Here is a 72,089-nt window from a genome sequence, read left to right as displayed (position 1 = left end):
TCTCTTGTAATAGTCTTTATTTTAAAGTCTATTTTGTCTGATATGAAAATTGCTACTCCAGCTTTCTTTTGATTTCCGTTTGCATGGAATATCTTTTTCCATCCCCTCACTTTCAGTGTATGTGTCTCTAGGTCTGAAGTGGGTCTCTTGTAGACAGCATATATATGGGTCTTGTTTTTGTATCCATTCAGCCAGTCTGTGTCTTTTGGTGGGAGCATTTAATCCATTTACATTTAAGGTAATTATCGATATGTATGTTCCTATTCCCATTTTCTTAAATGTTTTGGGTTTGTTATTGTAGGTGTTTTCCTTCTCTTGTGTTTCTTGCCTAGAGAAGTTCCTTTAGCATTTGTTGTAAAGCTGGTTTGGTGGTGCTGAACTCTCTCAGCTTTTGCTTGTCTGTAAAGGTTTTAATTTCTCCATCAAATCTGAATGAGATCCTTGCTGGGTAGAGTAATCTTGGTTGTAGGTTTTTCTCCTTCATCACTTTAAGTATATCCTGCCACTCCCTTCTGGCTTGCAGAGTTTCTGCTGAAAGATCAGCTGTTAACCTTATGGGGATGCCCTTGTGTGTTATTTGTTGTTTTTCCCTTGCTGCTTTTAATATGTTTTCTTTATATTTAATTTTTGATAGTTTGATTAATATGTGTCTTGGTGTGTTTCTCCTTGGATTTATCCTGTATGGGACTCTCTGTGCTTCCAGGACTTGATTACCTATTTCCTTTCCCATATTAGGGAAGTTTTCAACTATAATCTCTTCAAATATTTTCTCAGTCCCTTTCTTTTTCTCTTCTTCTTCTGGGACCCCTATGATTCAAATGTTGGTGCGTTTAATGTTGTCCCAGAGGTCTCTGAGACTGTCCTCAGTTCTTTTCATTCTTTTTTCTTTATTCTGCTCTGCAGTAGTTATTTCCACTATTTTATCTTCCAGGTCACTTATCCGTTCTTCTGCCTCAGTTATTCTGCTATTGATCCCGTCTAGAGTATTTTTAATTTCATTTATTGTGCTGTTCATCATTGCTTGGTTCCACTTTAGTTCTTCTACGTCCTTGTTAAATGTTTCTTGCATTTTGTCTATTCTATTTCCAAGATTTTGGATCATCTTTACTATCATTATTCTGAATTCTTTTTCAGGTAGACTGCCTATTTCCTCTTCATTTGTTAGGTCTGGTGTGTTTTGACCCTGCTCCTTCACCTGCTGTGTGTTTTTTTGTCTTCTCATTTTGCTTATCTTACTGTGTTTGGGGTCTCCTTTTCACAGGCTGCTGGTTCGTAGTTCCCGTTGTTTTTGGTATCTGTCCCCAGTGGCTAAGGTTGGTTCCGTGGGTTGTGTAGGCTTCCTGGTGGAGGGGACTAGTGACTGTGTTCTGGTGGATGAGGTTGGATCTTGTCTTTCTGGTGGGCATGTCCACGTCTGGTGGTGTGTTTTGGGGTGTCTGTGGCCTTATTATGATTTTAGGCAGCCTCTCTGTTAATGGATGGGGCTGTGTTCCTGTCTTGCTAGTTGTTTGGCATAGGGTGTCCAGCACTGTAGCTTGCTGGTCGTTGAGTGAAGCTGGGTCTTGATGTTGAGATGGAGATTTTTGCCGTTTGGTATTACGTGGAGCTGGGAGGTCTCTTGTGGACCAGTGTCCTGAAGTTGGCTCTCCCACCTCAGAGGCACAGCCCTGATGCCTGGCTGGAGCACCAAGAGCCTTTCATCCACACGGCTCAGAATAAAAGGGAGAAAAAATGGAAAGAAAGAAAGAAAAAGGATAAAATAAAATAAAATAAAGCTATTATAATAAAAAATAAGAAAAAAATTATTAAGAATAAATTTATTAAGAAATTTTTTTTAATTTTTAAAAAATATTTATTAATTTTTTATAATAAAAAATAAGAAAAACGTTATTAAGAAAAAAATTTATTAAGAAAAGAAAATTTTTAATTTTTTAAAATAAAAAATTTGAAAAAACTTATTAAAAAAATTTTTTAAAATTTTTTAAAAATAGAAAATAAGGAAAAAATTATTAAGAAAACATTTATTAGGGAAAAAAAAATTTTTTTTAAGTATAAAAAAAAAAAAACCAAAAACGGAAGGACCTATCCCTAGGACTAATGGTGAAAGCAAAGCTATACAGACAAAATGTCACCCAGAAGCATACACATATACACTCACAAAAAAAGGAAAAGGGGAAAAGTTAATATATCCTGCTCCCAAAGTCCACCTCCTAAATTTGGGATGATTCGTTGTCTATTCAGGTATTCCACAGATGCAGGCACATCAAGTTGTTTGTGGAGCTTTAATCCGCTGCTTCTGAGGCTGCTGGGAGAGATTTCCCTTTCTCTTCTTTGTTCGTACAGCTCCCGGGGTTCAGCTTTGGATTTGGACCCGCCTCTGCGTGTAGGTCGCCAGAGGGCGTCTGTTCCCGCCCAGACAGGGCGGGGTTAAAGGAGCAGCTGCTTCGGGGGCTCTGGCTCAGTCAGGCCAGGGGGAGGGAGCGGTACGGAGGAGGCGGGGCGAGCCTGCGGCGGCAGAAGCCGGCGTGACGTTGCAGCAGCCAGCGTGACGTTGCAGCAGCCTGAGGCGTGCCGTGCACTCTCCCGGGGAAGTTGTCCCCGGATCACGGGAGCCTGGCTGTGGCGGGGTGCACTGGCTCCCGGGAGGGGCGGTGTGGAGAGTGACCTGTGCTCGCCCACAGGCTTTTTGGTGGCGGCAGCAGCAGCCTTAGCGTCTCATGCCCGTCTCTGGGGTCCGCGCTGATAACCATGGTTCGCGCCCGTCTCTGGGGTCCGCGGTGATAGCCGCGGCTCGCCCCTGCCTCTGGGGTCTGCGCTGATAGCCGCGGCTCGCGCCCGTCTCCGGAGTTCGCTTAAGCGGCGCTCTGAATCCCCTCTCCTTGCACGCCGCGAAACAAAGAGGCAAGAAAAAGTCTCTTGCCTCTTCGGCAGCTGCAGACCTTTTCTCGGGCTCCCTCCCGGCTAGCTGTGGTGCGCCAGCCCCCTCAGGCTGTGTTCACGCCGCCAACCCCAGTCCCCTCCCTGTGATCCGACCGAAGCCCGAGCCTCAGCTCCCAGCCCCCGCCCGCCCCGGCGGGTGAGCAGACAAGCCTCTTGGGCTGGTGAGTGCTGGTCGGCACCGCTCCTCTGTGCGGGAATCTCTCCGCTTTGCTCTCTGCACCCCTGTGGCTGCGCTCTCCTCCATGGCTCTGAAGCTTCCCCCCTCTGCCACCCGCAGTCTCTGCCCACGAAGGGGCTTCCTAGTGTGTGGAAACCTTTCCTCCTTCACAGCTCCCTCCCACTGGTGCAGGTCCCATCCCTATTCTTTTGTCTCTGTTATTTCTTTTTTCTTTTGCCCTACCCAAGTACGTGGGGATTTTCTTGCCTTTTGGGAGGTCTGACATCTTCTGCCAGCGTTCAGTGGGTGTTCTGTAGGAGCAGTTCCACGTGTAGATGTATTTCTCATGTATCTGTGGGAAGGAAGGTGATCTCCGCATCTTACTCTTCCGCCATCTTGCCCCTATATATATATTTTAATGTTTAGTTCCTTTTAAGCAAGCAGGAAGCTGGAGTAAAGACCACATATTCTTGTATCAAATCTAAAAATTCTCTATATCTCCATAGCCTCATTCTCCCTAATCCTATCCCCAACACACATGCATATACACACACTTCTCCTGAACAAGAAGATAGGAACTGCAGGTGTTTGTAAGTCTTTCTCATTAGTGGGCATATTTCTAGCAGGAGGACATCAGGTTAAGAGATCTCAGTCTTCCATACCTCTTTTTGCAGACATAATCATCTCTCACTGCATTACTCTTCCCGGCAAAATCCAGCATGATAACCATGTGAAGTGGTGATATGAATATATGTTTACACTCCAAATAAACAGCAAAACAGGACCAGCCCAGGCATTTTCTTATCAGCAGATCTTGAATAATCTATCAAAAGCATGAGACTGATTATAAGATTGTGACTAGGTCTTTAACTTAGCATAATGTTTCCAAGATTCAACCATGTGTTAGCATGTATCAGTACTTCATTTTATGGCAAAATAGGATTCCATTATATGGATATACCACATTTTGTTCATTCACTCATCAGTTGATGGATATTTGGGTTATTTCTGCCTTTTGGCTATAATGCATAATGCTGTTATGAACATATGTATACAAGTCTTTTTGTGGACATATATTTCATTTCATTTGGGTATATACCTTGAAGTAGAATTTCTGGGCCAAAAGGTAACTGTAACTTTTTGAGGAACTGCAAGACTACTTTCAAAACTGCTGCACTATTTTATCTTCCCACCAATAGTGTATGAAGGTTCAGATTTCTTCACATTTTCATCACTTGTTATTAACCATCTTTTTTGAATATAGCCATCCTGGAAAGTGTAAGGTTGCATTTCATTGTGCTTTTCATTACCTGTGTTTTAAAATTATATCCATCTAATGATATTAAGTGGTATTTTATTATAATTTCAATTTGCTTTTCCCTAATTCCTGATGATTTGAGTATTTTTTGTGAACTTATTAGCCATTTGTTTATCTTCTTTAGAGAAATATCTATTCAAATTCTTGCCTAATTTTAAATTGATATATTTGTCTTTTTTTATTGAGCTGTAAATATTCTATGTATATTCTGGATACAGCTCACTTATGAGACATGATTGCAAATATTTTCTCTCATCCTATGAATATTCTTTTCCTCTTCTTGATAGTATCATTTGAATTACAAAACAAATATCCCTGTGTCAAAAACCACACTCTTTGGTTACTACAGCTTTGTAGTAAGATTTGAAATCAGGAATTGTAAGTCCTCCAAATATGTTCTTTTTAAAGATTGTTTTGGCTATTCAGTATGCCTTGAGATTCCATATGAATTTTAAGATGGATTTTTCTATTTGTGCAAAAAACATAATTGGAGTTTTGGCAGGAATTGCATTGAATCTGTAGATCATTTTGTGTAGTATTGCCATGTTAACAACATTAAATCTTCTGATCCATGAGTTTGAGGTGCACTTACATTTTTTCCAGCTTTATTGAGATACAATTGACATATTGTATAAGTTTAAGGTGTACAAAGTGATGATTTGACACACATATACATTATGTAACGTTTACCAAAATAAGGTTAGTTAACATATCCTTCACTTCATATAATTACCATTTAGTTGTTGTTGTTATGGTGAGAACCTTTAAGATTTAATCTCTTAGCACCTTCATGTATACAATGCAGTATTGTTAAGTATACTCAGCATGCTGTACATTAGTTTCTCAGAATTTATTCTTCTTAAAACTGGAAGTGTGTGCCCTTTGTGTTTGCATTTATTTGTGTATTCTATCATTTAGTTCAGCAACATTTTGTAGTTTTCAATGTTGAAGTCTTCTGCCTCCTTGGTTAAGTTTATTTCTAAATATTTTATCCTTTTTTGATGCTGTTATGGGTGGAACTGTTTTCTTAATTTTCTTTTCATATTGTTCATTGTTAGTGTATAGCAACACAACCAGTTTTTGTGGGTTGATTTTGCATCTTGCAACTTTAGCTGAATTTGTTTGTTAGTTCTGTGTGTGTGTGTTTGTGTGTGTGTGATATTTATTGTTTTCTGCATTTAAGATAATGTCACTTATGAACAAAGATAATTTAACTTCTTTCTTTCCAACTGGATGCTTTTATTTCTTGTTCTTGCTTAATTGTTCTGACTAGAACTTAAATCATGTTGAATAAAGGTGGCAAAAGTGAATGTAGTCTTCCTATTCCTGATCTTAGAAGAGAAGCTTTCAGTCATTCACCATTTAGTATAATGTTAGCTGTGAGTTTTACATAAATATTATTATGTTAAGTTTCCTTTTATTTTGGATTTGAGTGCTTTTGTCATAAAATGGCATTGAATTTTGTCTAATGCTTTTTCTACAGCAATTGAAATAATCATGTTTTTCCCCCTTCATTCTGTTAATGTGGAGTATAATAATGACATGTTCATATGCTAAAACATGCTTGTATTAATTAATCCCACTTGGTCGTGGTGTATAATAATGTTAATATGCTGCTGAATTAAGTTTGCTAGTATTTTGTTGAGTATTTTTGTATCAATCTTTACAGGGAATACTGATCTGTAATTTTTTAACTTGTACTAGCTCAGCGTAATGTGGGCCTCATGGAATGAGTTAGGAAGTGTTCTTCCCCTTTAGTTTTTTGAAGAGTTTGAGAAAGATTGGTTTAATTCTTTACATGTTTGGTAGAATTCACGAGTGAACCCATCTGATGCAGAGCTTTTTTGTTGGAAGGTTTTGGTTACTGATTTAATATTCTTATTAGTTATAAGTGTATTCAGATTTTATATTTCTTTATGTTTCAGTCTTGGAAGGTTATATGTTCCTACAAACTTGTCCATTTCACTTAAGTTATCTGATTTGTTGGAGTACAATTGTTCATAGTCCTCTTTTACAATTCTTTTTATTTCTGCAAAATCACTAGAAATGTCCTCACTTAATTTTTCTCACTTTGTTGATATTCTCATTTTGTTCATATATTGTTTTCCTGATTTCCTTCAGTTCTTTTGTCTATGTTTTTCTTTAGTTTTTTGGTCATGTTTAGGAAAGTTATTTTAAAGTACTTGTCTAGTAAGTCTGATGTCTCCTCAGTGATATTTTCTGCCACTTAAATATTCTTGCTTTGCGTGGGCCATGTTTTTCTGCTTCTTTGTATGTATTGTAAAAATTTTGTTGAAATTCGGGTATTTGAAAATACCCGAATACTCGAATTTCCAGCCTTGTAGACTGATCTGTGCCTCAGATGCCCTTCATTAATTAAGAACATGTGTTCTGAGTCCTGGGATCAGCATGAGCAGAAAGCTTGAGGTCTTCTCAGGTCTTTTCTGAGCATGCATTTGCTCTACTCTCCCCAGTTCAAGAGAGGGAATTGGCAACTGTGCTGCCACCTGCTCCAGAGCAAGACCATACCATGCTGGGGATGGAGTGGGGCAAGGGCAAGAAGAAACACCACGAAATTTCCTTACATTTTCAAATGTGTCTTTTTCTTCCCTGGCTATTTTCTTGGCAGCTGCAGATTTTTTACTTTTTCAGAGTTCCCACAAGATCACTTTAGCCAGCTTTTGGTTCCTTTTCTATATCTCCATGGGGAATGGTCTCGGAGTTTTCTTGTCCACCATTTTGCTGATATTACATCTCAACAATTTAAAAATTTCTCTTGAAACTTTATATTTGAACCATGTATTATTTAGAAATGTATAGTCTCATTTCCAAGTGTTGGAGGTTTCCCTGTTATCCTGCTGTTATTGCTTTGTAGCTTGACTCAATTGTGTTTGTACAACACTCTCTATATGATTTCAAATAGTTTAAATATATTGAGGTTGTTTTGACCAAAAATATGGTCTACCTTGGTGTATGTTCCTTGAGCATTTGAAAAACTGTGCATTTTCTTGTTGGTGGGATGTGGTGTAAATTTTAATTTGACCAGGTTGAATGATGTTTACTTTCTCTATATCATTGCTGATTTTTTGTCGTTTCTCAGTTGTTGAGAGAGGGCTGTTGAAATCTCTAACTACAATTGTGCATTTGCATTTTCTACCTACAGTTCAATCAGTTTTTGTTTCAAATATTTTGCAATTTTATTATTTGGTGCATACTTATTTAGAATAAGTATTTATTCTGGGAACCTAAGAAAAGGTTCCACATGAATGGAACACAGAGAGTATGGGGATGGAAGTTGGGACATGATGTAGAAAAGGAACAGAAAACCAATACTGAAGAATTTTTCATACTGCAATTAACATCTTGGAATTACTCATATTTGTGATATGAAATAGTGAAATGCTAAAATCACCTCTATGGTGAAACTTTCTAATGTTGTTTTGGTGGTTGATATGTAGCTTAATTTCACAACATACTTAGTATGTTTTCATTTTTTAGAAATGTGTTGAGATGGATGGTATAGTCTGGCATATGGTAAATTTGGGTAAAGTTTTCAAGTGCACATTTGGCATATGGTAATTTGGGGTATATGTTCCATGTGCACATATAAAGAATGTTACACCTACTAACTTCAGTTTCTACATGCTTGGAGATTGATGGATGCATTTGCATTTTGATTTCAATTGTGTTGAATTAGTAGATCAAAATGGACAAAATTAACGTCTGTTCAATATTGAGCCTGTTCAGCTATGAACATGGTTGGTTTATCCCTCCAATATTTCAGTGTTCTTTTATTTTTCTAAATGCTGTTCTATAAATTTATGGACAGAAGTATTTCAAAACTTTCATTAGATTTATTTCTAGGTATTTCGTACCTAGAAATTTCATTTTTAAAGTTTAAATATTGAATGTCCTATGACTGGTAGATAGAAATAAAAATCTGTCTATTAAACTTGAAAAAAATGATCTCTTCCAATTCTTTGGTTTTATTATAAATTCTAACTACTGCTATTAGAGGATATGTTTTTATTCTGGAAACAGTTTTATAAAGTTTATTGAAGTACTTATGATAGAACATCTGTAATCTCTTTGGGATTATTTATTATTCCCAGTGTTATGCATGATTCTTTCATTATGAATGCTTGTCTAGGTATCCATGCCATTAGAGAAGTTTAAAGACTTCTCTGTTCACTGGTGCAGTTACAAAGAATGGCCAAATATGTATGTGTGTATTTGTAGATTATTTTGCTTCCCTGAGAAGCAAAGCATTCTGCCAGCATAGCACCCACTCATTCATTCTGAAATTCTTAGGAGAATACTGTATATGCTAGACACAGTGTCAGAATTTGTGAGAAACATCTGAGTCACTTCAACATTGGACCCAGAGGAGGTCACAGACGGATAAGAAAGCCTTGATATGAATCAAGCACTCTAAATGGGTACTGTGAGGGTCTGTCATATGTAAAGTTAGGCTCAGAGTCAGCAGGAGGCTAAGGTCAGATCCCAGCACCTTGAAATTGGTTCTGAGGATCTATTTATGATATAATCAGTCTATTGCTCCCAAAGAGCTCACAACCTGCTTCACCAGGCCCAGATCCTGCTTCTTAGATGAGTTTCTTAGTGGTACAAGAGCGCTTTCTGGCCAGAGGACTAGTGCGAACTTAATATCTGACTAGAGAAGAACTCAATGAAAATCAGAGTTTCTCACTGACTTCAGGGGTCTTATCTGAGTTTCTAAATGCTTTTTATTCATTCCTACTTTTCCCCTCATAGTTCTCTAGTGATGGATTGAGCTTTCAACTTTACTCCCTTTAAAACTGTTAGTCCTTTGTAAACAAAAATGAAATTTGGAAGAAGCAGCAGTGCCTTACTCTCTCAACACATCGTACAACTTCCTACTGGTTTCAGTCTTGTTGGTGGTCCTCCCCAGCCATTATGTAGTTTCTAAGGCAGAATGACCTCTTCCAAAAATATTAATTATCTGTTCTACAGAAAAAAAAATAGGTGGAGCCCATGTGGATTTGCACACCCTTTCTGTTAGATTAGTAGTCAGTCAGCTATAGCCCATGGGCCAATCCAGCCCATGAGCTAGGACTGGTTTTTACAAGTGAATATTTTGATAATGAGAAGCACTAATATTGAACCTAAATTAAGTAAAATGTTATCCCCACCTAAAGAAAGAATTCCATTCTTCAAACAAATTTTTGAGATATAATTGACATACAACACTGTATAAGTTTAAGATGTACAGCATAATAATTTGACTTACATATATTGTGAAATGATTGCCACAATAAATTTAGTTAAAACTCCTAGAAGACAACATAGGAGAAAACCTAGATGATCATGGGTCAATGACATTTTAGCCAGAACATCAAAGGCACGATCCATGAAAGAAAAAAATTGATAAACTGGATTTCATTATAATTAAAAACTTCGGCTCTATGAATGACAATGTCCAGAGAGTTAGAAGGCAAGCCACAGACTGAGAGAAAATATTTGCCAAAGACACATCTGATAAAAGATTGTTATTCAAAATATACAAAGAATTCTTGAAACCCAACAATAAGAAAACAAAAAAACCCTTGATTTAAGAATGGCTTAAGACCTGAACAGACACCTCACCAAAGAAGATGTACAAATGGTAGACAATCATATGAAAATATGCTCCAATCATATGGATCCCCTGCATATCAGGGAAATGCAAATTAAAACAACAAGATACCACTGCACACCTATGAGAATAACCAAAATTCAAAACATTGATGACACCAAATGCTGACAAAAATGTGGAGCAACAGGAACTCTCATTCATTGCTGGTGGGAATACAAAATGGTGCAGCCACATTGAAAGACAGTTTGGGAGTTTTTTATAAAAGTAAACATACTCTTGCCATAAGGTCTAGCAAATTTATGTCCACACAAAAACCTTCACATGCATGTTTAATGTGAACTTTATTCATAATTACCAAAACTTGGAAGCAATTAAGATGTCCTTCAGCAGGTGAAATGTATATAACTGTGTTACAACCAGACAGTGGAAAATCCAGACAGTGCTCAAATAAAATGAGCTATCAAACCATGAAAAGACATGGAGGAGCCTTAAATGCGTATTACTAAGTGAAAGAAGGAAATATAAAAAGGCTACACACTGTGTGATTCCAACATTATGACATTCAGGAAAAGGCAAAACTATGGGGACAATAAAAATATCATGGAAGTCCAGTCTTCAGAACTGTGAGAAATAAATTTCTGTTATTTATAAGCCACCCAGTCTGTGGTATTTTTTTATAGCAGGCCAAACCAACTACGGCATGTTAGAAATCTCCCTCTACCTGTATCTTGTAAAGAAACATCTGGTTGCATTTAAGGTCTACCCAGATAATTCAGGGTAAGATTTTCCTCTGAAGTTCACTAATCTAATTTTTTGTCATATAAGAAAATATTCACTCTTTTGCTATATAAGGTATTATTATTCAGAAGTTTTTAAGATTAAGAAGTGGATATATCTTTTGAGGGGCCACCATTCAACCTGTTCTCGGCTCCATTTTTCTTCTACTTTTCTTTCTTCAGGTTGGCCAAGAGCCAGGAGAGGCTATGCTAGAAGAAGAGAGGGGAGAATCTTTTTTCTTTTCCCCAGAAGGCATTTGACTTGCTACTTCCCTTACCCATAGGGGAAAATGAGAAATGTGTGCACAAGTACAACTAAAGGCAAACTTATAAAGTCCAAGTAATTTGTGTTTATTATTTTGTGGTATACTTCTCCTGTTTTAGGGGATTCATTCCTGTTTTAGGGAGTCATTTCCATGTGCTCCATTCTTAGCTGTCCTTTCTAAGTCTTTTCTGCTTGGAAAGAGTTTAGAGAAATGAATAATAGCACGTTAAGCGCCTTCCTCTTCCAGTGATATTTGCATTTTAATTAGAGATTCACAGACCTAGAATTTTAGAGATTGGCAAGATTAAGCTCTAAATCCACATTTTATACGTGGAGACATGGGGACTCTGAAAGAGAAAGTCCCATGGTAAACACTGAAAGACAGAAAAAGTCTTTGAGTCCAAAGGATTGAATCTAGCATCAGTGGAACTTTAGTCCCTGAGAACAAAGAGAAGGGGTGTGGGGTGTGTGTGTGTGTGTGTGTGTGTGTGTGTGTGTGTGTGTGTGTGTATGTACGCGCATGCTCACACGCATATTTTATTTTGTGTGAGTAGTGGGGAAGGGTGAAAGCATATGGGGTCTTCCCAGGATGTCATATAGAAACTAGAGCTGGAATAAACTCATAATGCCAAGTCAAAACCCTAGACTGTAGAAATGAAATGACTGAGACCCTTATTAGTGAAGTGACTTGACCAAATATTACACAGCTATTTAGTTGCAGAATTAGGTAAAATTAGAACTTCAGGTCTCATTTCCCAATTTGGTGCTTCCTTTTTAAAATTTTATTTATTTATTTATAATGACATATAGTTGCCTCACAATATTGGTTTCAGTTGTGCAACATAGTGATTTGATATTTTTATGGATTATACTCTGTATAAACTTATTATAAAATGTTGGCTATAGTCCCAATGCTGTACATTACAACCTTGTATCTTATTTATTTTATACCTAGTAGTTTGTGTATTTTAATCCCCTTCCACTAACTTTCCCCTCCCCCTACCACTCTCCCCACTGGTAACCACTAGTTTGTCCTCTGTATCTGTGAGTCTGTTTCTGTTTTGTTATAATTGTTCCTTTGTTTTATTTATTAGATTTCACATATAAGTGAAAACACAGTATTTGTTCTTCTCTGTCTGACTTACTTCACTAAGCATAATACCCTCCATGTTGTTGCAAATGGAAAATTTCATTCTTTTTATGGCTGAGTAATATTCCATTTTATATATATATATATATATATATCTCCATCTTCTTTATCCATTCATCTGTTGAATGCTTAGGTTGCTTCCATATCTTGGCTATTGTAAATAATGATGCTATGAACATTGATGTGCATATATCTTTTTGACTGAGTGTTTTTGTGTTTTTCAGATATACATCCAGGAGTGGAATTGCTGGATCATATAGTAGCTCTATTTTTAACTTTCTGAGGAACATCCATACTGTTTTCCATAGTGGCTGTACCAATTTACATTCTCACTGACAGTATACTAGGGTTCCCTTTTATTCTAATTTTTGCCAACACTTGTTATTACTTGCCTTTTTGATGATAGCCATTCTGACAGGTGTGAGGTGATATCTCATTGTGATTTTGATTTGTGTTTCCCTGATGATTAGTGATGTTGAGCATCTTTTGATGTGCCTGTATCTTTTCCTGTCACTTGTATGTCTTCTTTGGAAAAATGTCTATTCAGGTCCTCTGCCCATGTTTAAACTAGGTTGTTTGTTTTTTGGATATTGAGTTATATGAGCTCTATATATTTTGGATATTAACCACTTATTGGTTATATCATTTGCAAATATCTTCTCCCAGTTAGTACAGTAGGTTGCCATTTCATTTTGTTGATGGTTTTCTTCACTGTGCAAAAGTTTTAAAGTTTGATTTGGTCCCATTTGCTTATTTTTGCTTTTGTTTCCCTTGCCTGAAGATATAGATCCAAAAAAATGTTGCTAAGGCCTATGTCAAAGAGTATACTACCTATGTTTTCTTCTAGGTAGGAGTTATGGTTTCTGGTCTTACATTTAGGTCTTTAATCCATTTTGTGTTTACTTTTGTATTGATATATGGTGTGAGAAAATTCTCTAATTTCATGCTTTTAGCTGTCCAGTTTTCCCAAACAACTTATTGAAAGACTGTAATTTCCCCATTATATATTATTGCCTCATTTGTTATAGATTAATTGACCATATGTGCGTGGGTTTATTTCTGGGCTCTCTGTTCTGTTACATTGATCTATTTGTTTGGTTTTGTGCCAGTACCACATTGTTTTGATTACTGTAACTTTGTAATATCAATATATTCTGAAGTCAAGGAGCGTGATACCTCTAGTTTTGTTCTTTTTTCTCAAGATTCCTTTGGCAATTTGGGGTCACTTGTGTTTCCATATAAATATTAGGATTATTTGTTTTAGTTCTGTGAAAAATGTCATGGGTATTTTGATAAGGATTGCATTAAATTGGTAGATTGCTTTGAGTAGTATGGATATTTTAATAATATTAATTTTTCCAATTCATGAAAATGGGATATCTTTCCATTTATTTATATTTTCTTCGATTTCCTTCATCAAAGTCTTTTAGTTTTCAGAATATAGGTCTTTCACTTCCTTGGTTGAATTTATCCCTCATTATTTTATTATTTTCTTTATACTATTGTAAATGAGATTGTTTTCTTGCTTTCTCTTTCTGATAGTTATTATTAATGTATAGAAAAGCAACATATTTCTGTATATTAATCTTTTATCCTGAAAATGTACTTAATTCATGTATTAGTTCTAATAGTTTTTGGGTGGAATCTTTAGGATTTTCTATATATAGTATTATGTCATCTGCAAACAGTGACAGTTTTACATCTTCCTTTCTAATTTTGATGCCTTTTATTTCCTTTTCTTGTTTGATTGCTGTGGCTAGGTCTTCCAGTACTATCTTAAATAGAAATGGTGATAGTGGGCATTCTTATCTTGTTCTTGATCTTAGAGGAATGTCTTTAAGTTTTTCACAGTTAAGTATGATGTTAGCTGTGGGTTTGCCATTCATGGTTTTATTATGTTGAGATATATTCCCTTGATACCCACTTTATTGAGAGTTTTTATTGTAAATAGATGTTGAATTTTGTCAAAAGCTTTTTCTGGATCTATTGAGATGATCATGTGATTTTTATCCTTTGTTTTTTTAATGTGGTATATCACATTATTCATTTGTGAATGTGGAACCGTCCTTGCATCCCTGGAATAAATCCCACTTGATCTTTATATATTATCCTTTTAATGTGTTTTTTATTTGGCTTACTCATATTTTGTTGAGGAATTTTGCATCTATATCAGCCTGTAATTTTCTTTTTTTTGGGGGGGGGTATCTTTTTCTGGTTTTAGTATCAGGGCAAAGCAGGCCTAATAGAATGAGTTTGGGAGTGTTCCCTCGTCTTCAGTTTTTGGGAATAGTTTGAGAAGAATTGAATTTACTCTTCTTTATATGTTTGGTAGATTTCCCTGTGAAGCTGTCTGGTCCTGGACTTTTGTGTGTTAGGAGTTTTTTGACTACTGATTCAACTTCAATATTAGTAATTGGTCTCTTCAGACTATTTGTTTCTTCCTGATTCAGTCTTGGAAGATTGTATGTTTCTAGGAATGTTTCCAGTTTTTTCTAGGTTGTCCAATTTTTTGGAGTATAACTGTTTGTAGTATTCTCTTATGATTGTTTGTATTTCTGTAACTTCTCCTCTTTCATTTCTAATTTTGTTTATTTGGGTCCTCTCACTTTTTTCTTAATGAGCCTAGCTAAAAGTTTATCAATTTTGTTTATCTTTTCAAAAAAACAGCTCTTGGTTTCTTTGATCTTTTCTATTTTTTTGCCTCTATTCTATTTATTTTTGCTCTGATCTTTATTATTTCCCTCCTTCTGCTGACTTCGGACTTTGTTTGTTCTTGTTTTTCTAAATCCTTTAGATGGTAGGTTAGATGTTTATTTGAGATATTTCTTGTTTCTTGACATAGGCCTGTATCACTATAAACTTCCCTCTTAATACTGCTTTTGCTACATCCCATAAATTTTGGAAAGTTATGTTTTTATTTTCATTTGTCTCAAGGTATTTTCTGATTTCCTCTTTGACTTCTTCATTGACTCATTGGTTTTTTCAGTGGCATATTGTTTAATCTACACATGATTGTGTATTCCCATATTTCTTCCTGTAATTTTTTTGTAGTCTCATACCATTGTGGTTGGAAACGATGCTTGACATAATTTCTATCCTCTTGAATTTGTTGAAACTTGTTTTGTAGCCTAGTATGATCTGTCTTGGAGAAGGAGAACATTCTATGTGTGCTTAAAATGAATGTGTATTCTGCTGTTTTGGGCGGAATGCTCTGTAGATATTTTTTAAGTGTAAGTGGTCTAATGTGTCATTTAAGGTTACTGTTTACTTATTGATTTTCTGTCTAGATGATCCGTCCATTGATGTGAATCAGGTGTTAAAGTTCCCTACTGTTATTGCATTATTGTCAATTTCTCCACTTATGTCTGTTAACATTTGCTTTCTTTATTTGGGTGCTCCTTTATTAGGTACATATATGTTTATGATTATTATATCCCCTTCTTGTATTAATCCTGCTATCATTATATAATGCCCTTCTTTGTCTATTATTATAGACTTTATTTTAAAGTCTACTTTGTCTGATACGAGTTTTGCTACCCCAGCTTTCTTTTCATTGCCATTTGCACAGAATATCTTTTTCCATCCCCTCACTTTCAGTCACCCTATGTTTTTGATTGGAGCGTTTAGTACATTGACATTTGAAGTGATTATTGATAGGTATGTACTTATTGCAAGTTTGTTACTTGTATTCTGGTTGTTTTGCCCGTCCCCTCTATTTTTTTTCTTTTTCATTTATTTTCTTCCTTTGCAGTTTGATGATTTTCTTTCTTCTTCTTTTGTAAAAAAATATTTATTTATTTGTTTGTTTGTTTATTTATCTGGCTACACCGGGACTTAGTTGTGGCATGTGGCATCTTTAGTTGTGGCATGCAGGATCTAGTTCCCTGACCAGGGATTGAACCCAGGCCTCCTGCATTGGGAACATGGAGTCTTAACCACTGGACCACCAGGGAAGTCCTGATCATTTTCTTTTTTTTTTTTAACATCTTTATTGGAGTATAATTGCTTTACAATATTGTGTTAGTTTCTGCTGTATAGCAAAGTGAATCAGCTATATGTATACATATATCCCCATATCCCCTCCCTCTTGCGTCTCCCTCCCACCCTCCCTATCCCACCCCTCTAGGTGGTCACAAAGCACTGAGCTGATCTCCCTGTGCTCCGATCATTTTCTTTATTGTTATGTTTGAGTTCCTTTCTTGATAATTTTGGTGTATCTAATGTAGGTTTTTGATTTGTGGTTATCATGGAGTTCATATAGTTGACCTGTAAGTGTATCTACTTGTTTTTAACTTATAGTCATTTAAGTTCAAATGCATTCTAAAAGATCTACATGTTTTACTCCCTTCCCACATGTTTTGTGTTTTTGATGTCATATTTTACAAATTCATGTCTATCCACTGTTTACTGTAGTTACATTTGATTTTATAATTTTTGTCCTTTAACCTTTGTGCTAGCTTATTTAAGTGCTTGATCCACAGTACTTTCTACATATTTACTTTTACCTGTGGGATTTTTCCTTTCCTATAACTTCTTATTTTTTGTTGTAGCCTTCTCTTTTTCACTTAAAGAAGACCCTTTAACACTTCTTGTAAGGTTGGTTTAGTATTGATGAACACTTTTAGTTTTTGCTTATCTGAAAAGCTCTTTATCTTTCATTCAATTCCAAATGATAACTCTGCTGGATAGAGTATCCTAGTCTATAGGTTTTTCCCTTTCAGCACTTTAAATATATCATGGCACTCCCTTCTTGCCTGCAAAGTTCCTGCAGAAAAATCAGCTGATAACCTTATGAAGGTTCCCTTGTATATGACTATATTATCTTGATGCTTTTAAAATTCCTTCTTTAACTTTTGCCTTTTTAATTTTGATATATATTGTGTGGGTCTCTTTGGGTTCATTTTGTTTGGGACTTTCTGTACTTCCTGTACCTGGATTTCTGTTTCCTTCTTCAGATTCAGGAAGTTTTCAGCCATAATTTCATCAAATACATTTTCTGCCCCTTTCACTCTCTCTTCTCCTTCTGGTACCCTTATAATATGAATGTTAATATGCTTGATGTTGTCCCAGAAATCCTTTAAACTATCCTTATTTTTAAAAAATTGTTTTCTTTTTTGCTGTTCTGATTGGGTGATTTCCACTTTTCTATCTTTTGGATCACTTATGTGTTCTTCTGTATCACCTAATCTGCTTTTAATTCCTTCTAGTGTATTTTTCTTTTCAGTTATTGTATTCTTCTGCTTTCACTGCTTCTTTTTTGTATTTTCTAGTTCTTTGTTAAAGTTCTCTTTGTGTTCATCTATTATTTGCCTGAGTTCACTTAGCATTTTTATGACTATTCCTTTGAAGTATCTTTCAGGTAAATTATTTTCCTCTGTTACATTAGGGTTTTTTCCTGAGCTTTTATCTTGTTCTTTCATTTGAAACCTATTTCTCTGTTTTCTCATTTTGTTTAAGTTTCTCTGTTTGTCACTATGAAATTAGGTGAAATAGTTACCTATTCTGTTTTTTTTTTTTTTTTCTTTTTTTTTTTCCTATTCTGGTTTTAAAGGCATGTCTTTGTGTGAAGGCATCCCTGTGCAGTCTACATGTGCCTAGTGGCTTATTGGGAGAGCTGGATTTGAGGTAAGCATGGGCTACATCTTCTCCCTGGGTACACTGGCCTTAGTGGGAGATAGGGCTGGAATCAGAGGGGCCAGAGACAGAGCCAAGTGTGAATTGGGGATTCTCCTAGGCTCAGTGGTGGTCACTGCCATATTGGAGTTGTGGCTGGGGCCTGAAGGCTTAGGTTTCACTTTTTCCCTGGTGTGTATGTCTTTGTTAGAGGCAGTGTTGGGGCCAGAGGGGTTGGAGCCACACTACTGAGCAGGTTCTGCTCCTTCCCTGGTGTATGTGCACACTGGCAATGGCAGTCTCCACCCTAGCTAAGGGCAAGGCTGTGGCTCAAGCTGGCTCTGCTCCTTCCCCAGTGAGCGCATGTGCATTGGCAATAGTGGCCTCCGTCTTAGCAGGGAGGAGTGCTAAAGCAGTAGGGGCTGGAGTGGTAGCCTGGTGCAGGCTGTGAGGCATGCTGAGGCAGTGCTGGCAGGCTGGCAAGAGCACCAGGCAGCTTTTCAATGTATGGTATCCATGCTGGGACTGGGAGCCAGCAAATCTGTGTGTGTTCTTCAAGAGTGGAGTCCTGGTTTCTTACATCTTTCCGTTATGCCCCACTGGTTTTCAAACCAGATAATGGAGCTTGATTTCCCAGTGTTGGACCCTAGGGCTGGGATGCCTAATATGAAGCTTAAACCCCTTGCTCCCCAGGGAGAATCCTGAGCCTTCTGGGTCACCCACTAGCGATGTAGGTCCTGACTAACTCACTTCTCCTCCCTTCCTACCAGACTCTGTGTGGATCTTTCATTACAGCCTTGGTTGTAGAAGAGCCACTCTTCTAGTCTTCAGGTCATTCTCCGTTGAGAGTTGCTGTTTATGTAGTTGTAGTTTTAATGTGTTTGTGGGGGTAGGTGAGCTCAGGGTCTTTCTACTCTGCCATCTTTATCCCGCCTCTGACCAGTGCTTCTTTTTCTATAAGATGTGAATAGCTACTTTTACTACCAACTCACAATATTCGTCCTGAAAGGACACAATATGGGACTTATTTGCCTTGAGTTGACACTCATACTTCAAGATTCAGTGTCCACATATCTTGGCCTCTCCCTACCCTCCAAACCCATCCTCGTTTTATGAGAGACTCACTGATGATCAATTATTGGTGTCCCTCCTCAATAGCACACTCAGACATGAGTATACAAGAAAGTGATCCCCACCTGGGCGCTGAATCTAAGTTATCTAAGGTGACTATCTCCATAGACTAACTCCTCTAGTGAGTTCCTCCCTTCTGTATTGTTATTACAGTTGCAACCACTCTGTTGTACTTGTTTGCAGCTTTCTTAAGGCATAGCTGACATATGATAAACTGCATATATTTGAAGTATACAAGTTGATTTTTTGACATATGTATACACTCATGAAACTATCACCAGAATTAAGATAATAAACATGTCTACCACCCCCCACACCAATATTCCTCATACCCTGTTATAATATATCCCTCCCTCCCACCACCCAACTCCCTTGCTGTCTCCTCTTGCCCTTCTTGACTTGGTTTGGTAATGTTAAAGTGTTCCAACGCAAGAAAACAGCCAGATTCTCTGCATCTGAGCCAAGAGTAGAAGACATCCCTTGGGCCTTGCTTCCTTCCTCCTTTGAAAAGAAGTCAGACCCTCCCAAAGACTTATCTTTGCAGCTGTACACAAACAACTCTAAGACTAGATCAAAGGCCTTAAGAAATGAACTAGGAGATTGAAACACTTCTATAAGTTGCAAGTAGGATCTAAAGTTGCAAATTACTTGAAGATAAACTAAAGAAAGATTTGAGGTGAAAGCATGTTTCTTAAGGAAACTTCTATTATAAAATAGCATACATTTGAAAAGTAATTAAAAGAAGAAAATCTGCATAATCCCACTACCCTAGCTGAACACTGTCAGTCATTTGGCATGTTTTCATTCCTGACTCTTCCCCCAACCAGCAAAAAAAATTCTTTATTGAAACCTACTTTGAATGCAACTTTTAAGTGTTTGTGTTTAACTTTTTCTCTATATACCTCCAGCACACACCACCATAATAAAACCATAAAAGCATGGGGTATATATTTTTCCCAGGTCTCAGAGAAAGAATCAACATGTCTTCTTAGAGGACGTAGCTGCAATATGAGGCTAAGAACAAAAGCTCTATATTGTGGTTCTGCTAGCAGGTTCTAGAGAATTAGAATCTATAAAAATAGAGAAATGTTTCTTCTCTGTGGAACAAAAAGTTTACAGCAGGAAAGAACAACCCCCAGGGAAATCCAACTGCTATAGCCAAAGGTATACATTTTCTTGGGGGGTATTATGGATGAGAGGCTAACTTCTGAGTGTACTTTGAGTGTACATAGACAAGTACACTCAGAAGTTAGCTTCCTCATCCTTATAATTCCCACTTTCCCTTTACTAGTTTGGAAGGACTCATTTAATGCTGATTTTCTATGTTCAGCAATCCAGATGGCCTGTTGGCCAGTTAACATGTAGTCCACCCCATATTTATTGGAAGCAGTGTAATGGAATAGACACCCTCTCTCTGAGATTTTCATAAGGAGAGGGAGGATAAATTTCTTACCCCCAACCCAAGAACAGGTAGCTATGCTCAAGATTCTATTTTCTTAAGAACTTCAAAGATGTGTTTTGAAAAGGAAAGGAAAGTTGTGCTCTGATCCTTTGCCTACTTTAATCAAAATTTCTTTTAAACCATCTTAATTTTAAATGATTCAGAGTTCATCCTCTGGCCACTTTGATATGCAAACAGTGAACTGGACCAACATCACAAGCTCCAGACAACTCCATTCACTGCAGCCTAAGTTGTGTGTTTGTAACCTGTAAACTGAAGTTTCTTGGGTCGCACTGCACTGACATGATATAATGTAGGTAAAATTGAACAGATTGAAGATGATGGCAATGAGAGAAGCTATAGAACATACACTGTCCTTGTGCTCATGTTCAATCTGACTGCCGTTTCACACTCTAACAGTAAATGGAGTGGAGAGACAGAAGAGGGGAAGGGTTTATTCTGTGTGTTGGAAATCTGCCCTTTCTAATGATTCAACCAAGCTGGTCTGTATTATTCTAGTCTGATTTCATTGTTCTGGCAAGATTTGAAACTGACACTGCAGTTTGGAAGTTCTGAGATAATTGATGCCAGACAAGTATCATCAAGGGACGAAAACTTTTTAAAAATTTATTATTTTTATTAACAAGTGACTATGGATTCAGAATCACCTCCTGATGTTTTTAAAAACATTTGTCTTGTTATGAAAACGCTGTTAGCTTTTGAATTAAACACATGAAAGTTTAGCTAGAGATAGATAAATTTCTGCTTAACCTTTTCCCCACCCCCAAAAGATAGCATCAAAAGACACACCCAAGCATCAAATGACAAACACAAGTATACATACACAAACGTGCATCCTGGCAGAACTGTTTTTTACAGCCTGTTCACAAGCAAATTTCTGAAGTTGTGAATAGAGTTCAAGGGCTCGCAATTGTAGCTTTTAATTATACAGCTTATCATCAAGCTCCCTGAGTGACTGACATAGCATAGCACACAACAGTTTTCTGGGGATAGTTCCTAACAGTAAGTGACCCTTGAATTATCTTCAACCCATGGCGCATCCACTTGTTCTGAATACTGCCTTACAAGGAATTACATAATGTTGCAACTCCCCTGCTGATATCTTAGAGACCAAAAAGACAATGCTAAAGGAAAGGCACTTTCCATTTCTCTTTGCCCTTCTTTCATTCAGAGACTATGACCTGCGGTATCTCAATAGGCTGAAATCCACGGACAGCAGATGGGGTGGTGAAAAAAGTGTTAGGTAGTTCCCCAGGGCTGATGGAGCCAGAGTCACTTTGCACTGAGCCTCCACTGTTCTCAAACTGGGATATTTTCTTTTTGATCATCTTTCTCTCCTTGGCTCTGCGATTCTGAAACCAGATTTTCACCTGAAACACAAAATGCTTTGGATTTAATGGGGCAACATACTGAATGCACTTTTCAGTCATTGCTGATATTGTTCAGGGACTCTAGTATTTACAAAGTCCTTTCACATGCATCACTTAATTGAGCCTCACAATGACCTTGTGAAGTATGCCCATTTAACAACAGGTTTAAAAAAGACTGAGACTCAGAGAAGGAAAATATCTTGCATGAGATGAAACTGAAATCAAGTCCAGGGCCTCAGACTCTGAATGCAGTGCTCTTTATATTATACCTCACCCACCATCTCTGTTGCGCAGGTAGAAATAAATAATGATAGAATGGCAGATGCTGAGCCATGGTGATAAAGGGAGGGATTTAAATAGCAAAGGTGATTATGATCTGTCATTAAAAGAAGTAAGGTTGTTAAAACAGAACTGGGTGAACAAGGGTGATGAAATACTATATCTCTTGCTGGGATACCAATGTGCCTTCATAAATGGTTGAAATGCAGGCTTCTTGGGATACGGCAATACATTAATGGACTTTACAGTTCTAGAATCTTATGATTTCCAGGATTACTCCTAGACCTAAGTAAAAAAAAAAAATCAGGTAGTTATGTACTGTCAAAATCTGGGTGAGTGGAAACCACTGATCCTTGCCATGATTTAATCTTTACTGAGTATCCACAGTAAGCTAAATTTGAGGCAGGAATCATAGGATTATATAGACCACAGAAAATTAAATTCCTATCCTGAGTAATAGAAAAACTTGCTTCAGGTAGCAGCATTGGTGTTCATTTACTGTTACAGTTTGACTGATATGAACCAGACAATTGCCATGATTGACAGATTTCCACTTCACACATTGATTATGATTACTTGGGGAACCATATCAAGGTTTTGCCCTGACTGATCAATTGTATGGGAGTTTTAATCCTTCTCCTCCCCCTACGTTCCCACCCTTGCTTTCACACCTACACAGTGCCCACCACATTCAATTATTAATAAACCCATCAACCAATGGTACTAAACTAGGTGGTCCAGTAGGATGAATGCGGGCTTTAGGAGAGCTTTGAGAATGGCTTGGTCTTCTGTTTTGCTTCCACTCTTACTTACAGACTTCCCTAAAACCTCAGCCTATTGAAATGCTTATATGAAACGTGTTAGATGTACTTCTGGTGTACCTGTCTCTCAGAAAGGCCCAAGTTGACTGCCAGCTCTGATTTTCTCCGAATGGTGATGTATCTATTGCAGTGGAATTCCTTCTCCAGCTCCAACCTTTGATGATCTGTGTAAACCACACGATACTTTTCTTTTGTCCTGGTTTTCCCTGTTAGGGGAGAAAGCAGTGCATTTAATCATATTTTGCTTCTTTGGAGATTGTTTTGGTTGGAGGAGTCATAGTCATTGTTCCTACCCTTAGCTATTACTTTCAAATATAAAACAAGTACTTTTTTTAGCCAAATATGTCATAAGTCCATTTCTCCATTCATTACTTTGTCATCTGTGGCTATTTTACATATATATATATATATATATGTATATATATATATATATATATATATATATATATATATATATATTCAACACACCTATCACACCACCATTGACATAGTGTTACACCAAAGCATTTTAAAGCAAACACTTAAGCCATGATTTTCATTCCCTTCACACTAACATAGGGGAACAGCATTGTCATTGTCAGTAGTAGCAACATTCATTATACATGCACGTCCTTTTATATTGATATTTTATGCAGTTCATTCATATTGTTTCCTATTGAACTTACCCTTTCAAATTACGCAGAATGTGTCTTATCCCCATTTTGCAGATAAGGAACCTGAGGCTCAGTGTAGGTAAGTAAGCGGCTTTGTGCTAGTGAGCTGAGGAGTGGGGACCCAAACACATACCCTTGGCTCCCAGTCTGGTGTGCCAAATGTTATTCCTGATTTAAACATGCTGGGCAGCATAAGAATGGCCCAAGTGAGGCAAGCTGTTTTGTGATCCTGACATTCTAATTACATATACATTCTAGAATTTCATTTGGATAGTAATTTAAAAAGAAAACATCTATTGTTACTTAGATTCTGTTCTAGGATAGCCCCTATTACTTATTAGAAAAAATAGTTTAGTTTTTTGGGGAGAGTCTTAAACAAATTTTTATTCCCAAGTGGATAATGAATGGGGGAAAGAGGGGGTGTTGACTTTAGCAGAATAAAATGGGTATTCTAGTATTCTTTGAAAGGATATACAAACATTTGCTTTGTGTTACAACGTTTAACTAATTTCTCATGCCCTCCTTCAAATAGAGTTTTATTCCTCCTTTCAAATTTTCCAAAGGTGATTAGGAAGTTTCTCTTTCTTTTCCATTTTTCTAACCCCCTCCAGGATCTTCCTCCTTTTCTCTATGGCTTTTGGCAAACTCCTTCTGATCTTCCCTGGTTGTTTTTGATGTGAAGTTTTGGGGAGCGATCTGTAAGACAAAGGTTTCTTTAAAGTGTTTCCCTAAACTCCATTGAGGTGTTAAGATGCAGCACAAGCTTAACAAAGGAGCTACATAGCATCAGATCCCATCCTGAACCCTCTTTACATTCAGGAACACTAGCAAATTGGTTTGGAATTTACAAGCCCTAAACAAATGTCAGACACCCTTTCATCTCCAGGAAAGAAAAAAAAAGGGACATGAATGTAGAAACAAATTCTAGATGAGAGATATGTTTTAGGATTAACTCATGGACTAAAGAACTAAACAAAACTTTCCCTCTTAAAAGTGGAAAACGATGAATCCCAGTCAATCTGTCTCGAAGGCTCAAATTTTAAGCTGGTTTTCTTTTTTGTTTGTTTGTTTTTTGTGGTTTTTTTGTTGTCAATTTTTTTAATTGAAGTATAGTTGATTTACAATATTGTGTTAGTTTCATTTGCAGCAATGTGGAAAGACCAAGGGAATATTATGCTTAGTGAAATAAGTCAGACAGAGAAAGACAAATACTGTATGATATCACTTACATGTGGACTCTAAAATATAATACAAATGAATGTATATGCACAACAGAAACAGACTCACAGATACAGAAAACAAACTTGAGCTGGTTTTCTGAATTTAGGAAACCAAAGGTCTGGCATTTGGTATGTTACAAAGGCAGAATGTATATTTGAGGTCACAATGAAAACATTGAGGTTTAATTTATTTCCAGAACCTCAAATCTTAGAATCAAAATATATCTTTGAAGAGATGTTCCCTAAAACCCTTCCTAATCCCAAAGTGACTAAGTGTTTAAATTCTAACTTGAGGCAGAAGTTAAAATTCAACTTGTGTGTGTCTGTTTTCCGCTCTTTGATAATCAGTAAATATAACCAGACTTCAAGAACTCTGGAAGGTTGAAGTCCTTCCCCACCCCCATTGGTCATAAATTCCCCTCTTGCAGTTTCTTCTGAGGACAATAAAGTCAAGACCAGGCCTCTTTATTTGCCTTGAAAATCCTCACCCTTTCCGGCAATATAACCCCTGAAGAAAGGAGGAATGAGGAAGAGCCAAGCTGCATATCAAAGCCATGCAAAGTGTTAAAAAGAGTCTGTTGCCCCAATCTGACAGATAAGACCTCAAACCTCAAGAAGACACAGATCAGGGGGAAATATTGACTGCACATTTAACAAAGAGAAATGAATTCCTGTTTCCTGGTGCTCCTCTTGTGTCCCTGCTCCCAAACTGTCTTCTTTCCACCCCTTTCATTGCCTCTTCCCTTAAATGATGAAATCTGATTGAATGGGTTTTGGACATTTTTCTAGTAGAGCATTTTTCTAAGAGCACTAGCTTTTATTGTTCAAGCTATTCTCTTCTCCCAGAGACTACAACATTTCTGAGGGTGAGGGATCCCCTTCTCTGGCGCTATTGTGGGTTAATTTAGGAAAGTAACAAACCATAAGTTGTATTACAGGGCTGCTTCATAGCCCTGTGGTGGGGATTTCACTGCCTCCCCCTGCCTAAAGCCTTGGACAAACCTCTGTAGTTCCCACTACCTAGAAGACAGTATCCCTACAGAGTTTGCAAACACATATCATTATATATGATGACTTATCATCACCCTAAATGTGCTCATTTGAGAGACTGGCTGTGAAAGCACTGTTAGGCAGAAAAGCACTCTCCAAACTTAGGGGTTATGATGATGATGACAGTGAGGGTAAAGAGGATGAAAACGAATCTCTTTCTTTAGGGAGTAGAGTGTAATTGACACCATCATGATGACTTTCCATCTGATGGTAATCTTTTGCTGCTTTTAGTTAAAAATTGCATCCAAATTCATTCATAGAAATTGTCCAGTTAAATGATCAAAACAAAGAAAGATAATGATAAGCTTCAGGAATTATTAAGTAACTCATTTTCTGAAGGGTCCTAACTGAATAAAATCTTTTAAGTATAACTTCCTCAGTGTTTTGTATTTTGTCCAGTGGGTTAATCATAATTATTCAAAGTCACTTCCTTCTCTCCTCTTCTTTCCCACACCTAAAAAGAAAGCCCCTCTCCAGTCCTGCTTAGGTTACCACCTTGCCAATACTCATCCAAGGTTACAACTCTGGGTAAAAAAAAAGCAAAAAATGAAAATATTCCTAGCTGTAATGCACTGACAATATTTAAAATACGAAAATACTGAACTTTTCCCAGAATATTTCTATCAGGTTCCTTTCCATATAATTTTTAAAACCAGAAGTGTATTGGAACAGAATACTTAGGGAACAAAGTGGAAATAAAAATATTTCATTTTTAAATCAAATCACTTAGTGGACATTCATTTATTCTGTGTCAGTCCCCTTTCTCTCATTTGAAAATCAAATGCGATAATAATCACTATGAAATGTTTTCCGATTGTCCCCTAATATGTGTATTTTTGTTTCTTTAACTTAAGGCTATTTTAAAAACATTCGTCAGTGATGGAAAGAGCTTTCATTTGATTACCATAATCAGGGAGGGGTTACTTCAATTTTGTAGTTCATCTATTTTCTTCTCAGCCATAAGTCAAATGTTGTCCTACAATACTACAGAGTGAAGTAGAAAATTTAGGAGGATCTGACTTATTCATTCATTTAACAAATATTTGTTTAACACTCGCTATGTACTAAGCATACAAATGGGTGTCTTTTTGTTTGGAGTGATACAAAGAGGTGATCAACTTAATTTTTTGTGGGGTTCATAACCTGAGATCCATGGAAGGGCTTCAGTGGATCCATGAATCTCCCAAAATTATTCAAAAAATGACATGTGTGTGTACATGCGCATTTGTGCCTTTGTGCATTTTTCTGGGGAGAGGGTCCATACTTTTCATCACATTCTTAAATTGTTGCTAAATATGCACCTTAGGCTACAAGAATATAATAAAGGGGTACTTTTATAAGACATTAAAATGAAATGGAGATTGAATTTAATAAAGCCCCATCTATAGGATAGGCTGCCAGAAGTCAATGGGGTACAAAAATCATTCAATTTAGAATTTCTCATAGAAGTAGGAGAGAAAATCTTGTGAAGGTGGCATTGTACACCCAGGTTTCAAGAGTTAGCTAATGATGAAGACACCACAGAGCAATTTAGAGTCCCTTTCTAAACTTACCCAAAAGAGAGAATCTGACAAATGCAAATGAAAGACTTTTAAGCAGAGAAACCCATCATATTTTCTCTCATAAACAGAAAATTCAGGACTCAAGATTTATTTTGTCTTGTCCTTTTCTTCCCATTGTTCTCTCTTCCAAACAACATACTAGTGACTTTCCTCTTCTAAAGTATTTCAAAACATAATCCTGAACTTGGAGCAGCTACTTTTCTGGCTTTTGTGTCTTTTGCTGATGGTTAGGGCTTAGTGAATAGATGTTAATTACAACCCTAAGATTAGATATAATAACAGCCCTGGGAATACAATATCCTAACCTCATTTTCTATTCTCTTTAGCCAGCCAACTCACTCTTATTTCAAAAAGCAATATGCAGACTTACTTCCAAACACTTTAAAGCTAAGTATTTAAGCTCAACTCTTAATTTGGGATTGCTACCCCAGTAATGTCCTAATCAATTGGAACTATCTCCTCTGGGCTGAGCCCTCTTAACGGTGAAAGTTGGTCCCATCCCACCCTCCTGCTTTTGCTTTTTTTAGGGAGAGAAAAAGGGCAGAACTGTGAGCAGAAGCATAATCATTGTGGACAAATGCTATTGAAATGTCATTTCTTCCCCAGAGGGATGAAAGTGATAGAGCTGAATTTTACTAATTTTCTCTAATGACAGGGAGCGATAGGTTGGAATAATAAGAATGTGATAAAAGAACAACTATAGCTGAAAACAAACATCTCCCCGCCTCCCTCCTCCACCCCCTGTCCAAGATTAAAGCAGAGTACCCACTTCCCCCGCCCCTGGCTCCCAGTAGCCGCCCACCGGCTTGCTGGCAGGAGCGTGGGTAGGCATTAGGCTGGGATCTCTGGGCTTTCCTATGTGCGGTGACAAGCCTGCATCCAGCCCCTGCACCTCGAAACGCCTGCCTGAATGTTAGGAGGGCTTTAATCACTTTAATCTTATTGATGTTGGGGCTGATATTCGTGCACGCCCAGGGGATGTTAGGGTTGAGTAGCTTATTATGTCCCAGTGGTGTGCTGTAGCTTTCTCACAGCCTCTATGCTTCCATTGGCGGAAGGGAAATTGTTAGAAGGCATTGGGTTTGAATCCAGCTTGCCTCTGCCAGCTTGGGCGAAAGAAGCTGGAGCTTCCTTGAGAGTCCAGGGTGACCAGGTTGCTTTGCCATTGGGGCCTTCGTGGCTAAACTGGAGAGTCTGTTGCCAACCTAGCATCGTGAACCTAAGTTGAGAACCACCAGCTTTGAGGGGGAAGCCGACCTGCCCAGATGGGGAAGGGTTTGAAATGGAACGGGCAAGCAGCAGTGATTGAGCACAGGGACACGTGGCTGTCCTCTCCTCATTCACCCACTGATCTTCCCCGTGCATCTGTTTTCCCATCTGGGCAACTACACGGTTGGATCTTGACCCTTGTGGCTCAACATGCCTATTGTCCGCCCGATTGCTCCCTTGACCGATCAGAAAATGGTGAAAAAGTCCCCTACGGTCGGCTTAGTTCCAAGCACCATGCTCTGCTTTTGAACAGAGGCACAAGCGAAGGACGTCACTAATGGGCTGGGGCCCTGGGCAGTAAGACACTCAATGGTCTCCTTAGCTAAGCTGTCCGGGGAGAAGCCTGAGGAGTAGGAGGGCCAGAAGGCCAAGAGAAGTAGATGAGAAGCAAAGGAAGGAAAAGTGTGAGAGCTTTGGAATCGATTACTCACCAGTCACCTGCACGGTCTTGCGCATCCACGCATAGGGGCTGTGGCGGCTTCTGTTAGAACTGGCGTCGGCGGTGCAGGCGTCGATGGGGAACAGTGATCCGCCGGCTGGTGTAGGCAGGCTGCTACCGCTGTTTCCACCCCCTGCGGGTTCCAGGTTGCTGTATTCCGGCGAGCCGAAAGCAGCGGGGCTCGAGGTCATGTCGTTCATGGGCACCGTGCCCATTGTACTGGACGGCCCGGGGTACACGCTCCAGTCTTCCCGAGGGGGACTATAGGGTGACCCCCAGGCCCCCAGCGATGGCCCGTGAGGATCCATACCGGGCATATGGGGATACCCCATATAGTGCGCATAAGACGGGGCCGCTGCGAAGTTGGAGGCTGGCATCGGACTCCCACCGTCCCCAGTGGCGCCAGCCCCGGCTGTGCCACCTCCTGCGGGGCTCCTGAGAGTGCCCGAGTACATGCCCGTTTCTTTTTCCAAAAGGCAGCTTCTGTACATAGTGGCTTGGGTATGAGAAAGGAGCTCCCTAAGCCATCCTGAAGTCCCTGTAAGGCCCCAACCCGACTTTGAGAAGCAGTAGGGAACCAGTAGGTTAGGCCGTAGATGTGCTGCAAGCTCCTCCGCGCCCCTCAGACTACTCCATCGGCGTTTCCTACCCTGACGGTTTCCAGGTGACTGGTAGCCCGGTATAGATGGGCCCCCAATGGCTGGGCTGACGTCAAGGGGCTTTAGGCTTTTACATAGCATTTGCATTCAAATGAACGGCCATTTCACTTTCACAGGGACTTGTTCACTCTACACTCCCTCTCCCAGAGCTCCTGGGCCTTTCTATCTCATCTTTCTCGCTTTTGTCCATCTGGTCCCATAGCACTAATTTTGCGCTTTTGGAGGCAGAAGGGAGCTCCTCCAGAGGTTTCTGAGCAGCTCCCTCCAAAGTGAGATGGAGACGTGTAGAATCAGGGCCAAATCCTGCTCTTTGGTCCTTACCCCGTGGCTTCTTTACGCTGATCTTCCCGCACCCAGTCTGCATCCTTGGTATCCCCTCTGCCCACATTCCCTGGCACGGGTACTCCACATGGCACTGGCCCATGATACCCTACTCCTCATCGCCCCCTCCACCAGGAGGAGAGCTTTGTTTCTAAGGACAGAGATTCATTTCACAGAGATTCATTTGTAAAACATCCAATTAATCCGGCCTGCCATCTACTGGAATGTAACCTTAGGAAGGCAGAGCAGGGATGTTTGTCTCTTGTTCACTACTCTATCCCCCGTGTCTACAACAGTCTGGCACACAGTAGGCACACAATAAATTGGATGTTTTACAAATATGCACAAATTAAAGAAAGATGAAGAGAGGAGGTTATGAAAAAAGGAAGGAAAGAAGGAGAAGACCCATGTGGGTAGTGGGCTTTTTTATTTCCCTTTCAGTTCACTAGTATTGCTTGGGTGTCTCTTTCTGTCAGTATCCCAAGGAGCCAAATTCCTGCAGTCTCAAGTCCAGGGCAGCTGAAGCTCCCAACTTTCTTTCACACTTGAGGAGACTTCCTTTGTAAAGCTCCAATTGTTGAAAAAAGACATGGACTTGCCAGTAGATGCCAGTGAACTCAAGATTTTGCTTCAAGAAGCCAGATCACCTCCTGACGACAAAACCAATTTGTATTCCAGGATTCCTTCTCACCCACATGCTCCCTCACCCCTTCCCCCTCCCAAAGCCTACCACAACCTTTAGTTCAGGCTGTGCTCCTATTCAGAGAATGTGCTCCTGTATGAAGTCCAACACAACCTGGCACCTCCATTAACTAATCCCTCTTTGGCTTTGGGAATATCACTTCACTTCTGGGAGTTTCAGGGTTTTCCCCTGTGTAATAGGGATCCTAACAGTGTCTGCATTTACAAGGCAGGATTTCCTGAGATGATGTATGCAAACTGCTTAACTTAACACTTGGCACACAGCACAGGACCACTGTATTCATTAATTTACCCAACAAATATTTATTGAATGCTAGGTGCTATTCTATGCATGGGGACATCAATAGTGAACAAAGCCTTTGACCTTATTAAACTTATATTCTCAAGGGGAGAAATACTAATAAGTAATTAAATTTTGTGTTATGTCAGATGATAATAATCAATGTTGTGAAGAAAAAGAAAGCAAGGAGAATAGGGAATGCTGGAGGATGTTGCAACTTAACAAGTGGTGGTCTGGAGGACCTTACTTAGAAATGATATTTAAATAAAATATAGAAGTGATGGAGTGAGCTATGAGGAGAGGATCCAGACAGAGGGAACAATAGGTAAAAAGTCTGTCTTCTATTGAAGAAATAGCAAGAAGGAAAGTGTGGCTAACAGGTAGATGAGGTCCAAAAGCTAATGGGGTAGGTCATTTTTAATTTCTAAGTTTTTACTCTAAGTGAGGTAGGGGGACATTGTAGGGTTTTGAGCAGATGAGTCACATGATTTGACTTAAGTTTTGAAAGGATTGCTCTGGCCATTGGATTAAGAATAGACTGTAAGTAGGCAAAATAGAATCAGGCTGATTAATTAAAAGGCTATTGCAATAATCCAGGTGAATGGCATTGGGGATGGAGAGAAGTGGTTGAATTCTGGATATATTTTGAAGCCTGCTTTGAAGAAGGAGAAGGAAAAGAAGGAACAGAAGTAATTGGTCAGCAAAGACTAATTAAAACCAAGCACTGGGGAGAAGGGACTAAGGGACAGGAAAGTCACATACCTATAGGCACTTTTTGCTCATGATCTCATTTAACCTTCACAACAGCCTCATGAGTTACTTATTTTCACTCCCATTTTAGAGATGAAGAAACCGAGGCTCAGAGAGGTGGCATGAGTATTTAAATGAACTACTGGTGTATAATAGAGCTAGGTTCCCATCCTAGGCAGCTCTGATTGCAAAGTTCATGTTCTTAAATTGGAACCAGGCAAAATGTACAACCTCAGGGCTGAGGCCTGGGGCCTGGCTTCTATTTTCTTTGCCTGCTCAGGCTCCCAGGCCCAGCGTTCAATCCTTTTCATAACATAGACCCAATACCCTTGCATTATTGTCTTTCAGCTATTCTATCCTGAGGCAAACTGGTCTACCTGACATTTGAAAAGCTATATCAGGATGAAAGCATATGCAGGAAATTTAAAAGTAAGCTAATGCAATATTATCATCTTACCTATGAGGAAACTGAGGGCATGAGTAGGGAAGGTATTCTTTAAGGCAGTGAATGACAGAACTGAGATTCAAACTCAGGTCTATTGACTCCCAGATCAACACTCTTTCCACTAAAAAATGTATGTTTGCTTATGCAAGTCCCTTTGTCTAGACTGTTTTTATCCATAAAAAATGTTCAAATTCTCCCTCTTCTTCAAGGCTCAGTTCAAATGTCCCCTCCTCCCTAAAGCCCTATGTTATGATACTCTCAGAAAGCACTCTTCCTCTTGTCTGAATCCCATTATCAACTCCCCTCCCCGACTGACTAATACTATTCTTGTCCACCTTGGAGTTACTTGGGGTCTAATCTGAATTTTTTGGAATTTCAGCACATTGAAAGGGTGTGAGGAGGTGTGTTTGAGCCCTGCAGAGTGGAGTGTCATGCACATGATAGGGTCTCAAGAAATATTTGTGTGCTGAATCAATAAATGACCTTGGAATAACAGATTGGAAATCACCATTTTGACTCAACTTTAGGGATGTCTGGAAGAGAAGCCAGTAAGTACATTGTCCAGTGCTTGGCAGAACTTGGCTTCAGGATTAATTCAGTTTTGTGTTTTTGTTTGTTTGTTTTTGGTGATGGGAGTGGAATGTGGGGGTAGGAAGGTGGGAGAGAGAGGTGGACTGGCACGGAGGTTCAGTCTAGTTTATTTGACTGGAAATCGTTATTTCTTTTTTTTAACCTGGAGATTAATCAGAGAGGCAGCCTCACTGCAGAAAGCAGAGTGGCCTGCAGAAAAGTCAAACCCCACAGGCTGAAGATCATGGCTCAGGCTATGCAAGGGTTATTTAACATCACTAGGGAGTGATTGCTTAGTTTTTCTGAGACTTAGGGGGGCATAGGTCAAATGGGGCTTCAGTTAGACACCCCTCCACTGCCAGGTCTGAGCTGACCCCCACAAACCATGTTATTGTAAGGCTTGCAGGATATAATGAATGTGAGATTGCTTTATAAACAGTACAGTCCACCCGTGATGGACTATGGGGATCTGGGTAAGCCTTTTGTTTAGCAGGCTTAATGCTTGGGAGGCTCTCACTGCCTGGCAAATATTTTCTAAGCCTGGTCTGGCCTCTCGGGGTTGCCAGAATAGCCCAGGGCTACTCTCCACTACCGTCAAACCTCTCCCACTTCCCTGGCCCAGATTTCAGCTTGGTTCAGCCTCTGCAGAGGGACAGGGAGAGGGGAAGGAGTGTATTTGTGTTATGGAGCTTGGCTTCAGTCGTCAGTCATTGGACCCTCGCTACTACTAGGAAGGATATGAAGAATGCAGATTAAGTCTTTCTTACTGACATGGTAACTGAGGCTGAGCATAAGGAAGAGACTTACCTGAGTCTCACACTAGTAGTTTATCTGTGGAACTTGGATTTAAACCCAAGCATAATCGACTGAGGAACTCTACAAGGCACTCTACCTATCTCCGCCTCAGTTTCCAACAGGAAAAATGGGACTGACAATAGAAATCACTCTAGATGGATGTTGGGAGGATTCAGTGCACCATTGGTATACTCAACAAATGGCCATTATTATTGTCATCCACAGAGTGGTTGAGACTTCCACAGGGCATGGACCTACCATGCTTCCCTTAGTCCACATCTAAGCATGGACAGCATTGAGAGATTAGGGAGAAGGCTCAGAGCAGTTTGGACTTTCCTGCATATTGGCTCTCAATTCAGGCTTCGTATTCTGGGCTCTGAAAACAGCATCCTTCCACCAACCCATCCTTACCTACCTCCCTGAACTCCTGGGAGCCTTAGTGATGCCAGCACTTGTGTCTTGGACAAGAAAGGAGCCCTGTGTCTTTTCCATCCATCTTCATCATTGTGATGGGCTTTTGTAATTGCAAAGCCAGACACCCTGGAGAATGAGCACTACCAGGCTCTGGGCCTACCCCAAAGTATCGTAGTGGGGTCAGGACCAAGGAGTGTTTTGGAGAAAGATTAAGGTTCTTTCATGGGAATGTTAATAGGGCAAATACTTGTTGGAGTGGTGGAGGGCCAGGGCTCTGTACCCACCCTGCCCCCAGGGTAAGCTGCCCATTTCTGGGTTAGGAGAACAATAGGAATGAGGAAAGTCTAGGGCTTTGAGATGGAGGCAAAAATACAATATAGTGGAGAAACAGGCTTCTTGGGCATTCAAAGGCATCCTCAACTCTGGGAGAGATAAGGTATGCGTATGGAAGCAAGCAAGGGCTAGTGCTTAATGCCAAGATCCCAAACTTAAGAAGGATAGGTCAGGGAGGGGTTTTACAGAAGAGAGAGGAGGAAGGCAAAGAGGCCAATCAAAAATGAGGAGACTACAAACCCAACACTGGTATTAAAGGAGCCTCAGACTGAGTCTGAAAGGATTAGGGTAGGCTGATTCTCTGAAAGAAAAAGAAAAATGCAAGTCCCGGCTATCTTCTTAGGGAAAGAAAATCAGAAACCCAGTTCACAAAACATGTACTCTAGGCCAGAACCAGTGCTGGTTCCTTTCCAGTGTGAACTCCCATTAAGGTCATTACAATCAAAAGGAGTAGATGGTATCAGCCCTGTTTTACAGTGGGTGGGGGGATGGAGGAGAGAATGGAGACTCAGTGAGGTTTAGTGACAGGCCCAAGGTCAAACATCCAGTAAGAAGCAGCCAATAAATCACTAGTATGGCCATAATGTTCATGCAGGGTCTAGGGATCAGGACTTGGAGAATTCCTGACAATTCTATAACAACAAGCCCAGTCGTTATGCCCATATTCACTGAACACAGGATGAAAAGGAAAATTGTCACAAACTATAATGGGAGAGATTTAGATTAGTTCCGAAGAGGAACATGTGCACTATGAGGGCCAGGAAGCACTGTGGTGGGTGAACTAGTTGATGAAAGAAACATGGAGTGTGGCCTTTTTTATAACTCTAGGTGGCATTCTGTGAGGGATTGTTTCAGAACAGGTTGGCTTTGAAGCCAATATAGAGTCACATTAGTGACTGACATTTGATTTTGTAATGAGCATTTTCACTCTAAAAGGTTTGCTTTTACTGTGACCTGCCTTCAGTCCAGTTTCATTATTCTCTCCCGTTTGAAAATACCTCTCACATCATCTCACCTTACTATTTTTTGCTCGTTCTCTCACTGGATAATTTCTCCACTGCATTTTCATTCTCTCCTAAACACCTAAACTTCATTATCCTTCATGTAACCAAACTGAGGCCTGTGAGCTAATAATGGTATATACATATTTGGTATATATATATACATATATATATATGAATTAAATAATTATATAACTTTATGAATTATATATGATTTATAAAATAATTAATAAAATTTATTTTAAAATCAGTTTTAGGTTCACAGCAAAATTGAAAGTACAGAGAGTATACCCCTGGTCCCCTCCTACCCACAACCTTCCCCACTACACAGTGGTACATTTGTTACAATCAATGAACCTACTTTGATGCATCATTATCACTTAAGTCTATAGTTTTCATTAGGGTTCACTCTTGGTATTGTACATTTTATGGGTTTTGACATGAATCCACTATTGTAGTATCCTACAGAATACTTTCACTGCCCTAAATATCCTCTGTGCTCTGCCCATTCATCCCTCCTTGCCCCAACCCCTGGCAGCCACTGATATTTTTACTGTCTCCATAGTTTTGCCTTTTCCAGAATGTCATAGAGTTGGAATCATACAGTATGTAGCCTTTTTAGATTTTCTTCTTAAAGAAGAAAATTAAAGAAATTAAAGAAATTAAAATTTCTTTAATATATATTTAAGTTTCCTCCATGTCTTTCATGGCAGGGTAGCTCTTTTTTTAAAATCACTGAATAATATTCCATTCTCTGGGTGTACCAAGGTTTACTTATCCATTCACCTACTGAAAGACATCTTATTTGCTTCTAAGTTTTGGCGATTATGAATAAAGCTGCTATAAATACCTGTGTGCAGGTTTTGTGTAGATAAAAGTTTTCAATTAATTTGGGTAAATACCAAGAAGCACGACTGCTGGATCACATGATAAGAACATGATTAGTTTCAAAAGAAACTGCCAAGCTGTCTTCCAAAGTGGCTGTACGATTTTGCATTCCTACCAGCAGTGAATGAGAGTTTCAGCTGCTACACATCCTTGCCAGCATTTGGTGTCAGTGTTTTGGATTTTGGCCATTCTAATAGGTATGTTGTGGTAACTCATTTTTGTTTTAATTTGCAATTCCCTAATGACAAATGATGTTGAACATCTTTTTTTTTTTTAAACATCTTTATTGGAGTATAATTGCTTTACAATGGTGTGTTACTTTCTGCTTTATAACAAAGTGAATCATTATACATGTACATATGTTCCCATATCTCTTCCCTCTTGCATCTCCCTCCCTCCCACCCTCCCTAGCCCACTCCTCTAGGTGGTCACAAAGCACCAAGCTGATCTCCCTGTGCTATGCGGCTGCTTCCCACTAGCTATCTATTTTACATTTGGTAGTGTATATATGTCCACGACACTCTCTCACCCTGTCACATCTCACCCCTCCCCCTCCCCATATCCTCAAGTCCATTCTCTAGTAGATCTGTGTCTTTATTCCCGTCTTGCCACTAGGTTCTTCATGACTTTTTTTTTTTCCTTAGATTCCATATATATGTGTTAGCATACTGTATTTCTTTTTCTCTTTCTGACTTACTTCACTCTGTATGACAGACTCTAACTCCATCCACCTCATTACAAATACCTCCATTGAATTTCTTTTTATGGCTGAGTAATATTCCATTGTATATATGTGCCACATCTTCTTTATCCATTCATCCGATGATGGACACCTAGGTTGCTTCCATGTCCTGGCTATTGTAAACAGAGCTGCAATGAATATTTTGGTACATGACTCTTTTTGAATTATGGTTTTCTCAGGGTATATGCCCAGTAGAGGGATTGCTGGGTCGTATGGTAGTTCTATTTTTAGTTTCTTAAGGAAGCTCCATACTGTTCTCCATAGTGGCTGTATCAAGTTACATTCCCACCAACAGTGCAAGAGGGTTCCCTTTCCTCCACACCCTCTCCAGCATTTATTGTTTCTAGATTTTTTGATGATGGCCATTCTGACCGGTATGAGATGATACCTCATTGTAGTTTTGATTTGCATTTCTCTAATGATTAATGATGTTGAGCATTCTTTCATGTGGCTGTTGGCAATCTGTATATCGTCTTTGGAGAAATGTCTGTTTAGGTCTTCTGCCCATTTTTGGATTGCGTTGTTTGTTTTTTTGTTATTGAGCTGCATGAGCTGCTTGTAAATCTTGGAGATTAATCCTTTGTCAGTTGCTTCATTTGCAAATATTTTCTCCCATTCTGAGGGTTGTCTTTTGGTCTTGTTTATGGTTTCCTTTGCTGTGCAAAAGCTTTTAAGTTTCATTAGGTCCCATTTGTTTATTTTTGTTTTTATTTTCATTTCTCTAGGAGCTGGGTCAAAAAGGATCTTGCTGTGATTTATGTCATAGAGTGTTCTGCCTATGTTTTCCTCTAAGAGTTTGATAGTGTCTGGCCTTACACTTAGGTCTTTAATCCATTTTGAGTTTATTTTTGTGTATGGTGTCAGGGAGTGTTCTAATTTCATACTTTTACATGTACCTGTCCAATTTTCCCAGCACCACTTATTGAAGAGGTTGTCTTTTCTCCACTGTATATGCTTGCCTCCTTTATCAAAGATAAGGTGACCATATGTGCGTGGGCTTATCTCTGGGCTTTCTATCCTGTTCCATTGATCTATATTTCTGTTTTTGTGCCAGTACCAAACTGTCTTGATTACTGTAGCTTTGTAATATAGTCTGAAGTCAGGGAGTCTGATTCCTCCAGCTCCATTTTTCATTCTCAAGATTGCTTTGGCTATTCGGGGTCTTTTGTGTTTCCATACAAATTGTGAAATTTTTTGTTCTAGTTCTGTGAAAAATGCCAGTGGTAGTTTGATAGGGATTGCATTGAGTCTGTAGATTGCTTTGGGTAGCATAGTCATTTTCACAATGTTGATTCTTCCAATCCAATAACATGGTATATCTCTCCATCTATTTGTATCATCTTTAATTTCTTTCATCAGTGTCCTATAATTTTCTGCATACAGGTCTTTTGTCTCCTTAGGTAGGTTTATTCCTAGATATTTTATTCTTTTTATTGCAATGGTAAACGGGAGTGTTTTCTTAATTTCACTTTCAGATTTTTCATCATTAGTATATAGGAATGCAAGAGATTTCTGTGCATTAATTTTGTATCCTGCTACATTACCAAATTCATTGATTAGCTCTAGTAGTCTTCTGGTAGCATCTTTAGGATTCTCCATGTATAGTAACATGTCATCTGCAAACAGTGACAGCTTTACTTCTTCTTTTCCAATTTGGATTCCTTTTATTTCTTTTTCTTCTCTGATTGCTGTGGCTAACACTTCCAAAACTATGTTGAATAATAGTGGTGAGAGTGGGCAACCTTGTCTTGTTCCTGATCTTAGTGGAAATGGTTTCAGTTTTTCACCATTGAGGACGATGTGGGCTGTGGGTTTGTCATATATGGCCTTTATTATGTTGAGGAAAGTTCCCTCTATGCCTACTTTCTGCAGGGCTTTTATCATAAACGGGTGTTGAATTTTATCGAAAGCTTTCTCTGCATCTATTGAGATGATCATATGGTTTTTCTCCTTCAATTTGTTAATATGGTGCATCACATTGATTGATTTGCGTATATTGAAGAATCCTTGCATTCCTGGAGTAAACCCCACTTGATCATGGTGTATAATCCTTTTAACGTGCTTTTGGATTCTGTTTGCTAGTATTTTGTTGAGGATTTTTGCATCTATGTTCATCAGTGATATTGGCCTGTAGTTTTCTTTCTTTGTGACATCTTTGTCTGGTTTTGGTATCAGGGTGATGGTGGCCTCGTAGAATGAGTTGAGGAGTGTTCCTCCCTCTGCAATATTTTGGAAGAGTTTGAGAAGGATAGGTGTTGGCTCTTCTCTAAATGTTTGATAGAATTCGCCTGTGAAGCCATCTGGTCCTGGGCTTTTGTGTGTTGGAAGATTTGTAATCACAGTTTCAATTTCAGTGCTTGTGATTGGTCTGTTCATATTTTCTATTTCTTCCTGGTTCAGTCTCGGCAGGTTGTGCATTTCTAAGAATCTGTCCATTTCTTCCAGGTTGTCCATTTTATTGGCATAGAGTTGCTTGTAGTAATCTCTCATGATTGTTTGTATTTCTGCAGTGTCAGTGGTTACTTCTCCTTTTTCATTTCTAATTCTATTGATTTGAGTCTTCTCCCTTTTTCTCTTGATGAGTCTGGCTAATGGTTTATCAATTTTGTTTATCTTCTCAAAGAACCAGCTTTTAGTTTCATTGATTTTTGTTATTGTTTCCTTCATTTCTTTTTCATTTATTTCTGATCTGATCTTTATGATTTCTTTCCTTCTGCTAGCTTTGGGGTTTTTTTGTTCTTCTTTCTCTAATTGCTTTAGGTGCAAGGTTAGGTTGTTTATTCGAGATGTTTCCTGTTTCTTGATGTAGGCTTGTATTGCTATAAACTTCCCTCTTAGAACTGCTTTTGCTGCATCCCATAGGTTTTGGGTCGTCGTGTCTCCATTGTCATTTGTTTCTAGGTATTTTTTGATTTCCCCTTTGATTTCTTCAGTGATCACTTTGTTATTAAGTAGTGTATTGTTTAGCCTCCATGTGTTTGTATTTTTTACAGATCTTTTCCTGTAATTGATATCTAGTCTCATAGCGTTGTGGTCGGAAAAGATACTTGATACGATTTCAATTTTTTTAAATTTACCAAGGCCTGATTTGTGACCCAAGATATTATCTAACCTGGAGAATGTTCCATGAGCACTTGAGAAAAATGTGTATTCTGTTGTTTTTGGGTGGAATGTCCTATAAATATCAATTAAGTCCATCTTGTTTAATGTATCATTTAAAGCCTGTGTTTCCTTATTTATTTTCATTTTGGATGATCTGTCGATTGGTGAAAGTGGGGTGTTCAAGTCCCCTACTATGATTGTGTTACTGTCGATTTCCCCTTTTATGGCTGTTAGTATTTGCCTTATGTATAGAGGTGCTCCTATGTTGGGTGCATAAATATTTACAATTGTTATGCCTTCCTCTTGGATCGATCCCTTGATCATTATATAGTGTCCTTCTTTGTCTCTTGTAATAGTCTTTATTTTAAAGTCTATGTTGTCTGATATGAGAATTGCTACTCCAGCTTTCTTTTGATTTCCATTTGCATGGAATATCTTTTTCCATCCCCTCACTTTCAGTCTGTATGTGTCTCTAGGTCTGAAGTGGGTCTCTTGTAGACAGCATATATATGGCTCTTGTTTTTGTATCCATTCAGCCAGTCTGTGTCTTTTGGTGGGAGCATTTAATCCATTTACATTTAAGGTAATTATCGATACGTATGTTCCTATTCCCATTTTCTTAAATATTTTGGGTTTGTTATTGTAGGTGTTTCCCTTCTCTTGTGTTTCTTGCCTAGAGAAGTTCCTTTAGCATTTGTTGTAAAGCTGGTTTGGTGGTGCTGAACTCTCTCAGCTTTTGCTTGTCTGTAAAGTTTTTAATTTCTCCATCAAATCTGAATGAGATCCTTGCTGGGTAGATTAATCTTGGTTGTAGGTTTTTCTCCTTCATCACTTTAAGTATATCCTGCCACTCCCTTCTGGCTTGCAGAATTTCTGCTGAAAGATCAGCTGTTAACCTTATGGGGATTCCCTTGTGTGTTATTTGTTGTTTTTCCCTTGCTGCTTTTAATATGTTTTCTTTATATTTAATTTTTGATAGTTTGATTAATATGTGTCTTGGTGTGTTTCTCCTTGGATTTATCCTGTATGGGACTCTCTGTGCTTCCAGGACTTGATTACCTATTTCCTTTCCCATATTAGGGAAGTTTTCAACTATAATCTCTTCAAATATTTTCTCAGTCCCTTTCTTTTTCTCTTCTTCTTCTGGGACCCCTATGATTCAAATGTTGGTGCGTTTAATGTTGTCCCAGAGGTCTCTGAGACTGTCCTCAGTTCTTTTCATTCTTTTTTCTTTATTCTGCTCTGCAGTAGTTATTTCCACCATTTTATCTTCCAGGTCTCTTATCCGTTCTTCTGCCTCAGTTATTCTGCTATTGATCCCATCTAGAGCATTTTTAATTTCATTTATTGTGTTTTTCATCGTTGCTTGCTTCCTCTTTAGTTCTTCTAGGTCCTTGTTAAATATTTCTTGCATTTTGTCTATTCTATTTCCAAGATTTTGGATCATCCTTACTGTCATTATTCTGAATTCTTTTTCAGGTAGACTACCTATTTCCTCTTCATTTGTTAGGTCTGGTGTGTTTTGACCCTGCTCCTTCATCTGCTGTGTGTTTTTCTGTCTTCTCATTTTGCTTATCTTACTGTGTTTGGGGTCTCCTTTTCACAGGCTGCAGGTTCGTAGTTCCCGTTGTTTTTGGTATCTGTCCCCAGTGGCTAAGGTTGGTTCAGTGGGTTGTGTAGGTTTCCTGGTGGAGGGAACTAGTGCCTGTGTTCTGGTGGATGAGGCTGTATCTTGTCTTTCTGGTGGGCACGTCCATGTCTGGTGGTGTGTTTTGGTGTGTCTGTGGCCTTATTATGATTTTAGGCAGCCTATCTGTTAATGGATGGGGCTGTGTTCCTGTCTTGCTAGTTGCTTGGCATAGGGTGTCCAGCACTGTAGCTTGCTGGTCGTTGAGTGAAGCTGGGTCTTGATGTTGAGATGGAGATCTCTGAGAGATTTTCGCCGTTTGGTATTACGTGGAGCTGGGAGGTCTCTTGTGGACCAGTGTCCTGAAGTTGGCTCTCCCTCCTCAGAGGCACAGCCCTGATGCCTGGCTGGAGCACCAAGAGCCTTTCATCCACACAGCTCAGAATAAAAGGGAGAAAAAACAGAAAGAAAGAAAGAAAGAGGATAAAATAAAATAAAATAAAGCTATTATAATAAAAAATAAGAAAAAATTATTAAGAATAAATTTATTAAGAAAAAATTTTTTTTTAATTTTTAAAATAGATTTATTAATTTTTTATAATAAAAAATAAGAAAAAAATTATTAAGAAAAAAATTTATTAAGAAAAAAATTTTTAATTTTTAAAAATAAAAAATATGAAAAAACTGACTAAAAAATTTTTTTAAATCTGTTAAAAATAGAAAATAATGAAAAAATTATTAAGAAAACATTTATTAGGGAAAAAAGAAAAAAAAATTTTTAAGTAAAAAAAAAAAAAAAAAAGGACGGGCCTAACCCTAGGACTAACGGTGAGAGCAAAGCTATACAGACAAAATCTCACCCAGAAGCATACACATATACACTCACAAAAAAAGGAAAAGGGGAAAAATTAATATATCCTGCTCCCAAAGTCCACCTCCTAAATTTGGGATGATTCGTTGTCTATTCAGGTATTCAACAGATGCAGGCACATCAAGTTGTTTGTGGAGCTTTAATCCGCTGCTTCTGAGGCTGCTGGGAGAGATTTCCCTTTCTCTTCTTTGTTCGTACAGCTCCCGGGGTTCAGCTTTGGATTTGGACCCGCCTCTGCATGTAGATCGCCTGAGGGCGTCTGTTCCCCGCCCAGACAGAACGGGGTTAAAGGAGCAGCTGCTTCGGGGGCTCTGGCTCAGTCAGGCCAGGGGGAGGGAGCGGTACGGAGGAGGCGGGGCGAGCCTGTGGCGGCAGAGGCCGGCGTGACGTTGCAGCAGCCTGAGGCGTGCCGTGCGCTCTCCCGGGGAAGTTGTCCCCAGATCACAGGAGCCTGGCCGTGGCGGGCTGCACTGGCTCCCGGGAGGGGCGGTGTGGAGAGTGACCTGTGCTCACACACAGGCTTTTTAGTGGCGGCAGCAGCAGCCTTAGCGTCTCATGCCCGCCTCTGCGGTCCCCACTGATAGCCGCGGCTTGCGCCCGTCTCTGGAGTTCGTTTAAGTGGCGCTCTGAATCCCCTCTCCTTGCGCGCCGCGAAACAAAGAGGCAAGAAAAAGTCTCTTGCCTCTTCGGCAGCTGCAGACCTTTTCTCGGGCTCCCTCCCGGCTAGCTGTGGTGCGCCAGCCCCCTCAGGCTGTGTTCACGCCGCCAACCCCAGTCCTCTCCCTGCGATCCGACCGAAGCCCGAGCCTCAGCTCCCAGCCCTTGCCCGTCCCGGCGGGTGAGCAGACAAGCCTCTCGGGCTGGTGAGTGCTGCTGGGCGCCAAGCCTCTGTGCGGGAATCTCTCCGTTTTTCCCTCTGCGCCCCTGTTGCTGTGGGATCCGCGCTGATAGCCGCGGCTCGCGCCCGTCTCTGGAGCTCGTTTAGGCGGCGCTCTGAATCCCCTCTCCTTGTGCGCCGCGAAACAAAGAGGCAAGAAAAGGTCTCTTGGCTCTTCGGCAGCTGCAGTCTTTTTCCCGGACTCCCTCCCGGCTAGCCCCGAAGCCCGAGCCTCAGCTCCCAGCCCCCACCCGCCCCGGCGGGTGAGCAGACAAGCCTCTCGGGCTGGTGAGTGCTGCCCGGCGCCAAGCTCTGTGCGGGAATCTCTCCGCTTTGCCCTCTGCACCCCTGTGGCTGCGCTCTCCTCCGTGGCTCTGAAGCTTCCCCCTCTGCCACCCGCAGTCTCTGTCCACGAAGGGGCTTCCTAGTGTGTGGAAACCTTTCCTCCTTCACAGCTCCCTCCCACTGGTGCAGGTCCCATCCCTATTCTTTTGTCTCTGTTATTTCTTTTTTCTTTTGCCGTACCCAAGTACGTGGGGATTTTCTTGCCTTTTGGGAGGTCTGACGTCTTCTGCCAGCGTTCAGTGGGTGTTCTGTAGGAGCAGTTCCACGTGTAGATGTATTTCTACTGTATCTGTGCTAAGGAAGGTGATCTCCGCATCTTACTCTTCTGCCATCTTGCCCTGACCTCCGATGTTGAACATCTTTCATACGCTTAGTTGGCATCTGAATATCTTCTTGTTGAGGAATCTGTTCAGATCTTTTGCCCATTTAAAAAATTGGATTGTTCATTTGCTTATTGTTGAGTTTTTTTTATATTTTGGATAAAAGTACTTTATAAGATGTGTCTTTTGCAAATATTTTCTCCAAGTCTGGATTGTCTCCTCATTCTCTTGACCTAGACTTCTGCAAGTTTTTCTTTCATAGATCATACCTTTGGTGTTGCATCTAAAAAGTCATTGCCATACCAAAGGTCATATAAGTATTCTCCTATGTTATCTTCTAGATGTTTTATAAAGTATTCAATTTTACATTTAGGTCTATTATTCACTTTGAGTCAATTTCTGTGAAGGGTGTAAGGTCTGTTTCAATTTTTTTGCATGTGAATGTCCAGTTGTTCCAGTACCATTTGTTCAAAAGCTTATCTTTGCACCGTTGTACTGCTTTTGCTTCTCTTTCAACAAAATCAGTTGACTATATTTATGTGGTTCTATTTCTAGGCTCTGTATTCTGTTCCATTGATCTACTTGTCTATTCTTTCACCAAAACCATACTATCCTGATTTCTGTAGCTTTATAATAAGTTTTTAAGTGGAGTAGTGTCAGTCCTCCAAATTTGTTCTTCTTCAGTATTGTCTTGGGTATTCAGGGTCTTTTTTTCTCAGCATGTAAACTTTAGAATCAGTTTTTTGCTATCTACAAAATAACTTACTGGGATTTTGATTGGGTTTGTTTTGAATCTATAGATCAAGTTGAGAAGTGACATGTTGTCAATATTGAGTGTTTCTATACGTAAATATGGAATACATCTCTGTTTATTTAGTTTTTCTTTGATATATTTAATGAGAGTTCTGTAGTTGTCCTCATAGAGATCTTGTACATACTATGTTAGATTTATACCTGATAATTTAATTTTTTGGATGATAATGTAAATGGTAATGCATTTTTATTTTATTTAAAAATTTTTTTTTCTCAATTTCAGGTACTTTCCTTATTTAAATCTTTTTTTTAACATCTTTATTGGAGTATAATTGCTTTACAACATTGTGTTAGTTTCTGCTGTACAACAAAGTGAATCAGCTCTATGTATACATATATCCCCATAACCCCTCCCTCTTGAGCCTCCTGCCCACCCTCCCTATCCCACCCCTCTAGGTCGTCACAAAACACCGAGCTGATCTCCCTGTGCTATGCAGCGGCTTTCCACTAGCTATCTATTTTACATTTGGTAGTGTACATATGTCAATGCTACTCTCTCACTTCGTCCCAGCTTCCCCTTCCCCCAGGGTCCACAAGTACGTTCTCTACATTTGCATCTTTACCCCTGCCATGGCACTAGGTTCATCAGTACCATTTTTTTAGATTCCATATATATGCATTAACATACAGTATTTGTTTTTCTCTTTCTGACTTACTTCACATGGTATGACAGACCACCACCTCACTACAAATAACTCAATTTTGTTTCTTTTTATGGCTGAAGTAATATTCCATTGTATATATGTACCACTTCTTCTTTATCCTTTCATCTGTTGATGGACATTTAGGTTGCTTCCATGTCCTGGCTACTGTAAATAGTGCTGTAATGAACATTGTGGTACATGTCTCTTTTTGAATTATGGTTTTCTCAGGGTATATGCCCAGTAGTGGGATTGCTGGGTCATACGGTAGTTCCATTTTTAGTTTTTTAAGGAACCTCCATGCTGTTCTCCATAGTGGCTGTATCGATTTACATTCCCACCAACAGTGCAAGAGTGTTCCCTTTTCTCCACACCCTCTCCAGCATTTACTGTTTGTAGATTTTTTGATGATGGCCATTCTGACCGGTGTGAGATGATATCTCATTGTGGTTTTGATTTGCATTTCTCTAATGATTAGTGATGTTGAGCATTCTTTCATGTGTTTGTTGGCAATCTGTATATCTTCTTTAGAGAAATGTCTATTTAGGTCTTCTGCCCATTTTTAGATTGGGATGTTTGTTTCTTTGATATTGAGCTGCATGAGCTGCTTGTATATTTTGGAGATTAATCCTTTGTCAGTTGTTTTGTTTGCAAATATTTTCTCCCATTCTGAGGGTTGTCTTTTGGTCTTGTTTATGGTTTCCTTTGCTGTGCAAAAGCTTTTAAGTTTCATTAGGTCCCATTTGTTTATTTTTGTTTTTATTTCCATTATTCTAGGAGGTGGGTCAAAAAGGATCTTGCTGTGATTTATGTCATAGAGTGTTGTGCCTATGTTTTCCTCTAAGAGTTTTATAGTGTCTGGCCTTACATTTAGGTCTTTAATCCATTTTGAATTTATTTTTGTGTATGGTGTTAGGAAATGTTCTAATTTCATTCTTTTACGTGTAGCTGTCCTGTTTTCTCAGCACCACTTATTGAAGAGGCTGTCTTTTCTCCATTGTATATTCTTGCCTCCTTTGTCAAAGGTAAGGTGATCGTAGGTGCGTGGGTTCATATCTGGGCTTTCTATCATGTTCCTCTGATCTATGTTTCTGTTTTTGTGCCAGTACCATACTGTCTTGATTACTGTAGCTTTGTAGTATAGTCTGAAGTCAGGGAGCCTGATTCCTCCAGCTCCGTTTTCCTTTCTCAAGATTTCTTTTGCTATTCGGGGTCTTTTGTGTTTCCATACAAATTGATAAATTTTTTGTTCTAGTTCTGTGAAAAATGCCATCGGTAGTTTGACAGGAATTTCATTGAATCTGTAGATTGCTTTGTGTAGTATAATCATTTTCACAATGTTGATTCTTCCAATCCAAGAACATGGTACATCTCTCCATCTGTTTACATCTTCTTTGATTTCTTTCATCAATGTCTTTTAGTTTTCTGCATACAGGTCTTTGGCCTCCTTAGGTAGGTCTATTCCTAGGTATTTTATTCTTTTTGTTGCAATGGTAAATGGGAGTGTTTCCTTAATTTCTCTTTCAGATTTTTCATCATTAGTGTATAGGAATGTAAGAGATTTCTGTGCATTAATTTTGTATCCTGCTACTTTACCAAATTCAGGTAATACATTTGTAAATTTCAAATTCCACTTGTTTATTGCTGGTGTATACAACAGCGACTGAGTTTTGTATATTAATCTTGTATCCTGCAATCTTGCTACAATCACTCATTAGTTGCAGGAGTTATTATTATTATTTCAGTTTTTCTACATAGACGATCATTTCATCTGCAAAAACTTTTTATTTCTTTGTTCCCAGCTTGTATAACTTTTCCACTTTATATGTCTTCCTGCATTAGCTAGAACTTACAGTACGATGTTGAAAACCAGTGGTGGAAGTGTACATTTGTGCCTATTCTTGAGATTAGTGGGAATGCTTCTAGTATCTCACAATTAAGTATGATTTTTTTAACATCTTTATTGGAGTATATTTGCTTTACAATGATGTGTTAGCTCTGCTTTATAACAAAGTGAATCAGTTATACATATACACATGTTCCCATATCTCTTCCCTCTTGCATCTCCCTCCCTCCCACCCTCCCTATCCCACCCCTCTAGGTGGTCACAAAGCACCGAGCTGATTACCCTGTGCTATGCGGCTGCTTCCCACTAGCTATCTATTTTACATTTGGTAGTATATATAAGTCCATGCCACTCTCTCGCTTCATCCCAGCTTACCCTTCCCCCTCCCCATGTCCTCAAGACCATTCTCTACCTTTGCGTCTTTATTCCTGTCCTGCCCCTAGGTTCTTCAGAACCTTTTTTTTTTTTTAGATTCCATATGTATGTGTTAGTATATGGTATTTGTTTTTCTCTTTCTGACTTACTTCACTCTGTATGACAGACTCTAGGTGCATCCACCTCACTACAAATACCTCAATTTTGTTTCTTTTTATGGCTGAGTAAAATTCCATTGTATACATGTGCCACATCTTCTTTATCCATTCGTCTGTCAATGGACACTTTTAGGTTACTTCCATGTCCTGGTTATTGTAAATAGACCTGCAATGAACATTTTGGTACATGACTCTTTTTGAATTATGGTTTTCTCAGTGTATATGCCCAGTAGTGGGATTGCTGGGTCGTAAGGTAGTTCTATTTTTAGTTTTCTAAGGAACCTCCATACTGTTCTCCATAGTGGCTGTATCAATTTACATTCCCACCAACAGTACAAGAGTGTTCCCTTTTCTCCACACACTCTCCAGCATTTATTGTTTGTAGATTTTTTGATGTTGGCCATTCTGACTGGTATGAGGTGATACCTCATTGTAGTTTTGATTTGCATTTCTCTAATGATTAGTGATGTTGAGCATCCTTTCATGTGTTTGTTGGCACTTTGTATATCTTCTTTGGAGAAATGTCTATTTAGGTCTTCTGCCCATTTTTGGATTGGGTTTTTGTTTTTTTGTTATTGAGCTGCATGAGTTGCTTGTAAATTTTGGAGATTAACCCTTTGTCAGTTGCTTCATTTGCAAATATTTTATCCCATTCTGAGGGTTGTCTTTTTTCTAAGTATGATGTTAACTGTAGTGTTTTGTATATATTTTTTATCAATTTGAGGATGTTCCCCTCTATTTCTAGTTTGCTGAGAGTTTTTTTTTTCATGAATGTGTGTTGAATTTTTTCAAATGTTTTTTCTGTACCTATTTATATGATCATGTGATTTTTCTCCTTTAGTCTGTTGATGTAATGAATTACAGTAATAGATTTTCCAATACTGAACCAACCTTGCATACCTGGAGTAAATCCCACTTGGTAATGGTTTATTATAATTTTTATATACATTGTTGAATTCAATTTGCTAATATTTTGTTGAAGGTTTTTGCATCTATGTTCATGAGAGATATTGGTATGTAGTTTTCTTTTCTTGTAATGTATTTGTTTGGTGTTGGTTTTGAGGTAATGTTAGTCACATAGAATGAGTTAGGAAGTGTTGCCTTTGCATTTGTCTTATGGAAGAGATTATAGAGAATTGGTGTAATTTCTTCCTTAAATGTTTGGTAGATTTCATCAGTGAACTAATCTGGGCCTGGTGCCTTCTGTTTTGGAAGGTTATTAATTATTGATTCAATTTCTTTAATAGATATATGCCTATTCAGATTATTTATTTCTTCTTGTGTGAGTTTTGGCAGATTGTGTCTTTCAAGAAATTAGTCCATTTATTCTAGGTTATCAAATTTGTGGGCATAGAGTTATTCATAATATTCCTTTACTATCCTTTAACATACATATGATCTATATTTATGTCCCCTCATTCATTTTTGATATTAGTAATTTGTGTTCTCTCTCTTTTTATCTTTGTTAGCCTAGTTGGAGCCTTATTGATTTTATTGATCTTTTCAAAGAATCAGCTTTTTGTTTCATTGATTTTCTTTATTGTTTTCCTCTTTTCAAGTTCCTTGATTTCTGCTCTAACATTTATCATTTCTTTTCTTCTGCTTACTTTGTCTTTATTAACTTTATTGTGGAATAATTGACAAATATAATTGCATGTATTTAAAGTGTACAATGTATACGTATAACTGAATCTCTTTTCTGTACACCTGAAACTAACACAATATTGTTAGTCAACCATACTCCAATATAAAATTTAAAAAATGTACAATGTGATGATTTGTTATACATATACATTGTAGAGTGATTACCAAGATCAAGATAATTACAGATCTATCACTGCACACAGTTAACATAGTTAACTTTAGTGTGTGTGTGTATGGTGAGAATGCTTAAGATCATCAGCTTTCAAGTATACGTTACTGTATTATTAACTTTAGTCACATTCTGTACATTAGCTCCCCAGAACTTATTCTTATTCCAACTGATAGTTTTTACCCTTTGACCTACAATATTCCATTTTCCACTCACCCCAGGCCCTGGCAACCACCATTCTTTTATGTGTTTCTGTGAAATTGGCTTCTTTTTCTTTTAGATTCCACACCTAAGTGGTACCATATACTATTAGTCTTTCTCTGTTTGGCTTATTTCAGTTAGCATAAAAACCACAAGATTCATCTATGTTGTGGCAAATAGCAGGATTTCCTTCATTTTTATGGCTGAATATGATTCCACTGTGTATGAATACCACATATTTCTTTATCCATTTTCCATCAATGGACAATTAGGATGTATCCATGTCTTGGTTATTGTGAATAATGCTGCAATGAACATGGTGTACAGATATTGCTTTGAGATCATGATTTTATTTTCTTTGGGTATAAACCCAGAAGTGGAATTGCTGAATCATATGGTAGTTCTATTTTTAATTTTTTGAGGACCTGACATACTGTTTCCCATAATGGCTGTACCACCAACAGTACACAAGAATTCCTTCTTCTCCCTGTCCACACCAACACTTATCTCTTGCCATTTTGATAATAGCCACCCTAACAGGTATGAGGTGTTATCTCATTGTGGTTTTTATTTGCATTTCCTTGATGATTAGTGATGTTGAATACCTTTTCATGTATCTGTTGGCCATATGTATGGCCATTTGTATGTCTTCTTTGGAAAAATATCTCTTTAATTCCTCTGCCCATTTTAAAATCAGATAATGTGTATTATTTTCCTATTGAGTTGTATGAGTTCTTTATATATTTTGAACATAATCCCTTATCCAATATATGGTTTGCAAACATTTTTTCGCATTCTGTAGGTTGCCTTTTCATTTTGTTGATTGTTTCTTTCCCTGTACAGAAGCTTTTTAGTTTGATGTCTTAGTTCCACTTGATTTTTGCTTTGGTTGTTTGTGCTTTTGTTGTCATATCTAATAAGTAATTGCCAAACTTAATGTCAAGGAGATTTTTCCTTTACTTTTTCTAGGAGTTTTATGGTTTGAGCTCTTACATTTAAGTATTTATTCCATTTTGAATTAATTTTTGTGAGTGGTGTAAAATAGGGGCCAATTTCATTCTTTTGCATGTAAATATCCAGTTTTCCCATCACTATTTATTGAAGAAACTATTCTTTCTTCATGAGTATTATTGGCTCCTTTGTCAAGTATGGTTTTTTAAATTAAATTAAATTTTTATTTTATATTAGAGTATACTTGATTTACAATGTTGTGTTAGTTTCAGGTGTACAGTGAAGTGATTCACTTGTACATATACATATATCCATTGTTTTTCAGATTCTTTTCCCATATACAGAACATTACAGAATATTGAGTAGACTTCCCTGTACTATACGGTGGGTGCTTGTTGATTATCTATTTTATATATAGTAGTGTGTATATGTTAATCCCAACCTCCTAACTTATCCCTTCCCCCCAAATATGTTGGCTCTATATTCATGGCTTTATATCTGGGATCTCAGTTCTTTTCCATTGGTCTCTATTGCTATTTTTGTGCCAGTATTATACAGTTTTGATTAATGTAGCTTTATAACAGAGTTTGAAATCAGGAAGTGTGATGCCTCCAGTTTTGTTCTTCTTTCTCAGCATTGCTTTGGCTGTTTGAGGTCTTCTGTGATTAAATACATATTTTATCTTTGTTTTTTCTATTTCTGGGAAAAATGCCATTGGAATTTACATAGGGATTGTGTTGAAAATGTAGATAGCTGTGGATAGTGTGGACATTATAAGAATATTAATTTTCATTCTATGAACACAGATTATCTTTCCATTTATTTGTGTCTTCTTCAATTTCTTTCATCAATGTCATAGTTTTTATTGTACAGATTTTTCACTGCCTTGAATAAATTTATTCCTGAACATTTTACTGTTTTTAATGCTATTGAAAATGGGATTTTTTTCTTTACTTCTCTTTCAGATAGTTTGCTTTTAGTGTATAGAAGTATGCCTATGTTTTGTGTGTTGATTTTGTATCCTGCAACTTTACTGAATTCAGTCATTAGTTCTAACAGATTTTTGGTGGCTTCTTTATTATTGTCTATAAGTAAGGTACATTTTACATATACAAGATTATGTCTTCTGTAAACAGAAACAATTTTACTTCCTCCTTTTCTATTTGGATGCCTTTTAATTCTCTTTCTTACTTTATTGTTCTGGCTCTGAATTCCAGTACTTTCCTGCATAGGTGTGGTGAGAGTGGGTACCATCTTATCTTAAAGAAAAAGTTTTCGATCTTTCACCTTTGAGTATGATGTCAACTGTGGGCTTGTTATATATGGCCTTTACTATGTTGAGGTAGATTCATTACATGCCCAATATGTTGAGAGTTTTTAATAATGGAAGATGTATTTTGTCAAATGCTTTTTCTGCATCTATTGAGATGATTCTATGGCTTTTATCCTTCATTTTGTTTATGTGGTGTATTGCACTTATTGATTTGTGTATGTTGAACCACCCTTGCATCCCAGAGATAAATCCCACTTGATCATGTACATGATCTTTTAGTATAATGTTGAATTTTATTTGTTACTATTTTGTTGAGAATTTTTGTATCTATATTCATCAGGGATTATAGCCTATAATTTTCTTTTAGTGTCCTTATCTGGCTTTGGTATCAGGTGATGCTGGCCTTATAAAATGAGTTAGGAAGTGTTCTCTCCTCTTTATTTTCTTCGCAACAGCTTGAAAAGGGTTAATATAATTCTTCTTTAAATGTTGGGAAGAATTCAGCAGGAAACCATCTGGTTCTAGGCTTTTCTTTGTTGGGATGTTTTTGTTTACTGATTCAATCTTGTTACTCATTACTAGTTTGTTTAGATTTTGTGTTTCTTCATGATTTAGTCTTGGTAGCTATAACTTTCTAGGAATTTATCAATTTCTTCTAGGTTGTTCAGTCTTCTGGTGTATAATTGTTTATAATATTCTCTTTTATCCTTTGTATTTCTGTGGTTTCAGTTGCAATGTCTCCTCTTTTTTAAAAAAAATTTTATTTATTTATTTTTGGCTGTGTTGGGTCTTCGTTTCTGTGCGAGGGCTTTCTCTAGTTGTGGCAAGCGGGGACCACTCTTCATTGCAGTGTGCGGGCCTTTCACTGTCGCAGCCTCTCTTGTTGTGGGACACAGGCTCCAGACGCGCAGGCTCAGTAGTTGTGGATCACGGGCCTAGTTGCTCTGCAGCATGTGGGATCTTCCCAGACCAGGGCTTGAACCCATGTCCCCTGCATTGGCAGGCAGATTCTCAACCACTGCACCACCAGGGAAGCCCGCAATGTCTCCTCTTTAATTATAATTTTATTTGAGTCCACTCCCTTTTTTCTTGATTAGTTTAGCTAACAGATTGTCAATTTTGTTTTCTTTTTTTTAATGAAAGCTTATTTACTTATTTATTTATTTATTTTTGGCTGTGTTGGGTCTTCGTTTCTGTGCGAGGGCTTTCTCTAGTTGCGGCAAGCGGGGGCCACTCTTCATTGTGGTGTGCGGGCCTCTCACTGTTGCTGAGCACAAGCTCCAGACGCGCAGGCTCAGTAGTTGTGCCTCACGGGCCTAGTTGCTCCGTGGCATTTGGGATCTTCCCAGACCAGGGCTCGAACCCATGTCCCCTGCATTGGCAGGCAGACTCTCAACCACTGCACCACCAGGGAAGCCCTGTTTTCTTTTTTAAAGAACCAACTCTTAGTTTTGTTAACCTTGTTATTGTTTTCCTATTAATTTTAACTACGTCTGCTCCAATATTTATTATTTCCTTCTTTCTGCTAATTTTGGACTTAATTTTTTCTTCTTTTTCTAGTTTTTTGAGATGTAAAGTTTAGTTGTTTATTTGTGATCTTTCTTTTTTCTTAATGCAGGCATTTTTCACTATAAACTTCCCTATTAGAACTGCTTTTGGCTTGTCCCATATTTTCAGTATATTGTTATCCCATTTTTGTTTGTTTTAAGACTATTTTTTGATTGATAAAATGTAAGTTTATTTAAAAGAATCACTGAACCTCCTAGAAACTTTTTGTCATTATATATTCTCTAAAAATATGAATACCAAAATCAACTGCATAGCTGCATCTGTAAGATATTTTGCATTCATAAACAGTCCTCCTACTCCAAAAACGTAGGAACCCTTAATTTAGTCTGACCCTTATTTTATTAATGAAGAAATTGAAGCTAAGAAAGAAATGGCTCACAAGAGGTGAATGATTTCTAAGACAGTTCCAAGTTCAACTTTCTAAGCCTGGAAGAAGGCAACACAGGATCCCACATCTATATGCATGAACCTCCAGGACACAAAATGGGCCTTTAAATATCATTTTAAAAACAATAATCAAGATATTTTTTGAGTTGCCTTTTGATTTCTTCCTTAAAACATTGGTTGTTCAACACTGTGTTTTTAGTTTCCATGTATTTGTGAATTTCCAATTTTCCTCCTGTTATTGATTTCTAGTTTTATACCATTGTGGTGAGAAAAGATATTGGCATAATTTCTATTATTTTGAATTTGTTTAGACTTGCTTTGTCATGTAACATATGATCTAACCTGGAGAGTGTTCTGTGTACACTTGAGAAGGATGTGTATTCTGCTGCTGTTGGATGGAATTATCTGTATATTCATCATTTCAATAGATGTAGAAAGAGCATTTTCTATCTCAACATAATAAAAGCCATATATGAAAAGCCACCAGTGAACATCATACTCAATGGTGAAAGACTGAAGCATGTCCGCCAAGATCAGGAACAAGGCATAGATGCTCACTTTCACCACTTGTGTTTGACATAGTACTAAAAGTTCTAGCCTGAGCAATTAGGCAAGAAAAAAAATAAAAGGCATCCAAATTGGAAAGGAGGAGGTGAAACTCTGTTTTTTTGAAGATTACATGATTTTATATGTAGAAAACCCTAAAGATTATACAAGAATCTATTAGAACTATAAATGAATTCAGCAAAATATCAGGATACAAAGTCAATGCACAAAATATCAGTTGCATTTCTACACACAAGCAATGAACAATCTTCACCAAAGGAAATTACAAAACAATTCCATTTACAATAGCATCAAAAAGAATAAAATATTTAGGAATTAACTTAACCAAGGAAGTGAAAGTCTTGTACAATTAAAACTACAAAACATTGCTGAGATAAAATAAAGATCTAAATAAATGGAGACATTCCATGTTTGCAGATTAGAAGACTTAATACTATTAAAATACCAATACTACATAAAGTGGTCTACAGATTCAATGCAATACCTATCAAAATCTTAATGACATTTTTTCAGAAATAGAAAAATCCATTTGAAAATTCACATGAAATCTCAAGGGACCCAGAATAGCCAAAACAATCTTGAAAAAGAAGAACAAAACTGGACTACTTCAAAACTTACTATAAAGCCACAGTAATCATAACAGTGTATAAAGACAAACACACAGACCAAAGGAATAGAACATAGAACCCAGAAGTAAACTCTTCCATATATGGTCAAATGATTTTTGTCAAGGGTTTCAATGGGAAAAAAACAGTCTTTTCAACAAATGGTTCTAAGAAAATTGGATATCCATAAGCAAAGAATTCAGCTGGACTCTTACCTAACACCTTATGTAAAAAATAACTCAAGATGAATCAAAGATATAAATGTAAGACCTAAAACAGTAAAATTTAGGAAAAAACATAAGACAAAAGCATCATGACATTGGATTTGGCAATTATTTCTTGGATATGACACCAATGGCAGAAGTAACAAAAGAAAAATAGACAAATTGGATGTCATGAACATTTTAAAAAGTTGTGTATCAAAAGACACTATCAATAGAGTAAAAAGAATGGGAGAAATATTTGCAAATCATATATATAATAAAGGATTAGTATCCAGAATATATAGAGAATTCCTAAAACTCAACAAACAAAACCCAAACAAACCGAATCAAAAATGGGCACAGGACTTGAATTGACATTTCTCCAGAGAAGATGTACAAATAGCCAACAAGCCTATGAAAAGATGCTCAACATCACTGGAAATTAGAGAAATGAAACTCAAAAGCAAAATGAGATGTCACCTCAAACTCATTAGGTTGACTACTATTTTTTTAAAAATTAAAGGTAAATAAATGTTGGTAAGGATGTGGAGAAATTGGAACCCTTGTGCACTGTTGATGTGTGAAATGGTACAGCCACTGTGGAAAACACTATGGCAGTTCCTCAAAAAATTAAAAATGGAATTAACATATTATTCAGCAATCCCACTGCTGGGTATAGACTCAGAAGAATTGAAAGCAAAATCTCAAAGAAATATTTACACACCCATGTTTATTGCAGCATTATTCACAATAGCCAAAAGGGGGAAGCAATCCAAATGTTCATCAATGGATAATGGATAAAAAAATGTAGTATATACATGCAATGCAACATTATTCCACCTTTAAAAAGAAGAAAATCCTGTCATATGCTTTAACATGAATGAACTTGATGACATTATGCTAAATGAGATAAGCCAGTCAGAAAAAGCAAATACTATGTGATTCTACTAAAAGTATCTAAAGTAGGCAAATTCATGAAAATAGAAAGAACAATAGTACTTACCAAGGGTTTGGAGGAGGAAGGAATGGGGAGTTTTTGTTCAATGGATGTTGAGTTTCAGTTTTGCAAGATGAAAATGTTCTGATCTGTTGAACAATAATATGAATATATTTAATACTACTGAACTATGCACTTAAAAATGGTAAAGAAGGTAAATGTTATGTTTTTTCCCCACAATTTAAAAATTAAATAAAGAAGAAATACTCTCTAAAAAAATTTCCACTTTTCCTTTTTTTTTTTTTTAACATCTTTATTGGAGTATAATTGCTTTACAATGGTGTGTCAGTTTCTGCTTTATAACAAAGTGAATCAGTTATACATATAAATATATCCCCATATCTCTTCCCTCTTGCGTCTCCCTCTCTCCCACCCTCCCTATCCCACCCCTCTAGGTGGTCACAAAGCACCGAGCTGATCTCCCTGTGCTATGCGGCTGCTTCCCACTAGCTATCTATTTTACGTTTGGTAGTGTATATATGTCCATGCCACTCTCTCACTTTGTCACAGCTTACCCTTCCCACTCCCCATATCCTCAAGTCCATTCTCTAGTAGATCTGTGTCTTTATTCCCGTCTTGCCACTAGGTTCTTCATGATCTTTTTTTCCCCCTTAGATTCCATATATATGTGTTAGCATACTGTATTTGTTTTTCTCTTTCTGACTTGCTTCACTCTGTATGACAGACTCTAACTCCATCCACCTCACTACAAATAACTCCATTTCGTTTCTTTTTTTTTTTAACCATCTTTATTGGAGTATAATTGCTTTACAATTGTGTGTTAGTTTCTGCTTTATAACAAAGTGAATCATATACATATACATATATCCCCATATCTCCTCTCTCTTGTGTCTCTCTCCCACCCTCCCTATCCCACCCCTCTAAGTGGTCACAAAGCACCGAGCTGATCTCCCTGTGCTATGTGGCTGTTTCCCACTAGCTATTGTTTTTTTTTTTTTAAACATCTTTCTTGGAGTATAATTGCTTTACAATGGTGTGTTAGTTTCTGCTTTATAACAAAGTGAATCAGTTATACATATACATATGTTCCCATATCTCTTCCCTCTTGTGTCTCCTTCCCTCCCACTCTCCCTATCCCACCCCTCTAGGTGGTCACAAAGCACCAAGCTGATCTCCCTGTGCTATGCGGCTGCTTCCCACTAGCTATCTATTGTACATTTGGTAGTGTATATATGTCCATGCCACTCTCTCACCCTGTCACATCTCACCCCTCCCCCTCCCCATATCCTCAAGTCCATTCTCTAGTAGGTCTGTGTCTTTATTCCCGTCTTGCCACTAGGTTCTTCATGACCTTTTTTTCCCCCTTAGATTCCATATATATGTGTTAGCATACAGTATTTGTTTTTCTCTTTCTGACTTACTTCACTCTGTATGACAGACTCTAACTCCATCCACCTCACTACAAATACCTCCATTTCATTTCTTTTTATGGCTGAGTAATATTCCATTTTATATATGTGCCACATCTTCTTTATCCATTCATCCGATGATGGACACTTAGGTTGCTTCCATGTCCTGGCTATTGTAAATAGAGCTGCAATGAACATTTTGGTACATGACTCTTTTTGAATTATGGTTTTTTCAGGGTATATGCCCAGTAGTGGGATTGCTGGGTCGTATGGTAGTTCTATTTGTAGTTTTTTAAGGAACCTCCATACTGTTCTCCATAGTGGCTGTATCGATTTACATTCCCACCAACAGTGCAAGAGTGTTCCCTTTTCTCCACACCCTCTCCAGCATTTATTGTTTCTAGATTTTTTGATGATGGCCATTCTGACCGGTGTGAGATGATATCTCATTGTAGTTTTGATTTGCATTTCTCTAATGATCAATGATGTTGAGCATTCTTTCATGTGTTTGTTGGCAATCTGTATATCTTCTTTGGAAAAATGTCTATTTAGGTCTTCTGCCCATTTTTGGATTGGGTTGTTTGTGTTTTTGTTATTGACCTGCATGAGCTGCTTGTAAATTTTGGAGATTAACCCTTTTTCAGTTGCTTCATTTGCAAATATTTTCTCTCATTCTGAGGGTTGTCTTTTGGTCTTGTTTATGGTTTCCTTTGCTGTGCAAAAGTTTTTAAGTTTCATTAGGTCCCATTTGTTTATTTTTGTTTTTATTTTCATTTCTCTAGGAGCTGGGTCAAAAAGGATCTTGCTGTGATTTATGTCATAGAGTGTTCTGCCTATGTTTTCCTCTAAGAGTTTGATAGTGTCTGGCCTTACGTTTAGGTCTTTAATCCATTTTGAGTTTATTTTTGTGTATGGTGTTAGGGAGTGTTCTAATTTTATACTTTTACATGTACCTGTCCAATTTTCCCAGCACCACTTATTGAAGAGGGTGTCTTTTCTCCATTGTATATGCTTGCCTCCTTTATCAAAGATAAGGTGACCATATGTGCATGGGTTTATCTCTGGGCTTTCTATCCTGTTCCATTGATGTATATTTCTGTTTTTGTGCCAGTACCATACTGTCTTGATTACTGTAGCTTTGTAGTATAGTCTGAAGTCAGGGAGTCTGATTCCTCCAGCTCCATTTTTCATTCTCAAGATTGCTTTGGCTATTCGGGGTCTTTTTTGTTTCCATACAAATTGTGAATTTTTTTGTTCTAGTTCTGTGAAAAATGCCAGTGGTTGTTTGATAGGGATTTCATTGAATCTGTAGATTGCTTTGGGTAGTATAGTCACTTTCACAATGTTGATTCTTCCAATCCAAGAACATGGTATATCTCTCCATCTGTTTATATTTTCTTTGATTTCTTTCATCCATGTCTTTTAGTTTTCTGCATACAGGTCTTTTGCCTCCTTAGGTAGGTTTATTACAAGGTATTTTATTCTTTTGTTGCAGTGGTAAATGGGAGTGCTTCCTTAATATCTCTTTCAGATTTTTCATCATTAGTGTATAGGAATATAAGAGATTTCTGTGTATTAATATTGTATCCTGCTACTTTACCAAATTCATTGATTAGCTCTAGGAGTTTTCTGGTGACATCTTTAGGATTATGTATGTATAGTATCATGTCATCTGCAAACAGTGACAGTTTTACTTCTTCTTTTCCGATTTGGATTCCTTTTATTTCTTTTTCTTCTCTGATGGCTGTGGCTAATACTTCCAAAACTATGTTGAATAATAGTGGTGAGAGTGGGCACCCTTGTCTTGTTCCTGATCTTAGAGGAAATGTTTTCAGTTTTTCACCATTGAGAATGATGTTGGCTGTGGGTTTGTCATATATGGCCTTTATTATGTTGAGGTAGGTTCCCTCTATGCCCACTGTCTGGAGAGTTTTTATCATAAATGGGTGTTGAATTTTGTCAAAAGCTTTTTCTGCATCTATCGAGATTATCACATGGTTTTATCCTTCAATTTGTCAGTATAGTGTATCACACTGATTGATTTGTGTATATTGAAAAATCCTTGCATTCCTGGGATCAACCCCACTTGATCATGGTGTATGATCCTTTTAATGTGCTGTTAGTTTCTGTTTGCTAATATTCTGTTGAGGATTTTTGCATCTGTGTTCATCAGTGATATTGGCCTCTAGTTTACTTTCTTTGTGACATCTTTGTCTGGTTTTGGTATCACAGTGATGGTGGCCTCATAGAATGAGTTTGGAAGTGTTCCTCCTTCTGCTATATTTTGGAGGAGTTTGAGAAAGATAGGTGTTAGCTCTTCTCTAAATGTTTAATAGAATTCACCTGTGGAGCCATCTGGTCCTGGGCTTTTGTTTCTTGGAAGGTTTTTAATCACAGTTTCAATTTCAGTGCTTGTGATTGGTCTGTTTATATTTTCTATTTCTTCCTGGTTCAGTCTCAGAAGGTTGTGCTTTTCTAAGAACTTGTCCATTTCTTCCAGGTTGTCTGTTTTATTGGCTTATAGTTGCTTGTAGTAGTCTCTCATGATCCTTTGTATTTCTGCTGTGTCAGTTGTTACTTCTTTTTCATTTCTAATTCTGTTGCTTTGGTCTTCCTTTTTTCTTGATGAGTCTGGGTAAAGGTTTTTCAATTTTGTTTATCTTCTCAAAGCACCAACTTTTAGTTTTATTGATGTTTGTTATTGTTTCCTTCATTTCTTTTTCCTTTATTTCTGATCTGATCTTTATGATTTCTTTCCTTCTGCTAACTTTGGGGGTTTTCTTTTTGTTCTTCTTCTTTCTCTAATTGCTTTAGGTGTAAGGTTAGGTTGTTTATTTGAGATGTTTCTTGAGGTAAGATTGTATTGCTAGAAACTTCCCTCTTAGAACTGCTTTTGCTGCATCCCATAGGTTTTGGATTGTCGTGTTTTCACTGTCACTTGTTTTTAGGTATTTTTTTATTTCTTCTTTGACTTCTTCAGTGATCTCTTGGTTAATTACTAGTGTATTGTTTAGCCTCCATTTGTTTATATTTTTTACAGTTATTTTCCCTGTAATTGATATCTAGTCTCATAGTGTTGTTGTCAGAAAAGATACTTGATATGATTTCAATTTTCTTAATTTTACCAAAGCTTGATTTGTGACCCAAGATATGATCTATCCTGAGAATGTTCCATGTGCACTTGAGAAGAAAGTGTATTCTGTTGTTTTTGGATGGACTGTCCTATAAATATCAATTAAGTCCATCGGGTCTAATGTGTCATTTAAAGCTTCTGTTTCCTTATTTATTTTCATTTTGGATGATCTGTCCATTGGTGAAAGTGGGGTGTTAAAGTCCCCTACTATTATTATGTTACTGTTAATTTCCCTTTTTATGGCTGTTATCATTTGCCTTATGTATTGAGGTGCTCCTCTGTTTGGTGCATAAATATTTACAATTGTTATGTCTTCTTCTTGGATTGATCCCTTGATCATTATGTAGTGTCCTACTTTGTCTCTTGTAGTAATCTTCATTTTAAAGTCTATTTTGTCTGACATGAGAATTGCTACTCCAGCTTTGTTTTGATTTCCATTTGCATGGAATATCTTTTTCCATCGCCTCTCCTTCGGTCTTTATGTGTCTCTAGGTCTGAAGTGGGTCTCTTGTAGACAGCATATATATGGGTCTTTTTTTGTATCCATTCAGCCAGTCTGTGTCTTTTGGTTAGAGCATTTAATCCATTTACACTTAAGGTAGTTTTCTATATGTATGTTCCTATTACCATTTTCTTAAGTGTTTTTGGTTTGTTTTTGTAGGCCTTTTCCTTCTCTTGTGTTTCTTGCCTAGAGAAGTTCCTTTAGCATTTGTTGTAAAGCTGGTTTGGTGGTGCTGAATTCTCTTAACTTTTGCTTGTCTGTAAAGGTTTTAATTTTGCCTACAAATCTGAATGAGAGCTTTGCTGGTTAGAGTAATCTTGGTTGTAGGTTTTCCCTTTCATCACTTTAAATATGTCCTGCCTCTCCCTTCTGGCTTGCAGAGTTTCTGCTGAAAGATCAGCTGTTAACCTTATGGGGATTCCCTTGTATGTTATTTTTTTCTTTTCCCTTGTTGCTTTTAATATTTTTTCACTGTTTTTATTTTTTTGATAGTTTAATATGTGTCTTGGCATGTTTCTCCTTGAGTTTACACTGTATGGGACTGTCTGTTCTTTTTGGACTTTATTCAGTATTTCCTTTCCCATGTTAAGGAAGTTTTTGACTATAATTTCTTCAAATATTATCTTAGACCCCTTCTTTTTCTCTTCGTCTTCAGGGACCCCTATAATTCTAATGTTGGTGCATTTAATGTTGTCGCAGAAGTCTCTGAGACTGTTCTCCCTTCTTTTCATTCTTTTTTTTCTTTATTCTGCACTGCAGCAGTTATTTCCTCTATTCTATCTTCCAGTTCACTTATCCCTTCTTCTGCCTCAGTTTTCTGCTGTTGATTCCTCCTAGAGTATTTTTAATTTTATTTATTGTGTTGTTCTTCATTGTTTGTTTGCTCTTTAGTTATTCTAGTTCCTTGGTAACGTTTCTTGTATTTTCTCCATTCTATTTCAGAGATTTTGGATCATCTTTACTATCATTACTGTGAATTCTTTTTCAGGTAGACTGCCTATTTCCTTTTCATTTGTTTGGTGGTGGGTTTTTACCTTGCTCCTTCATCTGCTGCATATTTTCTGTCTTCTCAATTTGTTTAACTTACTGTGTTTGGGGTCTCCTTGTCACAGGTTGTAGGTCCAAAGTTCCTCTTATTTCTGGTGTCTGCCTCCAGTGGGTGAGTTTGGTTTAGTGGCTTGTGTAGGCTTCCTGGTTGGGGGTCTGGTGCCTGTGTTCTGGTGGGTGGGCCTGGAGCTTGTCTCTCTGGTGGGCAGGACCGCATCTTGTGGTGTGTTTTTGGGTGTCTGTGAACTTAGTATGACACTAGGCAGCCTTTCTGCTGATGTGTGGGGCTGTGTTCCTTTCTTGCTATTTGTTTGGCTATGGGCGTCCAGCAGTGGAGCTTGCTGGCCGTTCGGTGGAGCTGGGTCTTAGTGTTGAGATGGAGATCTGGGAGTGCTCACACCAATTAATATTAAATGGGGCCAGGAGGTCTCTGGTGGTTCAATGTCGTGGACTTGGCTCTCCCATCTCAGAAGCTCAGGCCTGACACCAGGCCTGAGCCCCAAGACACTGCCAGCTTCATGGCTCAGAAGAAAAGGAGGAAACAAACAAACAACCGAACAGACAGAACCCCAAAACAAATTGTAAAAGCAATACTAATCAGGCAAAATCACACAAAGAAACATACACACACACACTCACAAATGGAGAAAAAAAAAGGAAGAGAACAGTCAAACCAATAAACAAATCCACAAATGAAAACAATCACTAAAAACTAAACTAAAATAAACATAAAACCAAAAACAAATCAAATACAGAAAGTGATCCCCAAGTCCACAGTTGCCCCCAAAGTCCACTACTTCAATTTTGGGAACACTTGTTGTCTATTCATGTATTCCACACATGCAGGGTTTATCAAGCCGATTGTGGGGATTTAGTCCACTGCTCCTGAGGCTGCACAGAGAAATTTCCCTTCCTCTTCTTTGTTCACACAACTCCTAGGGTTCAGCCTTGGTTTTGGCCCTGCCTCTGTATGTAGGCTGCCCTCTGGCATCTGTTCCCTGCCCAGAAAGGAGGGGGTTAAAGCAGCAGCTGATTAGGGCTCTCTTGCTCACTCAGGTTGGGGAGAGGGAGGGGTACGGTAGTGACAATTGGAATGTGGGGCATGCCTGCAGTGGTAGAGGCTGGTATGATGTTACAACAGCCTGAGGTGCACCATGTGTTCTCCTGGGGAAGTTGGCCCTGGATCAAGGGACCCTGGCAGTGGCGTGCTGCACAGGCTTCTGGGAGGGTGTGGGAAGTGACCTGCACTTGCACACAGGATTCTTCGTGGCAGTGATGGCAGCAGTAGCGGTCCGTGCCCACCTCTGTGGTCCGAGATGATAGCTGCAGCTCACGCCTGTCTCTGCAACTCACTTAGGTGGTGCTCTGTCATCCGCGGACACATGCAGCAGGAAGCCCCTCTCCTCACACACCCCGAGACAATGGTCTCTTGACTCTCCGGCAGGTCCAGACTTTTTCCCATATTCCCTCTCAGCTAGCTGTGGCACACTAGCCCCCTTCAGGCTGTCTTCACACAGCCTACCCCATTCCTCTCCCTGGGGTCTGACCTCCAAAGCCCAAACCTCAGCTCCCAGCCCCCACCCACCCCAGTGGGTGAGCAGACAAGCGTCTCAGGCTGGTGAGTGCTGGTCGGTACTGATTCTCTGTGTGGGAATCTCTCTGCTTTGCCCTCTGCACCTGTTGCTGTGCCCTCTTCTGTGGCTCCAAAACTCCGCCCACTGTCCCCACCAGTGAGGGGGCTTCCTAGTGTGTGGAAACTTTTTCTCCTTCACAGCTCCTTCCCAGAGGTACAGGTCCCATCCCTATTCTTTTGTCTGTGTTTTTTCTTTTTTCTTTTGCCCTACCCAGGTATGTGGGGATTTTCTTGCCTTTTGGGAAGTCTGAGGTCTTCTGCCAGCATTCAGTAGGTGTTCTGTAGGAGTTGTTCCACATGTAGATGTATTTTTGATGTATTTGTGTGGAGGAAGGTGATCTCCACATCTTACTCCTCTGCCATCTTGAAGGTCTCAACTTAATTCCAATTTTTTGAGGAACTTTCATACTGTTTTGTGCCATGGCTGTACCATTTTACATTCCAAACAAGAGTGTATTAAGGGTTCTCTTTTCTCCACATCCTTGTGAACATTTATTACTTGTCCTTTGGATGATAGCCATTTTGACAGGTGTGAGGTGATATCTCATTGTGGATTTCATTTACATTTTCCTGGTGATTAGTGATGTTGAGCACCTTTTCAAGTGTCTGTTGGTAATCTGTATCTCTTCTTTGGAAGAATGTCCATTCAGATCTGTGTTCACTCTTTAATTATGTTGTTTGTTTTGATATTGAGTTGTATGAGTTCTTCATATATTTTGGATATTAACCTCTTATCAGACATATCATTGGCAAATATCTTCTCTCATTCAGTAGGTTGTTATTCAGTTTTGTTGATGCTTTCCTTTGCTGTGCAATAGCTTTTAAGTTTAATTAGATCCCATTGTTTAGTTTTGCTTTTGTTTCCCTTGCCTGAGGAACAGACCCCCAAAATATTGCTAGGACCTATGTCAAAGAGTGTACTGCCTATATTTTATTCTAGGAGTTTTATGGTTTCTGGTTTTACATTTTAGGTCTTTAATCCATTTTGAGTTTATTTTTATATATTGTGTGACAAAATGTTCTAATTTCATTCTTTTTATATGTAGATGTCAGTTTTCCCAAAGCCACTTATCAAGAGACTGTCATATTCCCATTGTATATTCTTGCTTCTTTGTCATAGATTTCTTGACTTTATGTGCATGGGCTTACAGTAAGTCCCCTACATATGAACCTTCAAAGATGCCAACGTGTGTTTGCATGTCGAATCACATAAGTTAGTGCACATATCTGGCGTACATTGTCATGTGCATGCATCCTCTACAAGTGGTTGTCCTTTTGTGTACTTTGCTGTACAGTACTGTATAGAATACAGTAGTACAGTATCTTTATTTCAAGCCCAGGATGTCTGGAAGCAAGCATAAAAGGAGTGATAATGTAACTGATGCTGCTAAGAAGCACCAGGAACTGGAGGCCCAGAGAAAGGATGAAGAGAAACAAGAGGAAGAAGAACTAACTGAAGAACAAAGAGATTCACAACGCAGGAAATGGCAAGGGGATTTTCTTTATTTGAGGAGGCATTGTTAGTTTTTGAGGCACAGGACCCAAATGTAGAATGGTACACAAAGGTTGCAACAGCTGTTCAGAATGCAGTCCAGTGCTACCATGTCATCTATGATGAGAAGAAAAAAGAGCTACTACCGAGACATCACTGGATTGTTTTTTCAAGAGGGGAGATAGAATTGAATCCATCAAGGAACCAGAACCTGTGCCATCAACGTCAGGCATGAGTGGAATTGCAGCTTGCCCTCCATCTCCTATTGTTGATGATACTACAGCTCTACCATCTCTGACCACTTCCCCCTCCTCGAGTCAGTAACACTTCTTGCCTGTTCACTAGATGCCAGCCCGTGTATGCCAGCTGTTGTACTGTACTACTCTACTTTTCAAGGTACTGTACTGTAAGATTAAAAATGTTTTCTTTATTTTTTGTGTTTGTTTGTTTTTTATGTATTATTTGTGTGAAAATTATTATAAACCTATTACAGTACAGTACCATATAGCCGATTGTGTTAGTTGGGTACCTAGGCTAACTTTGTTGGAGTTATGAACAAATTGGACTTACTTACGAATGCACTCTCAGAATGGAACTTGTTTGTATGTAGGGGACTTACTGTATTTCTGGTCTCTCTATTCTGTTCCATTGATCTATGTGTCTGTTTTGTGCCAGTACCATGCTGTTTTGATTACTGTACAATAGATTTGTGGTATAATCTGAAGTCAGGGAGCATGATACCTCCAACTTTGTTATGTTTTCTCAAGATTGCTTTGACAATTCAGGGTATTTTGTAGTTCCATATAAATTTTAGCATTATTTGTTCTAGCTCTGTGAAAAATGTCATCAGTATTTTGAAAGGGATTGCAATAAATTGGTAGATTGCTTTGGGTAGTATGGACATTTTAATAATATTAATTCTTCCAATTCATGAACATGGGATATCTTTCCATTTCTTTGTATCATCTTCAATTTCCTTCATCAATGTCTTATAGTTTTCAGAATACAGGTCTTTCTCCTCCTTTGTTAAGCTTATTCCTAGGTATTTTGTTCTTTTTGATTGCAATTGTAAATGGGATTGTTTTCTTGCTTTCTCTTTCTGATATCCATTACTAGTGTATAGAAAAGTAATAAATTTCTGTATATAGATCTTGTTTCCTGAAACTTTACTGAATTTATTTATTAGTTCTAATAGTTTTTTTTAGTGGAGACTTTAGGGTTTTCTATATATAGTATCATGTCATCTGCAAATAGTGTCAGTTTTACTTCTTCCCTTCCAATTTGAATGCCTTGTATTTCTTTTACTTGTCTAATTGCTGTTGCTAGGATATCCAACACTATATTAAATAGAAGTGGCAACAGTGGAGGTCCTTCACTTGTTCCTATTTTTGGAGAAAAGCTTTCAGTTTTTCACCATTGAGTATGATGTTGGCTGTGGGTTTGTCATACATGGCCTTTATTATGTTGAGATATGTTCCACCTATACCAACTTTGTTGAGAGTTTTTATCATGAATTTGTGTTGAAATTTGTCACATGCTTTTCCTGCACCTATTGAGATGATCATGTGACTTTTACCCCTCATTATGTTAATGTGTATCTCATTGATTTATATGTGGATATTAAAGCATCCTTGCATCCCTGGAATAAATTACACTTGATCATGATGTATGATCTTTTTTATGTTCTGTTGAATTTGGTTTGCCAATATTTTGCTAAGGATTTTTGCACCTATATTCATCAGGGATCTGGCCTGTAATTTTCTTTTTTGTAGTGTCTTTTGTTTTGGTATCAGGATAATTGTGATTTCATCAAATGAATTTGGAAGTGTTCCCTCCTCTTCAATTTTTTGGAAGGATTTGAGAAGGATAAGTATTAACTCTTATTTATATATTTGGTAGAATTCCCCTGTGAAGTTGTCTGGTCTTGGACTTCTGTTCGGGAGTTTTTCAATTACTAGTATTTAATTGATTCCATTTCAACACAAGTAATTGGTCTGTTCAGATTACATATTTCTTCCTGATTCATTTTTGGAAGATTGTGTTTCTAGGAATTTATCCATTTCTTCTAGGTTGTTCAAGTTGTTGACATACAACTAACTGTAGTATTCTCTTATGATTTTGTCTCTGTGATATCGTAGTAATTTCTCCTCTTTTATTTCTTATTTTATTTACTTGAGTCCTCTTTTTTTCTTAATGAGCCTAGTTAAAGTGTTATCAATTTTGTTTATCTTTTCAAAAAACCAGATCTTGGTTTCATTAATCTTTTCTGTTTTTTTGGCCTCTATTTTATTTCTGCTGTGATCTTTATTATTACCTTCCTTCTTCTGACTTTGAGCTTTGTTTGTTTCTCTTTTTCTAATTCCTTTAGACAGTAAGTTAGGTTGTTTATTTGAGATTTTTCTTGTTTCTTGAGATCAGCCTGTATGGGTATAAACTTCCCTCTTAGAATTTCTTTTGCTGCATCCCATAAATTTTGGAAAGTTATGTTTTTATTTCCATTTGTGTCAAGGTATTTTCTGATTTCCTCTTTGATTTCTTCATTGACCCATTTTTTTTAGCATGTTGTTTAGTCTACATATGTTTGTGTTTTCCCCATTTTCCTTCCTGTTATTTATTACTAGTTTAATACCATTGTGATGAAAAAGATGCTTGATATACTTTCTATCCTCTTAAATTTGTTGAGAATTGTTTGGTGACCTAGCATGTGATCTATCAGTGAATATTCCATGTACACTTGAAAAGAATGTGTATTCTGCTGTTTTTGGATGGAATGTCCTGTAAATATTTATTATGTTCCAGTGGTCTAATGTGTCATTTAAGGCCACTGTTTCCTTACTGATTTTCTGTCTGAATGATCTGCACATCATTGTAAGTGGGGTGTTACAGTCCTCTGCTATTCTTATATTATTGTCAACTTCTCCCTTTATGTCAGTTAATATTTGCTTTATATATTTATGTACTCCTATATTAGCAGCATATATGTTTAGAAATATTATATCTTCTTCTTTTAGTGACCGCTTTATCATTACATAATGCCTTTCTTTGCCTTTGTTATACACTTTGTTTTAAAACTGGCTTTGTCTGATATGAGTTTTGCTACACTGGCTTTCTTGTTATTTCAGTTTGCGTGGAATATCTTTTTCAATCCCCTCACTTTCAGACTGTTTGTTTCTTTGGCTCTGAAATGAATCTCTTGTAGGCAGCATATGGATGGATTTTTTTTTTTTTTTTTTTTTTACCCAATCAGTCACCCTGTGTCTTTTGATTGGAGCATTTAGTCCATTGACATTTAAAGTGATTATTGATAGGTGTGTACTTTAACCATTTTGTTACTTGTTTTCTGTTTTTTTTGGTAGTTCTTCCCTATTCCTTTCTTCTTCTATTAGTCTCTTCCCCTGTGATTTGATGATTTTCTTTTGTGATATTCTTGTGATCATTTCCCTCCAAGTTTTGTCTATCTATTGTAAGCTTTTGATTTGTGTTTACCATGGGGTTCATATATGTTAAACTCTAACTAAATCTAATTGTTTTCAATTGATGGTCATTAAGTTCAAGCACATTCTAAAATCTCTATATTTTTTACTCTCCTCCCCCCACATTTTTATTATGTCATATTTTACATCTTCATGTCTACCACTTAACTCTTTATTGCATTTATAGTTGATTTACAATTTTTGTCTTTAAACCTTCATATTAACTTATTTAAGTGATTGAGCCACAGCATTTACTATATATTTGCCTTTTCCCCTTCTATATTTTTAATTTCTTGTTGTAACCTTTTCTTTTCCAAAAGAAGATCCTTTAATAATTCTTGCAAGGCCAGTTTAGTTGTGATGAACTCTTTCAGTTTTTGCTTGTCTGAGAAGCTCTTTATCTCTCCTTCAATTCTGAATGATAATCTTGCTGGTTAGAGTATCCTAGATTTTAAGATTTTTCCTTTCAGCACTATAAATATATCAAGCCTTTCCTTTCTTGCCTGCAAAGTTTCTGCTGAAAAAAATCAGCTGACAGCTTTATGGGGGGTTCTTTGTATGTGGCTCTTTGTTTTTCTCTTTCTGTCCTTAAACTTCTCTTTTAATTTTAACTTTTGCCATTTTAAGCATGGTATGTCTTGGTTTGGGGCTCTTTTGGTTCATTTTGTTTAGGAGACTCTGCTTCCTGTACCTGGATATCTGTTTCCTTCCTCATCATGTTCAGAACGTTTGCAGCCATAATTTGATAAAATGTATTTTCTACCGCTTTCCCTCTTCTCCTTCTGGGATCCCTATTATACAAATGTTAGTACACTTATGCTTTCCCATAGGTCCCTTATATAATTCTAATTTTTTTAAATTTATTTTTCTTTTTGATGTTCTTATTGGGCGATTTACATTGTTCTATCTTCCAAATCACTTATGCATTCTTCATATCACCTAGTCTGCTGTTAGTTCCTTCTACTGTATTTTTCATTTCAGTTATTTTTTTTTATCTTTGACTGGTTCCTTTTTATATTTTGTAGTACTTTGTTAAAATTTTCACTGTGGAGGAGCTTCAAGATGGCGGAAGAGTAAGACGCGGAGATCACCTTCCTCCCCACAAATACATCAGAAATACTTCTACATGTGGAACAACTCCTACAGAACACCTACTGAACGCTGGCAGAAGACCCCATACCTCCTAAAAAGCAAGAAACTCACCATGTACCTGGGTAGAGTAAAAGAAAAAAGAAAAAAAAAGACAAAGAATAGGGATGGGACCTGCACCAGTGGGAGGGAGCTGTGAATGAGAAAAGGTTTCCACACACTAGGAAGGCCCTTTGTGGGTGGAGACTGTGGGTGGCAGAGTGGGGGGAGCTTCGGAGCCACTGGGGAGAGCGCAGCAACAGGGGTGCGGAGAGTAAAGCAGAGAGATTCCCGCACAGAGGATCGGTGCCGACCAGCACTCACCAGCCTGAGAGGATTCTCTGCTTACCTGCCAGGATGGGTGGGGGCTGGGAGCTGAGGCTCGGGCTTCAGATGGATACCAGGGAGAGGACTGGGGTTGGCTGTGTGAACACAGCCTGAAGGGGGCAAATGTGCCACAGCTAGCCTGGAGGGAGTCCGGGAAAAAGTCTGGAGCTGCCGAAGAGACAAGAGACTTTTTCATGTCTCTTTGATTCCTGGTGCGTGAGGAGAGGGGATTAAGAGCGCTGCTTAAAGGAGCTCCAGAGATGGGGGCGAGCCACGGCTATAAGTGCGTACCCCAGAGATGGGCATGAGACGCTAAGGCTGCTGCTGCAACCACCAAGAAGCCTGTGTGCAAGCACAGGTCACTATCCACACCTCCCCCCCTGGGAGACTGTGCAGCCCAACACTCCAAGGGTCCCGTGATGCAGGGACAACTTCCCGGGGAGAACACATGGCGTGCCTCAGGTTGGTGCAACGTCATGCTGGCCTCTGCCACCACAGGCTCACCCCACATCCATACCCCTCCCTCCCCCTGGCCTGAGTGAGCCAGAGGCCCCGAATCAACTGCTCCTTTAACCCCGTCCTGTCTGAGCAAAGAACAGACGCCCTCAGGCAACCTACATGCAGAGGCGGGTTCAAATCCAAAGCTGAACCCTGGGAGCAGTGCAAAAATGAAGAAAAAGGGAAATTTCTCCCAGCAGCCTCAGGAGGAGCGGATTAAATCTCCACAATCAACTTGATGTACACTGCATCTGTGGAATACCTGAAGAGACAAAGAATCATCCCAAATTGAGGAGGTGGACTTTGGGAAGATGATATATATATATTTTTTCCCTTTTTCTCTTTTTGTGAGTGTGTATGAATATGCTTCTGTGTGTGATTTTGTCTGTGTAGCTTTGCTTTCACCATTTGTCCTAGGGTTCTATCTGTCCTTGTTTTTTTATTACTTAAAAATTTTTTTCTTAATAATTATTTTTTATTTTAATAACATTATTTTATTTTACTTTATTTTATTTTATCTTCTTCTTTCTTTCTTTCTTATTTTTCTCCCTTTTATTCTGAGCCATGTGGAGGACACGCTCTTGGTGCTCCACCCAGGCATCAGGGCTGTGCCACTGAGATGGGAGAGCCAAATTCAGGACACTGGTCTACAAGAGACCTCCCAGCTCCGTGTAATATCAAATGGTGAAAATCTCCCAGAGATCTCCATCTCAATGCCAAGACCCAGCTCCACTCAATGACCAGCAAGCTACAGTGCAGGACACCCTATGCCAAATAACTAGCAAGACAGGAACACAACCCCATCCATTAGCACAGAGGCTGCCTAAAATCATAATAAGGCCACAGACACCCCAAAACACACCACCAGACGTGGACCTGCCCACCAGAAAGACAAGATCCAGCCTCATCCACCAGAACACAGACACTAGTCCCCTCCACCAGGAAGCCTGCACAAC

At 38.3% G+C, this 72,089-nt stretch overlaps 1 protein-coding gene across 1 annotated transcript; it reads right to left on the bottom strand.

The window, feature by feature from the left end:
• Nucleotides 1–21,589: 21,589 nt before the first annotated feature.
• On the bottom strand, nt 21,590–29,580 carry CDX4 (caudal type homeobox 4). Its single transcript, XM_061179186.1, has 3 exons — nt 29,082–29,580; nt 22,957–23,102; nt 21,590–21,796 (listed from the first exon to the last, which is right to left on the bottom strand). The coding sequence occupies exons 1-3, from the start codon at nt 29,578–29,580 to the stop codon at nt 21,590–21,592; spliced, it is 852 nt and encodes a 283-aa protein (XP_061035169.1).
• Between the last annotated feature and the right edge of the window lie 42,509 nt (nt 29,581–72,089).

This window comes from Eubalaena glacialis, chromosome X (assembly GCF_028564815.1).
Source record: "Eubalaena glacialis isolate mEubGla1 chromosome X, mEubGla1.1.hap2.+ XY, whole genome shotgun sequence".
NCBI lineage: Eukaryota > Metazoa > Chordata > Mammalia > Artiodactyla > Balaenidae > Eubalaena > Eubalaena glacialis.
The sequence above is the reverse complement of the archived record's forward strand: the minus strand, read 5'-3'. Positions and strand labels throughout refer to the sequence as shown.

Bases quoted from the DNA above. Each gene is read 5' to 3' on its own strand.
- CDX4 (XM_061179186.1), bottom strand. From the start codon at position 29,580: ATGTACAGAAGCTGCCTTTTGGAAAAAGAAACGGGCATGTACTCGGGC. The intron at 23,103-29,081 runs GTGAGTAATCGA...CTCCCCTAACAG, and splicing joins CAAGACCGTGCAGGTGACTG to GGAAAACCAGGACAAAAGAA. The intron at 21,797-22,956 runs GTACACCAGAAG...TTTGTGTTTCAG, and splicing joins TGGGCCTTTCTGAGAGACAG to GTGAAAATCTGGTTTCAGAA.